At 40.4% G+C, this 72,089-nt stretch overlaps 1 protein-coding gene across 1 annotated transcript; it reads right to left on the bottom strand.

Annotated features, from left to right (window-relative positions):
- Positions 1-34,378: 34,378 nt before the first annotated feature.
- On the bottom strand, positions 34,379-40,973 carry cbln1 (cerebellin 1 precursor). Its single transcript, NM_001078840.1, has 3 exons — positions 40,398-40,973; positions 39,350-39,469; positions 34,379-36,100 (listed from the first exon to the last, which is right to left on the bottom strand). Exons 1-3 carry the CDS (start codon positions 40,653-40,655, stop codon positions 35,903-35,905), a joined length of 576 nt encoding a protein of 191 aa, NP_001072308.1. The 5' UTR covers positions 40,656-40,973; the 3' UTR covers positions 34,379-35,902.
- Between the last annotated feature and the right edge of the window lie 31,116 nt (positions 40,974-72,089).

Below are 72,089 nucleotides of genomic sequence, written 5' to 3'. Positions count from 1 at the left end.
ATTTTGCTGAAGGTATTATTATTTTAGGGGGAGACCTAAACTTAGCACTAAACCCTCTTTTAGATACCTCTAAAGGGGTCTCAGGCCATTCAACGAAAATACTTAAAGAAGTGCATAGAAACTTACAATCACTTAGACTAATAGACTCTTGGAGATTCCTAAACCCTAACACGAAACAATTCACCTTTTACTCCCACGCTCAAAATAGCTACTCCCGAATTGACCATATATTTATTTCCCAACACCATCTCCAATGGTTGAACCAAGCCACTATCGATAACATTACCTGGTCAGATCACACCGCGATATCAGCATCCCTTTCTATCCCCAATAGAACTAAAATGGTATGGAGTTGGAAGCTTAATGATAACCTTTTAAAGGACCCCGAATGTAAGAAAGAAATCCATGAAAGCATAGAGGAATATAGAAAGAATATTGCCAATGATCCCACCCCCCATCAATTTAAATGGCAAGCACTAAAATGTCAAATCAGGGGAATCCTAATTAAACATGGGGCCAGGCTCAAGAAACTTAAACAAGCTGCTATTGATAAACTTTATGCGGAAATAAAATACTTAGAAATGCAACACCAGGCAAAACTCGACAGGGATAGCTTGAAGGCCTTGACTAGTAAAAGACTGGAGCTGAAACAGTACCTTACCTCCCAGACCAAATTTGCCATGATTAAACTTAAACAAAAATATTATGAATACAGCAATAAATCCGGGAAATTACTAGCCAAGGCACTCAAAAATAGACAGGCGAGCCAGTATATCCATAAAATTAAAGATCCTAAAGGTGATGTAACATTACCTAAGCGGCGGGGACGCCCGCCTCTCTGTGCGCGTCCTCTGCTGCTCTGGCGCGCGAAGGTGCGCACGCATCCTTTTAAAGTCCGGCGCGCGCATGACGTCATCGCGCTGGCGCCAAATTCAAATATTTAAAGGTCCCTCTAGGTATTTTCAGTGCCCAACTTCGGTTTTGTCTCCTGATTCTTGTTTCACTGCTATTTGTCTCTGATTCGTGTTTTGACCCTTGCCTGATCCTGACTTTGCTGATTGCTGCCTGTATTGACCCTTTGCCTGTTTTTTGACTACGATTCCGGAATCTGACTTTGTAATTCGCTGCCCGCTCGGTTTGACCTCGGTCTGATCATCTCGTCTCTTAATCCCAAATTCTGCAATATGCTAGGTTCGCTTGCCTGCTCAGAACATTTGCCCTGGTCCTCTCGCAATAAGTCCTGGCGGAACCCGAGTAGCGGAGGGCTCCTCCCGAAGTGAAAGGTAGCTGTTATAGGCAGAAGAGTGAGCTCAGACCGGGACCTTGGCTTTTGTTCTGAGTTTGGGATACCGTGTGTGACAGGTGAGTTGCACATATATTTAAAAGCTTCTATGAAAACCTCTACAACATACTGCAAACATATAACCAGGAGACCATGTCTTTCAAGGTTAAAGACTATCTAACAAAATACCCCCTTCCGAAATTAGAAACCCCAGCCCTAACCAACCTTTGCGCACCTTTTCACTTACAAGAGGTAATAGAGGCTGTCAAACAAATATACCCACACAAAGCCCCAGGCCCCGATGGATTCTCGGGTCAATTTTATAAACAATATGTCTCCTCTCTTAGCCCATTGTTCCTAAATTTTATTAACGATATAGACCAATCCCGCCCGCTCAACAAGGAGTTCCTATCTGCTAATATCTCGGTGATTCACAAGCAAGGTAAAGACCCGACTAACTGTAGTAGTTATAGACCTATTTCCCTTCTGAACATAGACTTGAAAATCTACACCAAAATTATTGCTAGGAGGCTCAATCCCCTTCTACCCCAACTTATCCACAGGGATCAGGTCGGATTTGTAAAGGGCAGAGAAGGAAAGGAAAATACTATGAAAATCTTACACTTAATTGCGATCGCCCAAAAACAACATTTACCCTCACTGCTCCTCTCAACGGATGCAGAAAAAGCATTCGATAGGGTCAATTGGGAGTTCCTGAAACAAATGCTGGAAGGGCTAGGTATCACTAATGCTTTCAGGGACAAAATAATGGCACTCTATTCAACCCCCACAGCCCAAATAAAAATAAATGGTATCAGATCAGAAACCTTCTCTATACGCAATGGGACTAGACAGGGGTGCCCACTGTCACCCCTATTGTATGTCTTATGTATGGAACATCTTCTGATAGCAATTAGAGCTAATCAGGATATCAGTGGCCTAAGAATTGGGGAGAATGAATACGAGGCTGCGGCCTTCGCAGACGACCTATTATTGTTTATAACGAAACCACATATCTCTATGCCTAATATTGTGAAAGAGTTACATCTCTATGGTGAAATATCTAATTATAAGGTTAATATGTCTAAGTCAGAGGCATAACCTGTCTTCCTATCGAAACACCTTGAATCATTATTGAAAATGAACTTCCCATTTAAATGGCAAAGAGATAAGCTTTGCTACCTAGGGATACAGGTACCCCGAAATTTAAATGAAACCTTCCAGTTTAATTATAAACCCCTATTAAACACAATTGATAAATTACTCAGGGACTGGGACCTCAAGCATTTCACCTGGACTGGTAGAATTAGTATAATCAAAATGACGGTGCTTCCAAAAGTCTTATACCTCTTCCAAACCCTCCCGATTATTGTACCAGCAAGCTTCTTTAAATCTCTTGACTCAATCATTAGCAGATTTATCTGGTGCAAACAACGCCCTAGACTACGAAAAAGCATTCTATATCTTCCTAAAAACCATGGAGGTTTAAGTCTACCAGATTTCACTTCGTATTACCAAGCCAGTCTACTGGCTAAATTGACGGAACATGCCCAGCCTGCTTTTAGCAAACAATGGAAACAACTAGAGGACTTTTTGGTGAAACAACCACTACAAAATATTATTTGGAATAAGGACAACCTCAAAATACCCTACATAAGCAACAACCCCCAGATACATGCCATTTCGGCATTCTGGAAGCCGTTCAACTTGAAATTTCAAATAGCTCCATACCCATCTCCACTGTACCCGTTATGTTCCAATTCGGAATATCCTCCTGGAACAACCGATGATGGCCTATCCCATGCATTTGGACTACAAAATGTACAACTACGGCACGTACTGGACTCACCTAACCAACCCGCTTTGATAAATACAACCGTTCCTATTTGGTCTAGGAGAGATCACTGGAGACTCCTATATAAAAATCCGGACTTACAAAAAGCAAACTGACCCCTCACTGCCTTTGGAAAACTCTGCGATATACAAGCACCGATAAATCACTTGATCTCTATATTGTACAAACAAATATTATCCAAGAAATACCCAAACTTACCTTATTTTACGCGGGCCTGGAACGAGGAACTTCAACTGGATCTGCAAGAACAAGATTGGGGGAAAATGTTCAGACTTATAGCGAAATGCTCCATTAGCAATAGATACCAGGAAAATTCCTATAAAATTCTCTCAAAATGGTACAGAACCCCACTCCAACTCTGTCGCATGCACCTATTAGCGAATGATACTTGTTGGAGATGTAACTCTGCACAGGGGTCCCTCACTCACCTCTGGTTCACTTGCCCAAAATTATCACATTTTTGGAATAGTATACAATCGATTTGCCAAGAGATATTGGCCCGCCAAACAACACTAACTCCTCAATTCATTCTATTGCATCATACGGATGCACCTGAATATATCTTTAAACACAGTCTTTTATTGCAAATGCTCCTTGCAGCTAAGATTCTCATCCCCAGACACTGGAGAGATGAAAATCCCCCCACTGTAGAAGAATGGTTCCTAGTCATGAATGAGATATACACAATGGAAGAAATTACCTCTTCAATACATGAGAAACAACAGGAGTTTGTTTTGTGTTGGCAGCCCTGGCTCTCTTATCTAAACGCTCATAATAGTCTATGACCACTATAACACGTATTGCCATGCCATACCGAGTTAATGTAACTTAATGTAACTTTATTACACTGTACTTACCTTGAAAATGCTGTGTAGTTCCTCTTTGTTCTGCCTCTCTTCTTTTTCCCTTCTCTCTCCTTCCCTTGGGCCCTCTTGAACATCGCCTTCATTACGGTTGAGTGTCCCTCCTCTGTCCCCTCTTCTCCGGTTCCCCTTCTTCTTCTTCTTATATAGCTAACTATCAATATCTAAGGGTATCTGATTAGAAATGCATATTCTACTTTTATGAGATAACTATGCTGTAACTAAAATGTGAGTATTCAATAAAGATTTGTTGAAATACAAAAAAAAAAAAGGCAAGAGGTAATTTGCGCTATACATATTAAGGACATTAAGACATGTTAAGGGTTATGTAATAAAAGGCACTAAGTTTGCCCAGGAATAGAAATCCATAGAACCAATTAGCAGTTAGCATTTAGCAATTACTAGAATTTTCTGGTCACCTGTTTAAAAGCAAACATCTTATTGATTGCTATGGGTTACTGCTCCTAGGTAAACTTTTGCCTTCTGCCTTTTATTGCATATGGGGGTATGTGCATTAAACTACCAAATATGCCACCCCCCCTTTAAACAAAACAGGAATTTTTTGAGCATATATTGCAATTTATTCAAGCTGGCCAGTTCTATGCTGTAGTTCACACCATACCCAACTACAGTTAGGTGGTCCCAGTGGTGGGTAATAAAAAGGCCAACTATTTGGGAGTTCTGAACTGTGTTCAGGAGTGGCCCAGCTTGCTCTCCCTATATCTTAAGAACCTCATTTGGGAAAGCAGAGCAAGGGTAGCAGCGCAAGAGTGAATCCTTCCAAAGTGAATCCTTCACAAGTGAACTAAAAAGGGAGTTTAACAAGGAGTTAGGAATTGACACCTTCTCTCTTCTGCTTATTCTACAGGTAACTGCTGCACTATTCTATTTCCATCTCCACTGTGGCCCTGAATAATGCATTTTGCTAGTTTATTGGTAACTGCTGCACTATTCTATTTCCATATCCACTGTGGCCCTGAATACTTCATTTTGCTAGTTTATTGGTAACTGCTGCACTATTCTATTTCCATCTCCACCGTGGCCCTGAATAATGCATTTTGCTAGTTTATTGGTAACTGCTGCACTATTCTATTTCCATATCCACTGTGGCCCTGAATACTTCATTTTGCTAGTTTATTGGTAACTGCTGCACTATTCTATTTCCATCTCCACCGTGGCCCTGAATACTGTATTTTGCTAGTTTATTGGTAACTGCTGCACTATTCTATTTCCATCTCCCCTGTGGCCCTGAATACTGCATTTTGCTAGTTTATTGGTAACTGCTGCACTATTCTATTTCCATCTCCACTGTGGCACTGAATACTGCATTTTGCTAGTTTATTGTTAATTGCTGCACTATTTTCTATTTCCATTCTCAATTTCCAATATTGCATGCCCTATTCCTGTGCTCCACCAATTTGTTGATTTTATGACCCCCGTCGTAAACTCATCTAAATAAACTTTGTAGTTCAGTATATCTTTGGGGTGATCTTCACTCTTGCACTTCTCTCATCCTGGGACACAGCTGAGTGATATAATTTATTTAACTAGCTGCAATCAGCTCTGATTCTGATTCAGTTCTGTGTTCAGGAGTGGCCCAGCTTGCTCTCCCTATATCTTAAGAACCTCATTTGGGAAAGCAGCGCAAGAGTGAATCCTTCATAAGTGAACTAAAGTTCAACAAGAGGAGCAACTAGGGAGCAACAGAAGAAGTGAATGTGAATCAGGACCCAGTTTCCTGGATATCCCTGCATAATGTCATTCTCATGATAGTCTTATATGTCATGTTTGTGCTTCCAAAGGTAACATCTTCCTTTAGCCCTCCAGCTGACTGCCCCTTCTCCATAGTAATATCTTCCTCTTTGCTCCATTCAACACACTGCTGTTCTTATAATCTTTATACATTTTTAAAAAATCTAGCGCCTCCAACTAATACCCCGCATAAGCATAACAACTTCAAATCATTCTCCCACCTCCTCTCCCTCTCCTTACTGCTCCTACTTGCCGCAGGTGATATCTCTCCAAATCCTGGACCCTGCCATATACCTATCTGCTTTCGCCCATGCAAAGCTTCTCTTCTGGTAAAACCCTCACAAAGTCCTTTCACCTGTTTGCCATAACAAGAGACCTGGCACTTTCAGAATGATAATGCTATTGAGACAGCTCTCTCTTATGGCAGCCTTTCATTCTCTCATACTCCCCACATTACTGGCCGTGGAGGAGGGGTAGGGGTTCTGCTCTCCCCTCATTGCCGGTTTAAACTAATCCCTATACCTCCTTCTTTCAGGTTTCTTTCTTTTGAGGTGCATGTGGTTCAGCTGTTCCACCCTCTTTCTGTGCGGGTGGCAGTTGTTTACAGACCTCCTTCTTCAAAATCCTTGGCTACGTTTCTCTCTGACTTTGAATCCTGGCTCTCTTTTTTTCTATGCTCTGAAACCCCTGCAATTATTTTAGGCGATTTCAATTGCCATATAGATGACCCCTCTCAGCCCTGGCCCTCCCGATTTCTCCATCTAAGCTCCTTCTTTGATCTCTGGAAGTGGACTAATTCAGCTACCAATAAGGATGGTCATTTCCTAGATCTGGTCTTTTCCAAAAATCTAGATCTAGCTGAATTGAACAGTGAGCCTTTTCCTCTTTCAGATCATCATCTTATCTCTTTTTCTATCTCAGCGTCTTTTTCTCTTTCTACTAACGCTCACCCTAAAACCCTGATTCACAACACTCAAAGGGTTGATATTACTGCTCTTTCTAACTCTTTTAGCTCTAGCCTCTCCTCCTTCTGTGCTTTCTCTGATCCTGAGTTACTGGTAAATACCTACAACTCTATTTTATCATCCGCAATAGACACCCATGCCCCCCTGCAGCCGCAACTCAGTCGTGTCCGTAATCCCTGGCTTAACCCTCAGATGCGATTTCGGCGCTCCTGCACACGATCTGCTGAATGCATTTGGAGGAAATCTCGTGCAAAAGCAGATTTCCTCCACTATAAATTTTTTTTTGGTGTGTCTCAACACTGCCCTATCCCAGGCCAAGCATGTATACTATAACACACTTATAAAAAATAATAAATCAAACCCACGGCAATTATTTTCCATATTTAATTTGCTACTTCATCCTTCACCTAATGAATCAATCATATCTGAACATACACCCCAGGACTTTGCTGACTTCTTTAAAAGCAAAGTTGATTCCATCCGCAAACAATTTTCCCAACCTTCACATACCAGTAATCTCAGCCTTCCAGAATCTCCTCTTTCCGTATTCAGCTCCTTTGATCCCGTAACAGAGTCTGAAGTTTCTCGGCTTCTCCGTTCCTCTCCGCCTACTACCTGCTCACTGGATCCCATTTCCTCATCGCTACTAAAACAGTGTGCCCCTGCCCTTACTCCAGCTCTTACCCACATATTTAATTCCTCTCTGACTTCTGGTACTTTTCCCTCTCTATTCAAACAAGCATGTGTCAAACCCATTCTTAAAAGGCTACGCTGGACCCGTCCTGCCTATCTAACTACCGTCCCATCTCTCTCCTGCCCCTAGCCTCTAAACTCCTGGAACGTCTTGTCTTTTCTCGTGTCACTAACTTTCTCTGCACCCATAATCTGCTGGACCCTATGCAGTCTGGTTTTCGGCCTGCGCACTCCACTGAGACGGCCTATGTAGAGTCGCAAATGATCTCCAGACTGCCAAGGCCAAAGGACACTACTCAGTCCTCATTCTCCTTGACCTTTCCTCTGCTTTTGATACTGCCATTCTATCCTTATGCAAATTCTCTATTCTCTGGGTATCCAGGATCAGGCTGCATCCTGGTTCTCTTCCTACCTTTCTAACCGCTCCTTCTCTGTCACTCTTGCTAACAAATCCTCTACTAGAGATGTAGCGAACCTCACAAAAAAAGTTTGCGAAACCCGTTCGCGAACTTCCGCCAAAAAGTGCAAACTTTTGCGAACTTTGCGAACCCCATAGACTTCAATGAGAAGGCGAACTTTAAAACCTAGAAAAGCCATTTCTGGCCAGAAAACTGATTTTAAAGTTTTTTAAAGGGTGCCACGACCTGGACAGTGGCATGCAGGAGGGAGATCAAGGGCAAAAATTTCTCTGAAAAATACGTTGTTGACACAGCGTTGCGTTTTGTGCTGTAAAGGGCAGAAATCACACTACATTTCTAAACTTGTGTAATAAACTGCTTTAAAACGTCCGGCGTCTACATGCCAATCAAGTCGTGTAAAGGTTACAGCCGGTTCACACGCAAAGACAAAACGCCGCAGTAGTAGATACGGAATATATTATTGCTGGTGGAAAAACATCGCTCAGGTGATTTTATTGCAATGCAATGTCACTACTATGTGTAACGTGTTTGGTGCACTACTATGAATAACAGCAAACAGCACTGGACACATTAAAGAGATACTGACACCAGAAATGAAATTATTTTTACATCTGTCATAACATTGTCTTTGCATGCTATTTATAATTTTGCCATAAAAGTATTTGTCCAAGCTTTTACATTCCCTATCTGATCCCCCATTTTCCTCTATGAGGGGGCGGCCATATTTGTCCAGCAGGAGGCCGTTAGCGTTAGAAGCTAACTGACAGGCTGAGAAGGGACAGTCAGGCTGACAAAACAGTCAGGTTTTGGGATTTCAAGTAACAATTACTTACAAAAGCAGCCCTATCAGTAAAAAATGATCAACACGACCTATAGGCAACTTTTTATGTAGATTTATATTTTAAAAAGTTGTTTTCTCCTGTCAGTATCACTTTAAAGAACAGTAAGTTAAATAAAAAAAAAAATTAATAATAAAAAAAAGAGATCTCTGGTTGGTGCTGGGGGTGAACTACTAGGAGCAGCACACCAGTACCCCACAGCTAGACTAATAGCACTCAGATCTATAAATTACAGCAGCAAAGTAAAAAAACACAAATAAAAAAAAATGATGTGAATGTGTGGTTGGTGCTTAGTGCACTACTATGAGCAGCACACCTGTCTCCAACACACACAGACGGAGCTGCAGTACACAATGAAAAGAAGAGTAACAGTAATCAGAAAATAAAAGCAGTCCTTACAAGGACTATTGGGTTACAGCAGATGAGATCAGCAGGACAGCTGCCAACAGCAGCTACATACAGAGCAGTAGAAAGTAGATTACTAGTCAGCAAAGCTACATAAACTGTCCCTCAAATCCCTGCACAGCTCTCTCACTATGTGCTAATACAGAGCAGTAGAAAGTAGATTACTAGTCAGCAAAGCTACCTAAACTGTCCCTCATACCCCTGCACAGCTCTCTCCCTATGCTAACTCATCAAGCACACACAGACAGAATGTAACATGGCTGCTGGGCTTCGGTTTATATATGAAAGGGAGTGGTCCGGGGGTGGTCCAGGAGGGAGAACTGCCTGATTGGCTGCCATGTATCTGCTGGCTCTGGCGTGAGAGGTCAAAATTTGGCTCCAGCTAAGGCGAACCCAAAATTGCGAACATCGCTAAAAGTTCGCGAACTTGCGAACACCCGATTTTCATGCGAATTAGTTCTCCAGCGAACAGTTCGCTACATCTCTATCCTCCTACCCCGGTTCCGCTTAGTGTGGGAGTGCCTCAGGGCTCTTGTGCTTGGTCTTTTGCTGTTCTCCCTGTACACTCTCTCTTTAGGAGACCTTATTTCTTCTTTTGGTCTTAAATATCACTTATATGCAGATGACATCCAGATATATTTAGACACCCCTGCACTAACCACTGATGTTCAAACCCATATTGCTAACTGCCTCCTGGCTATCTCCTCCTGGATGAACCAATGCCACCTCAAACTTAACCTAGCTAAAACAGAGCTCCCTGCCCAAACCTAGCCCTTCTCCTCTTCCTCCTTTCATTATTACTATTGATGGCATGACCATCAACCCTGTTAATTCTGCACGCTGCCTTGGGGTTATCTTTGACCAGTCACTCTCCTTCTCTAACCATATTAATAACACTGCCAAAACCTGCTGCTTTTTCCTCCGCAATATTGCCAAGATACGCCCCTTTCTTTCACAAGTAACAGCTAAAACACTAATCCATGCCCTTATCCTTTCTCGTTTAGATTACTGCAATCGCCTGCTAACCGGCCTTCCAGACTCCCATCTCTCTCCCTTGCAATCAATCTTAAACTTGCTGCCAGGATCCTCCTGCTCTCTCCGAAGAGGGAACCTGTTCAGCCTCAATTAAGCTCTCTTGCATGGCTGCCTGTTAAGCAAAGGATAGCTACATATCTTCACTGGTCTCCCTGCATGTTCCTGGTCGTCTCCTCCGTTCCTCTTGGAGCCTCTGTCTTTTTACACCATCCACACCCACTGCGCACTCTCATCTTAAACCTTTCTATCTCGCTACTCCTTACCTCTAGAACTCTATCCCTGAATCCCTCCGTACGGAACACTCACTAACTCTCTTTAAGAAAAAGCTCAGCTGTTACCTTCTGGAGCACTAAAAAACTATTTTGCCTAGTCCTGCGCTTAAGGGCAAATGCCCATAACTGGCGCATTCTTACCTTCCAATTTGTGCCTGTATGTTACCCAACCACTTAGATTGTAAGCTCTATGGGGCAGGGACCTCTTTCCTACTGTGTCTGATACCACATGGCACTTACTCCCTATGTATTTATATATATATATATATATATATATATATATATATATATATATATATATATATATTGTATTTATTTATTATAACACTTGTCCTCCCTGTGTGTAATTTTGTATTTTTTAAGATTGTACAGCGATGCGTACCCTTGTGGCGCTTTATAAATAAAGTTATACATACATACATACAAAAGCACATCACAGGTTAAACTTTGTTTCTATATACAATGTATAATGAGGCAGTACAATTCCTAATGAATCCGGTTAAAGTCATTGTAGGATTGGCCATTCTAGGGATGATTTGATATAGTTGGCCAGCTTAATCATATTTTAATATATGGACAATAAACAACAGTGAGGAACATAAGTATTTGAACACCCTGCGATTTTGCAAGTCACCCCACTTAGAAATCATGGAGGGGTCTGAAATTCACATTGTAGGTGCATTCCCACTGTGAGAGACAGCATTTAAAAAAAAATTCAGGAAATCACATTGTATGGTTTTTAAAGAATTTATTTGTATTACACTGCTGCACATAAGTATTTGAACACCTGGAAATCAGCAAGAATTCTGGCTCTCAAAGACCTGTTAGGCTGATGCCACACCAGGCGTAGGGCTGATTTTTTCGGCAAGCGGAAAAACGCTTGCCGAAAATTCAGCCCTATGCCTGCTACTTGTGCCTGCACCGAATGAATGGGATACGCTCGGGTGCAGGCACATGTAGCCGATATACGCATGAAAACGCGAGACTTTGCATTCTCACGTGTTTTCATGCGTATATCGGCTACATGTGCCTGCACCCGAGCGTATCCCATTCATTCGGGTGCAGGCACAAGTAGCAGGCGTAGGGCTGAATTTTCGGCAATCGTTTTTCCGCTTGCCGAAAAAATCAGCCCTACGCCTGGTGTGGCATCAGCCTTACTCTGCCTTTAAAAAGTCCACCTCTACTACACTCATTAATCTAAATTAGTAGCACCTGTCTGAGCTCTTTAAAGACACCTGTCCCCCCCACAGTCAGTCAGACTCCAACTACTACCATGGGCAAGACCAAAGAGCTGTCAAAAGACACCAGAGCCAAAATTGTGGACCTCCAAAAGGCTGAAAAGGGCTACGGGGCAATTACCAAGCAGCTTGGTCAAAATAGATCAACTGTTGGAGCAATTGTTAGAAAATGGAAGAGGCTAAAGATGACTGTCAGTCTCCCTAGGACTGGGGCTCCATGCAAGATCTCACCTCGTGGGGTATCACTGATGATAAGAAAGGTGAGGAATCAGCCCAGAACTACAAGGGAGGAGCTGGTCAATGACATGAAGAGAGCTGGGACCACAGTTTCAAAGGTCACGGTTGGTAGAACACTACACTGTCATGGTTTTCAAATTCATGCCTGTATGATTATTTCCTACCCAGGTATTATCAGCGTTTTTTGGTGTGCAGCTTCCTAGCTCTCAGTATTCTATATATATATATATATATATTGTGAGAGGTGCAATGGAAAGGATCATTGTTTGGTGTGTTTTCCACCAGTATTGAAGGTAGGAAACAAGTAGCACCAGGTAAAATGCCTGGTTTTACAGCAGCACAGCTGTGTTTATGTTACTGGCTTAGGAAAAGCCAAAGGAAAAGGTCCCTGGAGTAAATGAAGGGAGAGCAGGAAAGACCCTCCATTCCATACTCCACTTAGTATTTTCAGTTGGCCAGCTGTAGGTAGTTGCCTGATACGGCTGCAGGTGAGCAGCACATAAAAGGGCTGTGTGATTACACAGGGGGTGGAGTTGAAGAAATCCAAAAAATAGGAAAAAAGCTTCAGCAGGTTTACTGCAAAACATTTATTGTGGGTAGTGGTAACACATGTTTTGCAGTAAACCTGCTGAAGCTTTTTTCCTATTTTTTGGATTTCTACAATTGAATTTGATTACAGCACAGAGCAACAACTAGGAGCTACAGCTTTTTTTCGCAAGTATTTTATACAAAGTTCACCAATAATTTTTTATTTTTGGGGTGGAGTTGAAGTTGGTTCTTGACTCAGTGAAGGTCACTCTCAGAGCGGGGCACAGAGCAGGAAGGCTGCCTGCCTGTGTTAGGAACTCCCAGAGGCACTGGGGGTGTCACCTGCCACTGCAAGGAGCAGAGGGAGCGATAACCAAGTGAGGAGTCACCCAGAGAAGTGCCAGGAGTCACTGAGTAAGGTCTCTCAGAGCAGGGCACAGGGCAGGAAGGTTGCCTGCCTGTGTCAGAAACTCCCAGAGGAGCTGGGGTGCCTCCTGCCACTGCGAGGAGCAGAGGGAGTCATGACCAGGCAGATGACTGCTGAGAGGAGTCAGCAAGGCTTAATGTGAAGTCTGAGTGTGAGTTACCCTGAAAGGTGAGAGCCCTGAAGAAGGGACAAATCATAACCCTGAACTGCTTATGAACTGTCTTATGTTGATATTGGGAAGAACTGGCCCTAAATAAACCTGTGTTTTGCCAGAAGAAGTTGTGTCCCTGTCTCTTATGCTCCAGATCCAGATCCAGATGCCTGCATACCATTGCTAATTCCCCCAAAATGATGTGTACAGGCAGTCAGCATGTCACTATAATATATATATATATATATATATATATATATATATAGCTGTAGAGAGAGTCCGCACTCACAGGTCTTAAGAAAATATAGAAGTTTTATTCAAATCAACATCTAACGTTTCGGCTGCATCCACAGCCTTTCTCAAAGACCTGTGGATGTAGCCGAAACGTTAGATGTTGATTTGAATAAAACTTCTATATTTTCTTAAGACCTGTGAGTGCGGACTCTCTCTACAGCTATTCCATCTATTATTTTGGGACTGCACCCAGGCTCCCTTGGACCTACTTATACGTGAGTGCCTGTCTTCTTGCAATATATATATATATATATATATATATATATATACAGTATATTTATATATATAAAGTTAATCTCAGTACTGATACTATTTAATCTTACACAAAGGTAAGCCATCAAAGCAGCCAGACTGGTGGGAGGTGACACAAAGGAGGGCCGCCAGTTGGACAGCACAAGCGGCGGATATCCTCTTCACTGAAACGGCTGAGGAAATCTCCCCCTGTGCCTCCCATACGGACCTCTACCATGAGTTGCTGAGATTAAAGGAACGTGAAATTGACTACAAACTCCACGGTATTTACCTTTCAGACTTTTATAAAAAACAGCACATTCCACGTGGATTTAGGATCCGTAATATTCCCACTATTGGGAGAAACAGAGTTGAATTCTGTAAAAGATGGTGTCAAATATTAAATAAATGCTCAATGGACCTGATGCTGCTGGTAATTGAGGAAGTCTCTAAATGCTTAACAAAGACCCGTACAGAGATAGCAGCATTTGAACTTGCTCACTTGCAACCACTGACAACCGATAAGGATACCAACTGGCTGGAAAAATTACAGACGCAACTGTCTCATTACACCACTGAATTGCATCGTTTTAAAAAACAAAAAGTCGTGACTGTGTCTTCGGACTACCAAAGCAGGCGTGTGTATCGGTGGTTAACAGGGGGTGAAGCAAACACCCGTACTCCTTTCTCCAGATCTACACGATCATTCCCCATTGACACACCCCTACTGGGTAGGAACAGAGGCAGAGGCCGATACAGACGGATGCCCCCGCATCACCCCGACCCTACAGGGGCTTACTCGCGGACATCCCCAGTGACACCCTCCCAGACCAGCGCATCTGAACCTTTTTTAGGGCGAACGTCCTCACAACGGCACCGGGTCGCCCACACAAAAGAAGGGGTGGGCTTAAACACTCGATCCGCAACAAGAAGAATATCCCAGAGGAAGTAGTGTTCAATCTCAGCTCCTTAACTCTCTCTGAAGCTGAGAGGAAATTATTGACAAAAGGACTGTCATTTGTTCCAGTACATAGCACAAAACCTTTAGATATCCTGGTTGATATACACAAATTTCAGCGCACACTGAAGCTTAAAGAACACTTTAGAGACCCTAACCCACAAGTTTCGGAGTTCAAAGCCCCCAGCTCCTTTGAGCCCACTAATACACCAAAATCCATTGAAGCATTTACCCGTTTGATGATTGACGAGACCAAGAAAATACCATTGAACACAACTGGTTTTTCCAATCTCTCCAGGACTGAAAAACAGGCTATCCATAACCTAGCAACGAACTCCAGCATTGTGATTAGACCCGCTGATAAAGGTGGTGCCATCGTGATACAAGATTATACTGACTACCGATCGGAAATCTTACGTCAACTGAGTGATCTGAACACCTATCTCCAATTACCTAAGGACCCTACTACTCAATTTAAACGACAAATTGATTCTCTCCTACAGGTTGGTCTTTCATCTGGCTGCATTACACAGAGCACGGCTAACTATTTAACACAAGACCACCCTATATGTCCAATTCTCTATACACTCCCGAAGATCCATAAGAACCTTACTGCTCCACCGGGCCGCCCGATTGTCAGCGCACGTGGATCGCTACTCCAACCTTTGGCCATTTTTGTGGATCATTTTCTACAACCTTTGGTCCAGGTAATGCCCACCTACATCAAAGACTCGGGGGATTTTCTTGACAAACTACTTTCTCTACAACCTCTACCTTCCACGGCAAGCTTTGCCACTATGGATGTTTCATCCCTGTATACTGTGATTCCCACCAATTTAGGCCTAGAGGTAGTAAGTGATATTCTATTGAGGAATCCATGCTCTAACAGACCCCCCTTGGAGTTCCTTATTCAACTGTTACGTTTCTGTCTGACTTTGAATTACTTTAAATTTGAAAGGTCCTTTTTTCTACAGGTCAGCGGCACCAGTATGGGCTCCAATGGGGCACCTTCTTTCGCTAACCTATATATGTCACACTATGAGCAGACACACATCCTACCTAAATATGGGATGTACATACATAAACTATACCGCTATATCGATGACCTCTTTCTGATATGGACAGGAACAGTGGATCAATTTGAAAACATGGTTAAAGAACTAAACTCCTTACCTACACCCATACGATTTACATCAACTATTGATCCCACACATATTTGCTTTTTAGATTTGGCAATCTCTATTACTCCTAAGGGGATACAAACTACTACCTACAGAAAGGAGACCGATCGCAACACTTTGTTGCACCGCAGATCTTGTCATCCCCCACACCTGCTTCGGAGTATTCCCTATTCCCAAATGATTCGCATGGTTAGGAATAATACACATGCATCACAACTTGGACTTCAACTGGATGACCTCATTGATCGGTTCATGGCAAGGGGATATGACCGATCCACACTCCTACAAAGCAGGGACCGAGCTCTCCTTTACAGCCAGGAGGACCTCTTACGGAATGACAACAGACGAGCTGAGTGTCGTACTGATGACAGACTTACGTTTTTAACGACGTTCTCGCCTGACAAAAAACTGTTCACTGATGCCATCTTTAATCACTGGTCAGTTCTGGCTAGGGATAAGACACTCCCTCCAGTATTCAGAACCCCACCACGTATTGCCTACAAAAAGGGCAGTAGTCTGAGGGACCTTCTTGTAAAGACTGACCCGGTACACTGTTACAATCAGGATAAACCCAGTTCCTGGCTCGGGAATGCCAAGCTTGGCTGCTATAAATGCCCCTCCTGCACCACGTGTGGCTACCTTATGACAGGTACAGCGTTTAACCATCCGCACACTGGCAAACCTATCACTATTAAGCATAGGGTTTCTTGTACTTCCAAATATGTAGTCTACTTCATTAAATGTCCTTGTGGGTTATACTACGTGGGAAAAACCATTACCACCTTTCGTGACAGAATGGCGAACCACCGATCGGCCATCCGTTCCGCGTTGGACACCGGAAAAGCCGATACCCCTCTTGCCTTACATTTTCTGAGACAGCAACACCCTTTGGCTACCATGCGGAGTATGATTATTGACCATGTTCCTATCCCTGTTCGCGGTGGTGACCGTGACAGGTTGTTACTACAAACTGAACTTCGGTGGATTCATAAACTGAATACTCTCAACCCGTCTGGTCTCAATGAACTAGTCTCGTACTCTTCCTTTTACCTACCTTGAGCATTTATTTACTTAGTTTTCAACATATAATTTTGTTCATTCAGTTGATTGCTGTTTCTCCTGCTGTGTGCTATAACCGTGTCTCCCCATTCCTTTTGCTTTAAGTGTGGGATATAACTACCAGATTGATTTGGGTATATACAGACTTATTTAATATTTTATAGCTGCTATAGGTATAATTCGTTTCGCTTATATGACCCAGTTACTTATCCGAGTGTGATTTATATGAGACTTAGGTCTCTTTGCATCTGTACCCGGAGATTAAGTCTGCACCACTGATTTGTTGCAGTTTTATGACCAATTGTTTGATACACTTTCCAATCTGCGACTCTGTAACATTTCCCGCAAGTTTCCTTTGCTACATCCGTGCACCTGTTACTTTGTTCAGTTCGTTACTATTTTCTGTCACCTTGGCTTGACTGATTTCCTCTCACCTTTTTCTATTCCTTTATACATCGGTCTCTACCAACCGGCTGTTTGCACTAAGGTGACTGTGGCTGAACATGCCCTCTCCAGAAGCCCAGCAGGTAATAAAGACTGTGGCCCCTGAAGTCTTACCCATTGACTCGTAATGACAGGCCCTCTTTACCCACAGGGACGATTTTAATTCTGAGGTTGAATTCCTCTGTGATGTATTATTATTTATAAGGGACACCTTGGGCACTATAATCGACCTTGGTTCTTGACTTTGAACCTGACCCTGGTGTGAAAACACCGAGCTGATACAGGGGACGCAATAGGAATGCCGTGTTGGTCTGTGTCCCACGGTGTATCATGGGTTCCTGTGCCACATGTGCTGACCAGTCCCCAGCTCGGCTCTTGAAACTACTGGACAGGGGTGATACTATGGGAAGGCTGTGTTGGTCCGTGTCCTGTGTTTATTTCGGGTTCCTGTGCCACACATGCCGACCAATCTCCCCCCTCAAGTCTGCACAGCGTGCTTATAAAATACTATTTTCTGGACCACTTCGGCCGACTCCTATATACCTGGGACACTCTAACTCCTTGGTGTCGTTTCTTGTTGTCCCGTTGTACTAGTGAGGTGCTTATTCCTCTTAGTAATACCCGCCCGTGCATAAGCTACAATTGACACCCGTCCCTCTATGTACAGTTGCAGTTCCACTAGATTTTGTGGGCTATTGGTCTGTCCTCACTTGGACATCTCCAATTTACTGACTGACCCGCGTCAGCACACGCTCTTGCCACAGCCCTTAGCAGCGGTCAAGTAACAGAGTGCAAACTCCGCCGCAAGTAACACTGGCAACGGACATCCTCCGGTGAGTATATATGATCTCCCAGCTATTACCCTGGATGCCACACCCGTGAACTATTGGAGGCACGGTGCACCCGGTTGTAGACACAACTGACTTACACCTCTGTTTCACTCTATTTTGATACTTACTTTTGATGCGTCCGTACTGCACTCTCCTTTTAGCGATGGTTTACTATATGTTTCTGACACTGACACTTACCTGTGCACACATCAATCTTGATGTTTTCCTTCTGCTCCTACACTTGTTTTCCGACGGCTTTCGTTTTTTTCATTTATGACTTGTTTTTAGTATGGTCTATTTCTTAGTCTTTCGTGATCATTGTTCCCCTGTTTATTATGTTGTTAATTTTTGTCTGTACATCGATATCTGTTCATTTACACACCTCCTACCCTTATGTCTATATATTCACAGATGTATTTTGTTTTCTATTACTGTATGCACTGTTCGTATTAGTTTGTTTTGTACGGGGGTGGGGTTACCAGTGTGTGTAATGTACACGTCATGCTAATTTGTTTCACGCCTTGGCTTGATTTTCCCGCCATACACGGTATATATGGCTGTTTTGTTTCTGTATGCTTCAACTTTGACAAAGGCTGGTGTAACAGCCGAAACGTTAGTTCACCCTTTTTGGCAATAAACAACTTTTTATTTTCATTTAAGACCTGTGAGTGCGACTGCTGAATTCTTTTTCTATATATATATAGCTGTAGAGAGAGTCCGCACTCACAGGTCTTAAGAAAATATAGAAGTTTTATTCAAATCAACATCTAACGTTTCGGCTGCATCCACAGCCTTTCTCAAAGACCTGTGGATGCAGCCGAAACGTTAGATGTTGATTTGAATAAAACTTCTATATTTTCTTAAGACCTGTGAGTGCGGACTCTCTCTACAGCTATTCCATCTATTATTTTGGGACTGCACCCAGGCTCCCTTGGACCTACTTATACGTGAGTGCCTGTCTTCTTGCAATATATATATATATATACAGTATATTTATATATATAAAGTTAATCTCAGTACTGATACTATTTAATCTTACACAAAGGTAAGCCATCAAAGCAGCCAGACTGGTGGGAGGTGACACAAAGGAGGGCCGCCAGTTGGACAGCACTGGTTTAGAGCACAAAATGTCTTCATGTCCTCAATATATTCATAATAGGTGAGTGCAGAGGTCCTTTTGTCTTTGTCTGTAAAAAACAGACTAGTAACATGAGTTTCTTGGTGGCCAAGTCATGCAGAAAAGGTTATGATTGTTTCGACAAAAGCAGCTTCCAGAGTGTACAAATCACAAAGCATTCCAGGTGGACCATACTAGGGACACTCTGGCCCTGAATAGTTATTGTGCCAACACAGCTAATAGGGTGCAATTTGGTAAGAAAAGTCTGCTCACAAGAGGAATTGGGGTTAAAGCTGGCCATACCTATGAAGATCTGCTTCTGGATCTTTTCCCAATATGACCACCTTTGTGCTGGGCCATATTGCTTATGGGCCAACAATGAGATCATAATGGGCACCAATGCAGGCTGTCAGGAGAGGACTACATCAATGTGTTAATGCGGTCAATGTGTTAAACATTCAAACTTCTTATAAATGGATTAAAAAATCTGAACTAATCATATATTGCCTGCCCTGCTTTTATTACTCAGGTGTAGAGGTGGTCCACAAAATGGCACCTGCCTCTTTCTTGTGACTGAAGGAAACAAAATTTTAATAATTTATACAGTGTAAGTAAAGTTTATTTTGCTTAAAAGACCCCCTCACTGGGGGAAGCCTAATGCTTTTGTAATCACTTACCTGATAACCGGTGTCCCTGCAAGCAGAAACCTGCACTGGCTCGGAATACCTGCAGTAAGTGATCCTCATCCTTCTTCTGTCTTTTTGCCATTCACACATGCGCGGGCCCTGGGATCATGAAGGAAGAAGACAGAAGAAAGAGGATAGCTCGCACACAGGTACCCCAAGCAGATGCAGGTTTCTGCTGACAGGGGCAACTGGGGTATCAGGTAAGTGATTAACATGGATAGAGAAGGATCTGAAATTATTTCTTAAGATGACAGGTCCCCTTTAATAAAAATATATAATTTTAGGGTTTTTATGATTTTTCAACTTGAAATGTAATTTGAATTCAGCTACCAATAAATCTTTATTTAAACAAAAATATAAATAATTGAAACTCAGTTACATGACTATCAAGATATATAAACTTTCTTGATATGCAGCAGAATATAACAAATTAAACTGACAATAAAACCCTGTGTTTGTATTAAGTGCAACCCTGGTATTGACAACGTATATCAATTTATATAATATGCTCTGTGCACAAAAAAAAAACAAACGTTAAATCATATGTCAGTAGAGATTAAATTATATTATACTGGAAAAGAACTCTTCAACAACACAAAAACAGCATTTTTCCACAGAGGTATCTGGCTTTAAGACAAGTAAAGAATTTTCTTTTATTAACCTCTTCATAAATTATTTCCCTGAACTATAGCCCCAAACAGATGTTGTGAATGTATCTGGATGTGGTTGATAATAAAAGACTTGGTAGCAGATCCTGTGTATCAGCAGATGAAAAGCATCAAGGTTTCTTTTTTCTTTTCTAAACAAGAGCACTTCATCAACTAAAGAACACATGGGGGACAATTTATATGAGAACACCCAAAGATCTGCAGTGAAAAGCATTCACTGAAAATTAATTGAAAATTATGAGGCTATTGCATTGCTGTATTTACTACGGCAAACCATTTTATGTGGCAGATTTAAGCAATTTTCAATTTTTTTGAATGCATATTTCTCTGAACTACAAAGTCATCCTGCTCCTACTAATATAATCATTATAATATTACAATAATAATGAATTAAAAAAGAATTCAGATGCAGAATAACCAATAACTATACCAGGGGTCGGGAACCTTTTTGGCTGAGAGAGCCATAAACACCACATATTTTAAAATGTAATTCTGTGAGAGCCATACAGTATGTTTGGCCACGGATGCTGCGGGGCAAGGGTGGGTCCCAAGGATGCCGGATGCGATGCATAGGAGGGCGTGGCCTACGCTCGTACACGTCTTTGAACACGTCTTCTATCCGCCGATCGCAGGCCACGCCCCCGTTTTTTTTTTTATTATTATTAAAGATTTGGCAGCGAGCCAGATGCAGCCATCAAAAGAGCCACATCTGGCTCCCGAGCCATAGGTTCCCTACCCCTGAACTATACCAATGTCTTTTCTGAACAATATAGAAATTCTACAGTCAGTTTAATGCTTGTGCCTATTGTTCATGCAAAGCATTACCTTTATTGCTTAGGGTTGTTGATGCAGGGAATATACCGAAAATGACAGAACAAGTATCAGGCCTGGAAGGCTGTATAGATTAGGAAACTAACACTGAGTAGTAAGCTGGTAGTGTAGATGACAGGGAAGTCTGGTGCAAATGAGGGAGGGGGGCAAATTGTAGATCAATGAAACAGAATGTTTTAGCAATAAATCTAAATTATATAAGGGATTTAATGACCTCAAAGGCAACTAGAAAGGGAAGTTTGAGAACACTTCCAACTTCATGTTGGGTTGAAAAACATGAAGCCCACTTTTTCTAACCTTTAACTACAGTTACCCAGTGACTAACTCTGCAAAGTTTAGGGGCCCTAGGATTAATAGTTAAAGAACGGCAGCAGTTTAAATTTAATCCAATAAAGGTCAATAGGTAAATTGTGATTGGTGGTTTAACAATCCTGGAATTAATACTTAAATAATTGTTGGAGGCTCCACCCACTTTTTCTAACTCTGAACCGTAGTTATCTAATTACTAGCTCTGCTAAGTTTGGAGACCTTAGTATTAATATTTAAAGAATGGCAGCAGTTTAAATTTAAACTTATGAAGTCTATAGGTTAAATCTGATTGGCTGTTGTTGGCCCCACCCACTTTTTCAAAACTAAAACTGCAGTCCCCTAGTGACCAACTGTGAAAAGTTTGGGGGCCCTGGTGTAAATACTGTGAGAATGGCAGCAGGTTGGATGTCCCCATTGAAAGTCAATAGGTAAAATCTGATTGGCTGTTTTCTAACCTTGAACCGCAGTTACATGGTGCCTAACCCTGCAAAGTTTGGGGACCCGGGTGTTATTTCATAGTTACATAGGGTTGAAAAAAGACCAGAGTCCATCAAGTTCAACCCTTCCAAGTAAACCCAGCACACACAACCTATACTTACCAATCTATACTATCACATACATAAACTATATATACAACCACTAATACTAACTGTAGATATTAGTATCACAATAGCCTTGGATATTATGCTTGTTCAAGAACTCATCCAGGCCTCTCTTAAAGGCATTAACCAAATCTGCCATTGCCACATCACTAGAAAGGGCATTCTACAACCTCACTGCCCTCACCGTGAAAAAACACCTACGCTGCTTCAAATGGAAGCTCCGTTCCTCTAACCTAAAGGGGTGACCTCTGGTGCGTTGATTGTTTTTATGGGAAAAAAGAACCCCCCCATCTGCCTATAATCACCTCTAATGTATTTGTACAGATTAATCATGTCCCCCTCTTTTCCAGAGAAAACATCCCCAACCTCAACAGTCTAACCTCATAGCTTAAAGCTTCCATCCCCTTTACCAATTTAGTTGCATGTCTCTGCACTCTCTCCAGCTCATTAGTATCCTTCTTAAGGACTGGAGTCCAAAACTGCACCGCATACTCAAGGTGAGGCCTTACCAGGGACCTATAAAGAGGCAAAATTATGTTTTCATCCCTTGAGTCAATGCCCTTTTTTTATACAAGACAGTACTTTATTTGCTTTAGTAGCCACAGAATGACACTGCCTGGAATTAGACAACTTGTTATCTACAAAAACCCCTAGATCCTTCTCCATTAAGGATACCCCCAACAAACTACCATTCAGTAGATAGTTTGCGTTTATATTATTTCTAACAAAGTGCATAACTTTGCACTTGTCCACATTGAACCTCATTTTTCAGCTTGCTGCCCAGTTTTCCAATTTTGTCAAATCGCTCTGAAAAGCAGCAGCATCCTGCATGGAACTTATAGTTTTGCACAATTTAGTGTCGTCAGCAAAAATAGAAACAGTACTCTCTATGCCCACCTCCAGATCATTAATAAACAAGTTAAAAAGCAAAGGACCAAGGACTGACCCCTGCGGTACTCCACTAACAACACTGGTCCAACTAGAAAATGTTCCATTTAGCACCATTTTTTGTAATTCAGCAAGTTCTCTCTCCAATTACAAATATTATGTTCTAGGCCAATATTCCTCAATTTGATCATTAACCTTCTGTGAGGTTTAGCAAAGTCCAAGTAGATGACATTAACTGCCATTCCAGCATTGAGGTTCCTGCTCACCTTCTCATAAAAGGCGACTAAATTAGTCTGGCATGATCTGTTACGCATAAAACCATGCTGGCACAAACATATAGTATTGTGATTTGCAAGGTATTCAAGTACCCTATCCCTTATTACCCCTTCCAAAAGCTTTCCTACCACTGATATAATCCTACTACTGAGAGAATGGCAGCATTCTGACTGTGAGAATGGCAGCAGGTTGAATTTCTGCCAAGTCAATAGGTAAAATCTGATTGGCTGTTCACAGCACCACCCACTTTTGGCCATTCAACAATTATCATATTTTTATTCAGACTGACCCCATGACTATGTGATTCAAGTTTGGGGAGTAGCGTTTAGAAAATGGGGGGCGCTAAGAAGAAGAAGAAAAAGCGGAAAAATAAGCTGAAGTTGAAGAACAGTATGTTTGGTTTTTCAACCCAACACGGCTGAAAAACCCAACATACTGTTCTTCGACTTCAGCTTATTCTTCTGCTTTTTCTTCTTCTTAGCACCCCCCATTTTCTAAACGCCTACTCCTCCTACAGTTTTTGGGGTACAACATGCAAACTCTCCACACTTCATTGCCCTATAGCAGGTTGCTTTTGTTTTTCTAAGCAATCACAACTTGAATAACATAATAATTGTGTCATCCCAAATGAAAGAGCCACATTTGTTGAATGACCCAAAGCGGGTGGGGCCAACAACAGCCAATCAAATTTCACCCATTGACTTTTATGGGGAAATTGAAACTGCTGCCAATCTTACAGCTTTGAGGCTACACTCCCCAAACTTGAATAACATACTCATGGGTTTAGCCAGAATGAAAATATGATGATTGTTGGATGCCCAGGGTGGAGCTGTGAACAGCCAATAAGATTTTTCCTATTGACTTAGGAAATTCATCCTGCTGCCATTCTCACAGTAATAACACCAGGGTCCCAACACTTTGCAGGATTAGGCACCAGGTAGCTGCGGTTCAAGGTTAGAAAAAGAGGGCGGAGCCACAAACAGCAAATCAGATTTTACCTATTGACTTTCAATGGGGAAATTCAACCTGCTGCCATTCTCACAGTATTAACACCAGGGTCCCCAAACAGTTGGTCACTACGGGACTGCAGTTTTAGTTTTGAAAAGTGGGCAGAGCTACCAACAGCCAAACATATTTCATCCAATTGAATTTTATTGGTTTGATGCCAGGGTTCCCAAACTTTGCACAGTCAGTCACTAGGTTATTATGTATTCAAGTTTTTTTTTCTAAAGTGGGCAGAGCCACCAACAGCCAATAAGATTTTACCTATTGACTTTCAATGGGGAAATCCAACCTGCTGCCATTCACACATTATTAACTCCAGGGTCCCCAAACTTTTCACAGTTGGTCATTAGGGGACTGCAGTTTTTGTTTTAAAAAAGTGGCCAGAGCCACCAACAGCCAATCAGATTTCACCTATTAAATTTTATTGGTTTGATGCCAGGGTTCTCAAACATTGCACACGCAGTCACTGGGTGACTACGTACTCAAGGTTAGAAAAAGCCAATCACATTTCTTTCATTGTTTTCAATGGGGAAATTTTAACTGCTGCCATTCTCACATTCTCAAACTTTGTATAGTTTGTCACTGGGTGACTATGTTCCAAGTTTAGAAAAGCGGTCAGGGCCAACAACAGCAAATCAGATTTCACCTACAGACTTCATACATTTAAATTTAAACTGCTGCCATTCTTTAAATATTAATACTAAGGTCCCCAAACTTTTTAGAGCTAGTAACCAGGTAACTGCAGTTCAGAGTTAGAAAAAGTGAGTGGAGCCACCAACAACCAATCAGATTTTAACTATTGATTTTCAATGGGGAAATTCAACCTGCTGTCATTCTCACAGTATTAACATCAGGGTCGCCAGGGAACTGCATTTTTAGGTTTTAAAAAGTGGGTGGAGCCACCAACAGCCAATTCACCTATTGATTTTTTTTTGTTTAAATTTATAATGCTGCCTTTCTCACACTATTTATGTCAGGGGTCCTAAACTTTGCACAGTCAGTCACTGGCTGACTACATATTCAGGGTTAGAAAAAGTGGCAGAGCCACCAACAGCCAATCCATTCCACCCATTAAATTTCATTGGTTTATTTTTAAACTGATGCCATTATTTAAATATTAATTCCAGGATTGTTAAACTTTCCACTTAGTCACCGGGTATTTGCCATTCAAAGTTAGAAAAAAAAAGTGGGCGAAGCCACCAACAGCTAATCACATTTCTCCCATTTTCTTACAATGGTGAAGTGTAAAATGCTGTCAGTCTCACAATTTTTATGCAACGTTTATTTTTGCAAAGTTGGTCACTGTGGGACTGCAGTTAGAAAATAGGAAACGTGGGTTGGGCCACTAACACCAAATCAAATTTCATCCTTTACATTTTATTGATTTAAATTTATAATGCTGTCATTCTCACACTATTTATGCCAGGGTGCCCACTGTTTGTCACTAGGTGACTTTGATTCAAGGTTAGAAAAATTGGGTACACCCACCAATCACCAATCACAATTTACCTATTAACTTTTATTGGTTTAAATTTAAACTGCTGCCGTTCTTTAACTATTAATCCTAGGGTCCCTAAACTTTGCAGAGTTAGTCACTGGGTAATGTATGTATATCTTTATTTATAAAGCGCTACTTATGTACGCAGCGCTGTACAGTAGAATATCTAGTATAAATAAATTTAAAGCAACTGGACTTGTTAAGTAATCATTGAAGACGTTTCACTACTCATCCGAGCAGCTTCTTCAGTTCAACTGGGATGGGAAGTCCCCAGCATATATACTCTTCCATTAATCCAATCACAATGGCACTTTGTAACTCTTCAGAAAGGTGACATCTGAAACTCACAGAGGTGTGAATGCTGTGGAGTTACTTTTAAAGGATTACAACTCTTCATGCAACTCTTCAAAGCAGGTGTTACTTGTTAGAGTTGCATGAATGGATGTGTGAAGAGTTCTGAAACTGCCGGGGTACAGATGTTAGAACAGCATTGTATGTAGCAGACAGATGGTGTCGAAGTCCCCTGCCTCTGTTTAGGGATGGTTTCTCCACTTTGACATGAATGGCCTCTTTTACACCTCTTTCAAACCAGCGGTCTTCTTTGTCCAAAATTTGGACGTTGCTATTTTTAAAGGAGTGTCCCTTGTCTTTTAGGTGTAGAAATACAGCAGAGTCCGGGCCTGTAGTGTTCGCCCTCCTATGCTGAGCCATTCGCTTGGAGAGCAGTTGCTTTGTCTCACCAATGTAAAGGTCTGTGCACTCCTCGCTACACTGGACTGCGTATACAACATTGCTTTGTTTTTCCTTTGGTGTTGGATCCTTTGGGTGTACAAGTTTTTGTCTCAGTGTGTTGCTAGGTTTGAAAAACACAGGGATGTGGTGTTTGTTGAAAATTCTCCTGAGTTTCTCCGACACTCCTGCATACATGGGATCCTACATATGGGATGACTATATTGCGCCTTCTCTCTGCCTCAGGACGGTTATTCCTTTTGGTACCCAGTCTGGGTAGCCACAAGCTTTCAGTGCTCCTCTTAGATGTTTACATACCTTGTCCTTGGACTCTGTATCAGTTGTCACACTTTCCGCCCTGTGGTGTAGAGTTCTAATGACACCCAGTTTGTGTTCCAGCGGATGGTGGGAATCGAACAACAGATATTGATCCGTGTGAGTGGGTTTCCTGTATACGTCTGTTTTCAAGATACCCCCCTCTTGAATGGATATCAAACAGTCCAAAAAAGCAAGTTTGTTCTCATGGACATCCTCCCTTGTGAACTTGATGTTGTTGTCCACTGAGTTAATGTGTTCTGAAAAAGCCGCCACTTCGTTGGATCTGATTTTAACCCACGTGTCATCTACATACCTGAACCAGTGACTTGGTGTAGTTCCATTGAATGCGAGTAGGGCCTTCCTTTCCACTTCCTCCATATACAAGTTTGCTACAATGGGAGAAACTGGTGAACCCATTGCACAGCCATGTTTTTGCCTGTAAAATTGGTCCTTGTATTTGAAGTATGTGGTGTTAAGGCACAAATCTAACAATAAACATACTTGGTTGGGACTGAGTTTCGTTCTGCTGCTGAGGGTGTTATCTTTCTGCAGTCGATTTCTTACAGTCTCAATAGCCTCTGTGGTAGGTATACATGTGAACAGTGAAGTGACATCATATGATACCATAGTTTCTTCTGCCTCTAGTTTAACTCCTTGAATCTTGGTGACAAACTCTTGGGCATTTTGGATATGATGCACTGTTTTACCTACCAATGGGGCTAAGATGTTAGCCAAGTATTTTGCAATGCTGTAAGTCACTGAATTGATGCTGCTGACAATAGGCCTGAGTGGTGCTCCATCTTTATGTATCTTGGGGAGTCCATATAAGCATGTTGTAGCTTCTTTGGGGTACAGGCGGTGGTATAAAGCGCGATCAATGGCTTCCTCCTTTTCAAGTTGTTGTAGGCAATCTATCACCTTTTTCTTGTAACTGCTGCTTGGGTCTCTCCTTAAAGGTTCATATGTATTGCTATCACTGAGTAGCGAGGTCATTTTGCAGTGATAGTCAGTTGTGTTTAGCACAACTGTGCATCGCCCTTTATCTGCTGGCAGGATGATGATGTTCGGGTCCTTAATAAGAGATGTGAGAGCTCTCCTCTCTTGTGTAGTAAGGTTAGAGGGGGGTGCTCTGGCACTTGACAACGCAGCTGACACTTTTAGTCTGAGTTGTTCTGCTTCCTCCACCTTGATATGGTTGTTATTGATGGCAGATTCTGTGGCTGCGATGAGCTCAACCACTGGGATGTGTTGTGGTGTCACTGCATAGTTTAGCCCCTTGGCTAGCACATCCTTTTCTGGCTGAGTAAGTACCCGGTCTGATAGGTTCTTAACCCATGTATCTTTGGTGTTCTTGGATGTCTCATCTTTCTGCCTCCAGGTTAGTTCTTCTGTCCTTTTCAAACCGCTGCTAGGTGACAGTAAGCTGGTGAACTTGCTTATTTGCCTCTCCTTACTCTTAATGTGTTGGGCCATCTGTGCATGTTCAATGAACTGAACCACCCTTTCCAGAGTTACATCAGGAAGCTGTTTATTCAGACTCTGTTTCAGTTGTTCAATTTTCTGTTTAAGGGCCTCAATGGTGAAGTTGTACAGTAGAATACATTTATACAAACAGGGGGTTATTAAGATAATAGATAAATACAAAGTACAACAATAAATACAAATAAATACAAGATACAGTTGCAATAAGAGTCAAAAACACAAGATGATGGAGGTCCCTGCCCCGTAGAGCTTGCAACCTATATGGGAACTGCAGTTCCGGGTTAGAAAAGGGGGCCAAGCCACCAACCACCAATCAGATGTCACTTGTTGACTTTCAGTGGGAAAATTTAAATTGCTGCCATTCAGACACTATTAAAACCAAGGTCCCCAAACTTTGCACAGTGATTTTTACTATATAACTGTGGTCCAATGTTAGATAAAGTGAGCAGAGCCAACAACAGATCATGTTGGGCTGAAAAACATGAAGTCACTGAATGAAATCTGAAGTTTGTTCTCAAACTTCCCTTTCTACTTTGGAATTGCTTCTGTTGTTTTTGTAAAGTTTGTTTAGTAAAGTAGTACATAATTTGTAAGTCATAGGGGCACATTTACTAATCCACGAATGTCCGAAAATTGTCCGAATGCGTTTTTTTCGTAATGATCGGTATTTTGCGATTTTTTCGTAAATTGTCACTACTTTTTCATAGCCGTTACGACTTTTTCGTAGCGTTACGACTTGCGCGAAGTGTCGTGACTTTTTCGTAGCCGTCGTGCCGAGTACGAAAGTTTCGGATTCATTCAAGCTTCAGTATCGTGACTTTCCTTGGGCCAGGTTGGAGCTGCAGAGTGCCATTGAGTCCTATGGGAGTCTTCCCAAATCCAAAAAGTCTGAAAGTTTTGCCCGCCGTTTACGAGCGCTCAATATGAAAAAGTCGCAACAATATACGAGTAAATCGTAACGGCTATGAAAAGGTCGCGACAATTCGCGCAAGTCGTAACGGCTACGAAAAAGTCGCGACATTTTACGAAAAAGTCGTAACGGTGAGGAAAAAATCGCAAAAAATATGAAAAAGTCGCAAAATGTTTCCAATCCGAATTTTTCCCATTCGGATTCGGATTCGTGGATTAGTAAATGTGCCCCATAGTGTACTGGTGTTTATATTAACTTTATTGCAATTATAAACTTAAAAGCAAGAAAACAAACTTATTTAGGGAGAAGGTTTCCAAAGATTACAATTTTTATGGAAATACAGACCTTCCACCAACAGAGTACTGGGGTGCCTCTCTACATTGTCTGTCTTCAAATTATTATGTGTGAGGAGGGATTTCTCTAAAGTGTCCTTAGAAGTAAGCCAAATAGGGGACATATGGGCAAGATTGGCATTGGCAGCAAAACAGGTAAGAGGAGAGGAGGCAATCTGGGATAATGTTCATTTACACAAAGGAAAGGTAATTTACCAGAAGCCAGCAGGACAGGTAGTTGAATAACACAGAGTCATTTGGTACTGAGCTCAGAGTGATTTTAAACGACAAGGAAAGGTTATTAAAAATGTAACCTTCGCTGAAAGGCATCCCTTTAGTGTTGCCATTAGTGCTATTCCCATTTATTTCCAGCTCTTTTTCAGTTCAAATGCAACATTATTATAATGAGCATCAGATAGAGTTAGCAGTAAGCGCACCAATCTCAACTGACTTAAAAGGTTGACACTGTTTGTCATCCACTCCACTATCTGAACTTTATCTCTGTGGTGAGTTGTTGGGCATATTTAATAATCCTGACTTAAAAGGTTAACTACTCATTCAACCAAGTTTCAGCAATGCCATTCAAATCATATTTCTGCTCCAACGCTAGTACCTCCAGCTCTCCCATTTTACCAGTCAGACTCCTTGCATTGGTAAACATACACTTAAAGGACAATGAAAGGTTAATATAAATTAAAAGTAAGTCTAAAGGCATTCTTTTTAAGTACTTACTGCATATCTAAATTCCCAGATCCCTTCTTGCTTCTCTGAGATATGGTGCTGGCAGCCTACAGCAGTGTGAAGACTACAGTGACATCACTGAAATCTCTCTTCCCTTCCTGTAGGCTGCCAGTGGCAGCCTTCCTATTCTCTGAGCATGTGTGTAACTTGATCCTGTCTCCTGTTCTGAGCTACACATGCCCACCAGCCAATCAGAAGCAGATCTGGCAGAGGGGAGGGGGGGAGGGAATTAAACACATGTGCAGTATGAAGCAAGGAGGGACATGAAGGGAGAATACATTTTTAGAGATGGCAGCCTGTTCTAGAAAATGTGAAGTAAGTGTGACTGAGTAAATATTTGATTACATGAGCCAAAAGTTTGGCGTTTTTACTCAACAATAGGAGGACTATTGCGCAGTATGCTTTTTAAATTTTGACTTGCATTCTCCTTTAATACTAGTACCAGCGTGAGAAGGTCGCGTAAACAACTTATGGTCCTCCCTGCCATTATCAGTATCCCAAAGCAAGTCTCCTCCCCCATTTTCCCTTACTATGCCCACTACCTCATCTATCCTGTTAATATTGGAGATTATACAGGGGCAATAGAAAAGGAGGAGGGGTGTGTCTGTTTGTTAAGCAGGAATTAAAAGCAAATATTAAGAAAGAAGTGATGGAGGTAACAGAGGGAGCTGAATCCCTATGGGTTGAGCTTCTCACAGATAGTAAAGAATCCACCAAATTAATGGTAGGGGTATGCTATAGACCCCCTAATGTAAGCAAAGAAGAGGAGGCTCAGCTCTTGTTGCAAATAGAAAAGGCTGCTAGTTTTGGGGCAAGTGATAATAATGGGGAATTTTAATTATACTAATATGGACTGGAGGACAGTAAATAGGAGCAAGTTTATAAACTTGTTGCATGGCAACGTTTTGTCACAGGTTGTTGAGGAGCCAACTAGGAACCATGCTATATTGGATCTAGTGACCTGAAATGACCCAGAACGTATAGCAAATGTGCAAGTGGTTGAACCCCTGGGTAACAGTGAACATAATGTTATTTCATTTGATGTTTGGTGCAGGAAACAAATTTACACTGGGGAAACAAAGACCCTGAATTTTAAAAACGCAAATTTTAGATCCTTAAGGGCAGTGCTTCAGGGCATAGATTGGTGCATTATGTTTTCTGATAAAACACAGAGCAGAAATGGTTGTCATTTAAAATGATATTAAATCATTACTGTTCTCAATGTATTCCATTAATAAGAAAAAGTAGAAGTGTTAAGAATCACCCTATGTGGCTTATCTCTGAGGTAAAGAAGTTAATAGGGAAAAAAAGGAAAGCTTTTAAGAAATATAAGTAAGAGGGGACAGTATGTATGTATGTATGTATGTATGTATAACTTTATTTATAAAGCGCCACAAGGGTACGCAGCGCTGTACAGTCTTACAGAATACAAAATTACACACAGGGAGGACGAGTGATATAATAAATAAATACAATAAATACATATATGTATATATATATATATAAGTGCCATGTGGTATGAGACACAGTAGGAAGGAGGTCCCTGCCCCGTAGAGCTTACAATCTGAGTAACTGCATTTAATGAATATAAACACTATATCAAGTGTTGTAAAACAGCAATCCGGAAGGCAAAGATAGAAAATGAGGAGCGCATTGCGGCAGAGGCCAAAACTAACCCCAAAAAGTTTCAGTATATTAATAGTAAAAAGATGCAGGTTTAGGGCATGGCCCCATTGAGTTATAGTAACAATATGGTTACAGTGGATACAGAAAAGGCAGATGTGCTAAACCAGTTCTTTTCTTCTGTCTATACAGTAGAGGAGCCAGAGTGCCAAGTTCCACCCAATAGCGCTACTGTTGCCTCAGCTCCAACTATGCAGTGGTTGACAGAGGATATGGTGCTTAAAGGGTTACACAAGATAAATGTGAACAAGGCACCTGGGCCAGATGAAATACACCCTCGGGTACTGAGAGAGCTAGGGTCAGAATTACAGTGGCCTCTGTTTCTGATATTCTCAGACTCGCTTTCATCAGGTATGGTACCTATGGATTGGAAGAAGGCTAATGTCATTCCTATAAGATCTCAGCCTGGCAATTATAGGTCAGTAAGTTTGACATCAGTGGTGGGCAAGTTATTTGAAGGCTTGTTAAGGGATCACATACAAAATTATGTACTGGAGAATGGCGTTATGAGCAATGATCAGTATGGCTTTATGAAGGACAGGTCATGTCAGACCAATGTAATTGCTTTCTATGATGAGGTTAGTGAGAAGCTGGACAGTGGGGATGCAGTAGATGTAAACTATTTGGATTTTGCCAAAGCATTTGATACCGTTCCCCACAAATGACTGCTTTCTAAACTAAGGTCTATTGGTCTTAGTGAAGTCGTTTGCACATGGATAGAAAACTGGCTACAGGATCGGGTACAGAAGGTGGTTGTTAACAGTAAAACAGTAAATATATGTATATATTTATACATAGTTATCATGTCACCTCTTAAGCGCCTCTTCTCCAAGGTAAATAGACCCAACTATTCTCTACTTGGAGTAAGGTTCTCAGTGGGGTCCCTTAGAGAGGGTCCAGAGAGGGGCAACTAGCTGCTAAAGGGTATGGAAAGTCTCAGTTATGAAGAAAGACTGGCCAAGCTGGGTCTATTTACCTTGGAGAAGAGGCGCTTAAAAGGTGACATGATAACTATGTATAAATATATAAGGGGGATCAAATAATAATCTCTCTAATGTTTTATTTACCAGTAGGTCCTTCCAACCGACACGAGGGCACCCAATCCGTTTAGAAGGAGGGAGGTTTTTTTTTTACTGTGAGATAGTGGAATTTCCTCCCCGAATCTGATGTACCTCTGCTACATTTTACAGCTTTAAGAAGGGGTTGGATGGCTTTTTAGCAAGTGAGGGAATACAGGGTTATGGGAGATAGCTCTTAGTACTAGTTGATCTAGGGACTGGTCCAATTGCCATCTTGGAGTCAGGAAGGAATTTTTTCCCCTCTGCTGCAAATTAGACAGGCTTCAGATGAGGTTTTTTGCCTTCCTCTGGATCAACTAGCAGTTAGGCAGGTTATATATAGGCATTATGGTTGAACATGATGGACGTACGTCCTTTTTCAACCTAACTTACTATGTTACTATGTTATTTTCAATGGTCCAGTTTTTTGTGTCAGCCTTTTTCACTATGAAGTGATTCAATTGACATTATTTCCCCTTAGTGTTATTAACCTTAACATTCAGACAGTGTATGCTGGTATATGCTGAAGGTTTGAGGCATGTGCACCTGGGTCCGCTACATTTATATCGTGAGTTTACCCTTGTTAAGAAATTTTTGCTGGATTATTTTCTAATTTAAGTAATGTATAATAACACTCAAAGCCAAATTACTACTGAACTGGGCAGTAAACAACTTGGAAGAAATAACATTTCAAATCCAACTTGTTATTAGGCTTAACCAGTACAAGAATTATATGGAGAAATTTGCAATACTTAGTAAACCTTTACATTGTGCTTGACGCTATATTATAGCCATAATATGAAACAATATTTTCAACAATTGTTCAACAGTTAAAGTAAAAATGGACAATGCAATTAAGTCAGAAATTTAACATAGACAGTTGTTTACATGTAAGTCAAATTGTGTGGCATTTATGTTCTTCTGTTGTAATAATTACCTGTCCAAGTAAAATCAAACTGACCTAGTTGAATATATATTGCCATGTCCCTACCAGTTTCATGAAATTTTTTTACAACAAACCTAGGAATAAATAAAGGGGCTTTGCTTATTATGCTGGTATTAATTTCCCCCTTAGGAGCTAATTAAATTCCGTCTTCAAGCAGGAGTCTTGAAATAAAACCATGGCATTTTAACTCTGCAGCTTCCTTTCATTATTACACACTATTTTATTTGGCAAAGTAGGCAATATTATGTCATTAGAGGATTTTGTTTTTATATTTAACATGCCAGTAAAAACCTGTTTCCAAAATCTGGCTCTTGTGAACATTTAGAATAAGTGGAAATTAGTCAGTTTTTGTACACTTTTATTTTACTGTTTAAATTACAAATGAAATATTTTGTATGATCACTTCATAAAAGTAGTAATCTTTAATTACTGCAAAATAATAACATAGATTCTTTAAAACTATAATAAGAAGCATACATTGTTGTGGGAATTTTATTGGTCCACATGGCCAGATAGTACAGGTGAAAAACTAATTAAACGTAACAACACTCTAAGGGGCATATTTATAAATGTGTGTAAAATATTATATGCTAACAATAAGTTAACATAAAAAGTGGTTAAAATGAATTCATTTATTCTCTGTTGTCATTAAGCATGAATTATTGCCAATGATTATTATGAGCAGAAAAACAATCTATTATAAATAATATATACACAATAATTGTGTACCAATGAATTACAGCAATATTTTACACCAACTAAGACCTGGCACAACCCATTGAAGTCAATGTGAAACTCTACAGTTGAATGTGATGCCAAAAGCTCTTTTAAAAAAAAAAAAGCAAAGCTCTTAATTAATTAATTAATTGCTGTTAATGTAGGTGTATTCACTTTATAAATATGCCCAAAGTTTTGAGAGTAAAAAAACACTTATGTATGCTTATGTAATTTTGTGTATGTACACACTTGTGTCTGTATACATATGCACTGTGAACAACATATATAGTTAGGCTGCAGTGCTGACAAACTATTGATAGCCTGATAAATATTTTTACCAGAAAATTAATTGGCTTGGATTACCAATTACAAAGAACATTTAGTCCACCAAAAAAGTGGAAGCTACATAAAGCATTAATCTGATCATTCTGAATATTCACAAAATCAGTAATTTCTCATGAAAGAGAAAAAGGGACAGCTTACAAATTCTCTTGTATCTATCTATTTATCTATCTATCTATCTATCTCTCTATTTATCATTATCTATCACAAAAAATAAGAGACCTGGGATTTAAGCAAAATTACATTTCTGCATTCACACCATTTATACGTAATACTGAAAGTTGAATATATTTTATCGCATTTAATTGGCCAACATTTTACAAGAGCAAAACAAGCATCACATATTGAGCAGCCTTAAATCGATAATTATCACTCTGTAGTACAAGAAGAGATTTAAATACATGATCCTGCCACTCTGCCTCTTATATCCATGGTGTGAAGCCTGAAGCTGAAGGAAAAAAAAAGTTCTATATATGCTATCTTAAGTAAGTTACTATTTTCCATGTTAGTCAAAAAAGTAATTTAATGTGTCTAAAACTGTGTCATAGCAACATCATGACGAACAGGGACACAAGACATTTGCTCCTAAACGCGCCACTTAATGAAATGATAGTTGATCTCACCAGTTTCTTGTCTTTTACTATAATATAAAGTTTCCAAAGCAGGAACACATACATTTAGATATGCAAGGTCTTTTACACTTCATGTACACAAGAGTTTTATTCATGTCTCTCAGAGCAGCTTTGTGGTTGAAACAGACATTTGTTTCTTTTCTATGTCTCTTGCTTATCTGAAATTATGTCAGTTTAAAGAGGGAACACAAGAAATCCAGAAAAAGTGGAAAACTTCCAACCACCCATTAAATTTCCTTTCTCAAGTTTTAGGTAAGCTCTGTCCCCTTTCTCCATTTGAATAAGAACTCCGTTGCTGGCTGCCTCTCTTGTCACATCCTGGTCACCAGCAAAAGCTGAAATCACAGGCCAACCATTTAACATTAAACTAACCTAGGAAGCAAAATAAAGAAATAATTATTCATTGAATACATTTATTATTTAAAACAAAATTTGCAAATAGCAGTAATAGCATAAAAATATTTAGGGAAATATTTATTTAAATGTCAAGCATATTTTGGTAGTGAGCATATATCATATAAGAAAGATTTTCATCCTACACAGTAGCGTATTTATTTAAACTATATTAGACTATCCTAATTAAACATTTTTTTTCTAGTGCAGGTTAATTGTACATTATACGTAGGGACTTCTAAGCAACTTTACTGTATACATTAATTAAACATTTGAAGTGGTTTTGGAATTACTGGTAAATATTATTGCTACTGAAAGTGGTATCTGTCTCTCCTTTTCTATTATCTAAACTGCTCATTATTACTCCTTTAACAATGTAGCAGAAACTAGCTTATTAAAAAACCTAGAGGGAACTGACCTGCTATATTGTTTTAAATTTAGAACAAAAAGTAAGAGAACAGAAAGAGATAAAAAAAAATACTTCTTTAATTTACAATCACAAAATATTTTTTAGAAATATATACTGCAAATTTTGGTCCTTATTTCTAGGACACAATTTAACGGTGCTATATAAATAAATGGTAATGATGACTATAATGTCTTTGTTATGACAAGCATGTAGTCACAAATTACAGCTACTAAATACATTTAGAATATATTGCTTACTTAGGATTTGTCTATAGTGAGGTTTAATCACAGCTTGGAAGAAAAGCAATTAGTGAATTCCTACTAGTAAGACCCCACAAATCTGAAATATCTATTTAGTTTTTTATTTACCTGATTTTAACTGGTGTCTCCAATGAATAAATGCCTATTACAGATTTCCTACCTATTACAGATTTCACATACTCTGAGAATTATGTTTATTTAAAATTAAATTATACTGAAATTTAGGAAGTGTTTTTACTGCAGAGAGACCTCAATAATGCCTCAATATGCAGTAAGCAGTGATAAGCCTCACTAAGCAGTGATGAAATTATAATTTCTGGGACCCCAAATATTTCTTTTTTGCTCAGCCCCCCCCCTAAACTGTAAAGAACCTCATATGTTTTCACATGTATATTAAAATTATTTATAACCCACAACCATAATTTGCTTAAAAAACATGTAAAAATCCCACAGTAAGTAACACTTCCAGTTAAAGAATATTTGCTTCAAATATTATATCCTGCAGGAGAAATATTTTTATAATAATTTCTTACAGCAGAAAAGCGCAATGTGATTATAGCATTGTAAAACACTTTTGTTATCTAGTGTATTTGTATTGTATACTCCACTGGGGTAGGGACTAAATTTTGTACAATCTCTGTAAAGCATTGTAAAATATGTAAGTGCTATATAAAGGATAACTGTTAGGTGTAGCAATACTGAGAAATAAAAAGGTTCAACAGTTTTCTTTCGCCACTTACTTAACCCCAAATTCTACACTGAACTACATAACAGCAATTAATATTTATTTAAATAAGTCAAAATTGCTAAAGGCATTCTTTAACACTTTACTGCATTATTCATCCTTTGAATTAAGAAAGGTAAGAAGAAATCAGAGATTTTTTTATACCCTTGTTCCAAAGAGCCTCAGCTGTCTAAATGTTCTCTGAAAATCTATCTTAGAACTAAAAAGCAAATGTAGTCATTTTAAAGCTTGCATCTGAAATTCTGTATGTGTGTGTACATATATATATATATATATGGATCTGTAATTAAAATGTCTGGGTGAAAATGCATTACTCATTGTCATTGTCAAAAACCCACAAGGCAACAAAAATGGTTACTGGGCACAATGTTCTTTTCTTAAAGCTCACGGGGCACATTTTTTTCCCATTTTTATTTATGTTAGTTTATGATGCCGTTTGTGCAACAAAAACAAAACAAAATCAGTAGAACCTGTGATCTAGTCATAATGTAGCTGTATATGCTGCATCATTCCTAACAATATTTAACACTTTATCTAGGTGTTATAAAATTAATCAGTGTGAAATAGCAGTGAAAGTAAAATAAGAAATAGAAGTCACTGCAGCTAAGATAAAATTTGCACCAGTGGGCTAACAAAGATCATATTATATGTAAAAGTGTATTTGCATTATTCTTTTAATAATGCTGTTTCTTAAACATTTTTAACTTTAATTACCCTTTACATTTCTGCAGAAGAACAAAATTCAAATATTTCTTAAGCAGAAAATTAAAATTTCAACAAATATTTTAACAATTCTAAGTCATCACTCTAAGTTATCATCATCAAACTGTCATTCAATTTAGAAGCCTAGATCTGCAAATAATATTTGTATCAACAATTTTTTCACACAAGCTAAAATGTTATTTTTTTATATGCTGTGGAACAGTGTGCAAGTTTTTAACATTGATATACCATCAGAATTATTTAATGAAGCTCAAGTAATTAAAAGGGTGTTTATCACCAAAACATCAAAAATGTGCTGAGCTAATTAGAAAAACTATAAAACATGCAAAAGCTATCCATTTGTTCATTTTATAGCGTGCAACTTTATCTTTATTAAAGGCCTTAATAGGCAAATTCAGCCCAAGACAGAATTTAAAGCGCTTCCAAGTTTGTCAAAGACCTCAATTTCTTTGTATGATACAATCATTTTTTTGTACTGTGATCTGCATTGTTTTAGATAATAGGCCCACTATATTGAAAGAAGATAACCATTACTGTCTTACTTATGTGAATAGGAGAAAATTTGGGTTACAGTGATAATTTTGTAAAATTAAAGGTTTTCAAGACTTATATAAAAGCAGGAAAATCTTATAGATTAAATAATAAAAAACAAAACAAAACAGTAAGGTTACTGATTAAAACCACATTAGTGGCTATTCATTTAGCTCTTGGCTAATTTCTGTGCTTATGAAAAATGCACACTACATGATAATGTTGAAAAACTCCAGTCCTGCAATGCACACTCTTTTAAAGGGCCTTTTATATGTACACTGTACTAATTACGTTATCTGTGTTTTACAATCATATATCCTTCATTGATACTCAGAAATAAGCAAACCAAAAAGTTGTCACCTATAAATTTCAACAGTTTTTACTTGGTTGTTTCCAAGAGAATAAATTCTGGATGGATTATAAACTGCATGATTTATAAAGGATGATAATAACATGTTCAGAGAATTCAAAAGCCATTGCAAAGAAAATGTGACAAAAACAATTTCTAGATTTAAGCTCCCTTGGTAGCACAGAGGTAAGGTTTTACATAATTTACTGACCTGTATGGTTTGCCGGTTATATACTTTCACCACGTGGAAATTAAAACTGTAAATCCCCTTTCTTGGTGATGTAAAAGTGCTTCGTTCTGAGTCAAAACTGCTTCCAATATTGACCAAAGTCTAGAGTAAAACATCAACAAATGACATTCCTTGTAATAACATTACTTATTACAAGGTTTAAATCATGTTTGAAGTCAGAGGCCTGAAACAAATAGATATGAGGTATCAAAGGGACTAATATTTATGTACAGCCAAACATTTTACTTGAACATTTTTTATTTATTTTTTTTACTAGAATCCTGATTGCTAAACTCCAGTACTACTTTAAGGACCTAAAAAAACATAAGTCCCATTCAAAGAATATGTGTCAACCCACACAAAATATAATTGGTCTTTAAAATGTAGGTAACTGTGTCACTCCAACCCCATATCAAATATAACATGAGGTAACACTTTTCCTTTAAAACCTTGCAAAGTATTGTTCACAAATATTTCATCTGACTCTACCTCACTTGCTTCCGCAATGGGACATATTTACTTCAAATAATTAAGTAAAAGAAAAGAGTACATTTCTGTTGCTGGAAACGTTTTATTTCATTATGTTTCTTTTGTAATCCATTCATGACTGAATTCCAAAGTCCTTTTAAGCTCTTTAAAGAGACCTGACTGTTTTCTTATTACATGTACAGATCTCCTTTTTCCAGAGAGAATCCAACTGTGCCTTTCTTTGTTACTAGTGATCAACGTTTAAAGTCTTACTTAGACTTAGGTAGTTAAATAAGTTTAAATCTCTCCAGGATTGGTGCGTCCAGAATGTTTCAGTATCATTTGCTCATAGTACTTATCTTGCATATTTTCGCCATAACTACAACATAAGAACATAACTCGACATTGCTACCAGGGTCTTAGACAGATCTTTACCAAACCGAGCCTTTTGCCCCGGTGTCAAGGACGCCAACACTCCATTCACACTGTTTTACCCCCAAGTACAGCATGACATTCGTTATAATACACAAAGCGCTCACGTTGTATTGTTGTAAAAGCCTACCTGATCGAAGTAGATGATCATTGTCCGGTTACTCATTTCCGATGGCTCGTGATGGGTGCTTCGAATAGCAGAGAATGCCACCTTGGCACTGCCCGAGCGCACCGAAATGCCCAGCGCTGTGCCAGTGGGGTCAGACATAGGGTTGGAGTCACAAACCACTAGACACTTGCCCTCCAGCAGGATAGGTTCCGTTTCGTTCTGGCCACAGGTGAGCCCGAGCAGGTACAGCGCCCCAAGCAGCAGCTCAAAACCCCACATCTCAGCAGGCTACTGCAAAGCGCCACACACTTCGCACCTATTTCAGACACAGACAAAAGCGCTAAATCTCCTAATTAGAATCCTTCTTTTTCTTAAATATACCATGGACGGCGTCCAGTGAGGTCCGCTAGTGATCTAAAAAAGCTCTACGATTACGATGAATATGGAACGTTTGCAGTTTTAGGCTGCTTTCCGTGGCAGACTCCGATATCGAGTACCTGTGCCTCAGCTTATCCCTGTCCAATGCCTTAGAACAGGCATAAGAGCTGCAGAAAAACATGAGCAGCAAGCATAACGTAGCTCCAGTCTACAACCAGTTCTAGCTCCAAAGCTCAAAGAAACGCAGGAGTGTGTAGACAAGCCAACAGTCTACGCCCACACCCCATCTTTGCCAATCTGCTTCCACAACCTCAGAAAGTCATCCAATCCGATGGAAGCCTGACCCACTTCACGTGATTGTGCTGGACTTGTTATAGGACTCAGAGGCAGGTGGCAAGGTGTTGCTAGTGGTGGCGGTAACGTTTATGGTCGGTTTAGCGCCTGACAGCTGAATCCAACTTGCAGGAAGGTGAGTCAGAAAAATGCAGAGGACAGATCCTATGTATCCTGTGTTTTGTTTTCTACAATTTGTACTAGATTTCATGCGCCTTTTCACTGCACAGTGTATCTTATTTTGTACTGTTTACATTGTTCACTACTTTGCAACCCTGTATCTATCCTGTGTAGGGATAGTTAGATTAACTTATTGCATACAGTCTTAAAAACATTTTAAAGTTTATATATTAATGTCTATGAAGATTTTCATTCATCCAGGTCATGGTATATCTAGTATAAATAAATTTAAAGCAACTGGACTTGTTTGTTATCATTGAAGACGTTTCACTACTCATCCAAGCAGCTTCTTCAGTTCAACTGCTGAGGACTTCTCATACCAGTCAGTTGAACTGAAGAAGCTGCTCGGATGAGTAGTGAAACGTCTTCAATGATTACCAAACAAGTCCAGTTGCTTTAAATTTATTTATACTAGATATTTATATATTAATGATATTTTGGACAAATTCCTAATATGAAATCTAGAATTGTACAGATGTGTTTCGACTTTGACTTCTAAGTATACAGTGGGATTTAGATTGTATTTTAGATGACATGATTCACTAGCTTTAATGCTTTATACTAGCAGTAACTCCTGGCTTTATGGAACAGATACATTGCATCCCAAGGAGATAAACAACTGACTAGGGGCTACATATTTTTTATAGTGGCATTTCTGTTTTTATCCCCTGCTAAAAGATTTTCAGTACCCACTCATTTTTTTCTAATAAGTGTAACATAACTTACAAGTGCTACAGGTTTTTGACTTTTTCCATGATGTCTGCCTCACAGAGATTGGACATGAAAATGAAATACAAGGCCTTGAAAGTACTTCTCCTAAATCATTACAGCTGCACAATATTATATGCTGATTTTTAAAATCTTACCAAGAGCTAAATGTACTTTAACTCAGTTCAGACAGCTAACACTAGTTGCATGAAGGTGATCATTGTCATTTTTAGTTAAGTACAATCAAACAATCACTTTCCCTCATTTTATGTTTTCCCTGATATTCATTTTTTTAACAGTCCCTTTATATTCTAATGCATTTGTATAAGAGCATTCCCTGAATCTTTTCTGCATTTTACATCATAACTAGAAAATTCTTACAATTTTACAGTGATCACACACTACTATCAATCAATATCAAATATCCCTTTACAGTAATGTACATTAATGTACATTAATGTCTGGCAAAAGTGCTATTCTCACATCTCAAAAAATAAACTTGTGTCTAGATGCACTAATTTAGTTTTTATCACTAAAAACACTTTTGGTAATGTGAAAAATTGTAGTTACATGTGTGATATTCAAACAAATATTTGAAGAAGCTCTATTTTAGTATAAGATAAAATATAAAATATGTTATCATAGTTATTTTCATTATTATTTATGGAAGTTTTTTAACAAAGAAATCAGGACAAAAGTGAAATTAGGTTTCCTTTGCATTTTGACAAATAGTGGCTCAAAAGGTGATTTATTTGTCCCAATATTTCAGACATATTTCTGAGTGTTTAACAGGCATTATACAGTATTCACATCAGTTCCTGTCCCAATGGTAGACGTGATTAGTATCTTAAAGCCCTGTACATAAGTAATTTATTGGGATATTTTGTATGAAAAAGGATAAATAAAATATAGCTTAAAAAGTAACAGTTTTTACAGAATGCTTTTAATGCATTGAATTCAAAAGAACAAATATGTATAACCTCTTGCAACAGTTTGATTGTTGCATTTAAACAAAAACCTCAGCTTCACTGTTGTATTGAAGTCGTGCAGTATTACTGTATTGTGAAAACATTTTGCTTTTGTAACTCATGCAAACAGATTCTATAAATAAGTTTACACACTACATAAATAACAGCTAATTGGTTTTAGGACAAGTTACACTGATTGACAAAAAGTAAAAAAGTTTGCTAAATGAAGTAGTACATTTCTTTAAGCTTGTGTGTATTTAGCCAGGATAATTAGATTTCATACATAAGAGGCGATTGCATAAAGCTAATAGAAGAAAATATTTGGACTTCCTCAGTGAGTTGAAAATTATGAGTGATTCAGTTATGGGATCCCTTATCTGGAAACCCATTATTCAGAAAGCTCCACATGAGATGAACATCACCTATTAATTCAATTATAATCAAATAATTCTGTTTTTTAAAACTGATTACCCTTTTCTCTGTAATAATAAACAGTACCTTTTACCTGATCCCATCTAACATATAATGAATCCATATTGGAGGCAAAACAATCCTATTGGGTTTATTTAATGTTTAAATCTTTGATTAGTATACTTTTTTTAGTATGGGTATCCAAGAAACTTGGGTATTGTCCTATCTTTTTAATCAAATATCTTTGGTCTCCTGTTCTGACTCACCTCCTCACATTGCCTCACATTGTCTCAGCTCAGGTACCTCAAGATATTAGACCTGTTATTAGACCTTTTTTCCTTTCTTCTTGATCTACACAACAGGTCAGCAAATCAACATATTTAATTTTTTTTATCGTTCATGTGCTGATAATACTCAAATCTATATCTCTTCTCCAGACCTACCCTCACTTCTAGCTCCCATCACAGACTGCATTTATGCCTTCTTGTTGAGAAATTAATATGGACAAAAATTAACCTGTTATCTTTCGACTTTCTGTTTCCCTACCTGACATTTTTGTTGAAAACAACCATATTACCTCAGTTCCTAAGTTCCCACTGCCCCATAAGAGTGAATAGGGAAGTTTTAGGGAGGCTGAGCCTTTATTGGTAGTTTACAAAACAAAATTCCCCTCTGCCCTCTCATTCATTTCAAAAATTCAAAGGCATACAAAATGATGTGGCCTTCGCCATAGGAAAGTTTCCCCTAATCAACCCCTCAACTCACACAAAAGATTGGCAAAACTCATCCCTGTCCTTGTCATATTGAGTATAGACCAAGTTCTCTCCCATCTCCTCACATTTTATTTCTTTACAGGTCCACATCCAAGACTTCTCACATGCTGCAGCCATCCTCTAGAACTCACTTCCCCTAGCATTAGACACTCCCAGAACCTCCAGGCCATGAAATTATTACTTAAAACCCTATATAAGCAAAAACCCACTCCACCCCATACTCAGAATCTATGCTTCTGACTATGAGTATTCTCTTTTGCCTCTCTATTGCTTCTTCTGTATGGAGTACTCAGGCACAAATGTAAATCTGGTTTTTATTCTTTTGGGTATTCCTGTAGTTCAGCTTTTGACTTCTAGGAGCAAGTTAAATGCCATTCACCAGATCAATAGAAAATTTACAGAGAAACTTGAAAAGTTCACATTTATTGATTTTAAAATTTCAGCTTTTACAATGTGTTACTCAACTTATTACTGTCCTAGAACCTGGGCCTTCTGAGGTCATCCCTAAAAAGTATTATTTTCAAAAACATTTTAATGTTTTAAGCCCTTGTTATTTAAACAGACATCATTTGCTTGTTATTTTCCTTAGTATGGTAAACTACTATAAATTAAAATCCACAGAATTCAGAAAAGAGCATTCACCCTTTAGAATTAATTGTACTTTTTCTACAACAGAGCAAAACCAAATCATGGGTTTAAGGAAGCTATATCAACTACTGTTCATAATAGAGGAGGGTTATGGTCCGATATATGTATGTATGTATGTTTGTATAACTTTATTTATAAAGTGCCATAAGGGTACGCATCGCTATACATAATACATTTGTAATAATATGGAAGAACCACAAGTGTGGTATATCTGTAAAACCCCCATTTCTTCCTATCTATACTGTTTCTGTACCCGACCAATGTGCAACTGCAGTTTTCCCACATGCTGCCTCTATTTAACTAAGAATCAAGATGTGCATGTGTAGACACCTGTAAGGTTAAATTCCTCTATGGCTTGAAAATTCATACGTAATTCGTAATATTGCCCCCAGGAATAGGGTGGGTTAGTATTCCCCTAGGGCAGTGATCCCCAACCAGTGGCTCACGAGCAACATGTTGCTTACCAAGCCCTTGGATGTTGCTCCCAGTGGCCTCAAAGCAGATGAATTCCTGGCTTGAAGGCAAATTTTGGTTGTATAAAAATCAGGTGTACCGCCAAACAACCTCCTGTAGGTTGCCAGTCCACATAGGGGCTACCAAATTGCCAATTGTAGGTCTTATTTGGCACACATAGGCAGCATAGGGCAGGCAGTGTACTGCCACTGTGTGCCATACTCTACCTGCCCTACCCTTCCTGTGTGTGCCATACTCTCCCTGCCCTACCCTGCCTATGTGTGCCATACTTTCCCTGCCCTACCCTGCCTATGTGTGCCATATTATGCCTGCCCTACCCTGCCTATGTGTGCCATACTATGCCTGCCCAATGCTGCCTGTGTGTGCCATGCTTTGTCTACCCTATGCTGCCTGTGTGCACCATACACACAGATAGCATAGAGCAGGCAAAGTACTGCCTGTGTGTGCCATACTCTCCCTGCCCTACCCTGCCTATGTGTGCCATACTATGCTTGCTCTACCCTGCCTATGTGTGCCATACTATGCCTGCCCTACCCTGCCTGCTTATGCCTTACAACAATGCTGGCACTGCTCCCACAATCTGAGGTGTGAACAGGTGAACAATGTGGGGGCCTGAGGTGTGGACAAACGCAGGGACTAAAAGGTGTGAACATTACAGGGGATTACATTATATGTTTAAACAGTACAGGGGTGTGAACTATGCAGGGGGCCAGTTAGTCTCAGTACTGATACAGTTTAAATCTTACACAAAGCTAAGCAGTGACAGCATCCGGACAGGTTGGGGGTGCACACAGAAGGGGGCAGCGGGCCGCCAGTTGAACAGCACATATCTACAAGGACTCCAAGGTCCTTCTCCATTATGGATTTGCCAAGTGCAGTCCCATATAGGGTATAAATAACTTACTATAATTAGCATGGTATATAGAGTTATAAGATGAAGGTATGTTACTTGCTTTACTTAAATCAAAAGATATATTTGCCCTATTGATATATAAAAAGGAGAGAAGGAGGAGAGGAAAAGAAAGGAAAGGAAAGGAAAGGGAAGCAAAGGGAAGGAAAGAAAAGAGGGACTGGAAAAAAAGGAAAAAGAATAGGAAGGGAAAAAAATAAAAAAGGCAAAAATATATATATTTTTTTGCTGTTTTTTTGCTGTTTTATTTAGATTGTGTATGTCTAAGTGAAATATTTCATGCCTCTAACAGTACTAAATGGACAAAAAAGGTGTTTATCCTTTTTTCTTCTCTTTAGAATTATTAAGGGTTAAAAATGTGGTAGCTTTTTAACATGTTAAGTATGATGTAATTTCCTGTGAATGTCTTTTAACCCTTTAAGTGCCAGCCGAATTCGTCATTTCGGTTCCCCCCAGTGCCAGACGTTTTTTAAGCATTTTGTACTCATTCACTTTAACAATGTTTTTTGGTAGGAAAACCTCCACGAAACTAGGGAAATTATATATCGTTTTTTTCGTCACTAATTGGGCTTCGACATACATACCAAATTTTATAACTTTTCTGGAGATATGATGTGTATTTTGGGTGAAATATGTAAAAAAAAAATAAAATTATGAAAAATTTCTGTATATTTTGAGGTTTTTTTCCATAGAAAAGTTAATTTTACTCACTTTTTTTTATTGTTTGTAAAAGCCCTGATACTCCCAATTCCAACGATACCAAATATGTGGTGGTACCCCACAGTTCCTGTCCAGAAGTAACCCCCAAACTAAAGCAATACTTAGTACAATATCACACCAGAACAAAGCAGAAAAGCGCTTGTAACAGTTAATGCAGCATAACTTATATGTAAATCTAAAATATCCCCTCATGTTTGGTATCTTTAGAAACTACAGACCTTCAGGTTTCTAGGTGCAATGTAGTTTTCACTCAAAAGCCAAATACCTTTTGTCAGTGCATTGTGAAATTTGGAACTTTTTATGACATTTTTTTTTTTTTCTAAAACGTAAACTTGGACGCATGATCAAATGTGGATTTGACAAAAAAAAATCTCATAAAAATTTTCTAACAAAGGCATATTTGAAAGACAAACTTCTCCTGAATAAAATGATGCCCCATATGTATGGGTGCACATAAAGACATGGGCACCAAACACTCCAAAGCAGGGGCAATGCACAAGGGCAATTACAGCTAAAAATGTGGGGGCTGCGCTCTATGTGCACTTCCTGCAGTTTTTCAGTGTTAACCCCCCCTACCTGTGAAATAACCCCCACAAACTATATATTTCTGAAAAGTGCACACCTTCAGCTATTCAGAGACACCACTCTTCTCTTTCTACATGGAAAATTGTGGCCGCAGTCCCTTGCAGAAGTAAGCGCTTTGGTCAGAAATCAAGGAAAAACCAGATAAAAAACCTAGATTTCTCCCCAAAATCTCCATGGCAACTACCAAAAACTTACTAAACATCGATCTGCAAGTTCCCCTGAATAAAACGATACCCCATATGTATGGGTGCACATAAAGACGTGGCCACCAAATGCCCCAAAACAGGGGCAATGCATAAGGGCAATTTCTGTTGAAATTTTGGGGGCTGCGCTCTATGTGCACTACCTGCAGTTTTTCAGTGTTAACCCCCCCTACCTGTGAGATAACCCCCACAATCTATATATTTCCGAAAAGTGCACACCTTCAGCTATTCAGAGACACCACTCTTCTCTTTCTACATGGAAAATTGTGGCCGCAGTCCCTTGCAGAAGTTAGCGCTTTGGTCAGAAATCAAGGAAAAACTAGATACAAACCTAGATTTCTCCCCAAAATCTCCATGGCAACTACCAAAAACTTACTAACCATCAATCTGCAAGTTCCCCTGAATAAAACGATACCCCATATGTATGGGTGCACATAAAGACGTGGCCACCAAATGCCCCAAAACAGGGGCAATGCATAAGGGCAATTTCAGTTGAAATTTTGGAGGCTGCGCTCTATGTGCACTACCTGCAGTTTTTCAGTGATAACCCCCCCTACCTGTGAGATAACCCCCACAATCTATATATTTACGAAAAGTGCACACCTTCAGCTATTCAGAGACACCATTCTTCTCTTTCTACATGGAAAATTGTGGCCGCAGTCCCTTGCAGAAGTCAGCGCTTTGGTCAGAAATCAAGGAAAAACCAGATACAACCCTAGATTTTGGTCAGAAATCAAGGAAAAACCAGATAAAAACCTAGGATTTCTCCCCAAAATCTCCATGGCAACTACCAAAAACTTACTAAACCTCAATCTGCAAGTTCCCCTGAATAAAATGATACCCCATATGTATGGGTGCACATAAAGACGTGGCCACCAAATGCCCCAAAACAGGGGCAATGCATAAGGGCAATTTCAGTTGAAATTTTGGGGGCTGCGCTCTATGTGCACTACCTGCAGTTTTTCAGTGTTAACCCCCCCTACCTGTGAGATAACCCCCACAATCTATATATTTCCGAAAAGTGCACACCTTCAGCTATTCAGAGACACCACTCTTCTCTTTCTACATGGACAATTGTGGCCGCAGTCCCTTGCAGAAGTTAGCGCTTTGGTCAGAAATCAAGGAAAAACCAGATAAAAACCTAGATTTCTCCCCAAAATCTCCATGGCAACTACCAAAAACTTACTAAACATCAATCTGCAAGTTCCCCTGAATAAAACGATACCCCATATGTATGGGTGCACATAAAGACGTGGCCACCAAATGCCCCAAAACAGGGGCAATGCATAAGGGCAATTTCAGTTGAAATTTTGGGGGCTGCGCTCTATGTGCACTACCTGCAGTTTTTCAGTGTTAACCCCCCCTACCTGTGAGATAACCCCCACAATCTATATATTTACGAAAAGTGCACACCTTCAGCTATTCAGAGACACCACTCTTCTCTTTCTACATGGAAAATTGTGGCCGCAGTCCCTTGCAGAAGTTAGCGCTTTGGTCAGAAATCAAGGAAAAACTAGATACAAACCTAGATTTCTCCCCAAAATCTCCATGGCAACTACCAAAAACTTACTAACCATCAATCTGCAAGTTCCCCTGAATAAAACGATACCCCATATGTATGGGTGCACATAAAGACGTGGCCACCAAATGCCCCAAAACAGGGGCAATGCATAAGGGCAATTTCAGTTGAAATTTTGGAGGCTGCGCTCTATGTGCACTACCTGCAGTTTTTCAGTGATAACCCCCCCTACCTGTGAGATAACCCCCACAATCTATATATTTACGAAAAGTGCACACCTTCAGCTATTCAGAGACACCATTCTTCTCTTTCTACATGGAAAATTGTGGCCGCAGTCCCTTGCAGAAGTCAGCGCTTTGGTCAGAAATCAAGGAAAAACCAGATACAACCCTAGATTTTGGTCAGAAATCAAGGAAAAACCAGATAAAAATCTAGATTTCTCCCCAAAATCTCCATGGCAACTACCAAAAACTTACTAAACCTCAATCTGTAAGTTCCCCTGAATAAAACGATACCCCATATGTATGGGTGCACATAAAGACGTGGCCACCAAATGCCCCAAAACAGGGGCAATGCATAAGGGCAATTTCAGTTGAAATTTTGGGGGCTGCGCTCTATGTGCACTACCTGCAGTTTTTCATTGATAACCCCCCCTACCTGTGAGATAACCCCCACAATCTATATATTTCCGAAAAGTGCACACCTTCAGCTATTCAGAGACACCACTCTTCTCTTTCTACATGGACAATTGTGGCCGCAGTCCCTTGCAGAAGTCAGCGCTTTGGTCAGAAATCAAGGAAAAACCAGATAAAAACCTAGATTTCTCCCCAAAATCTCCATGGCAACTACCAAAAACTTACTAAACCTCAATCTGCAAGTTCCCCTGAATAAAACGATACCCCATATGTATGGGTACACATAAAGACGTGGCCACCAAATGCCCCCAAACAGGGGCAATGCATAAGGGGGGGCTGTGCTCTACCTGCAGTTATTTAGTCTAAACACCCCCATACCTGTGAAATAACCCCCACAAACTATATATTTCTGAAAAGTGCACACCTTCAGCTATTCAGAGACGCCACTCTCCTCTTTCTACATGGAAAATTGTGGCCGCAGTGCCTTGCAGAAGGCAGCGCTTTGGTCAGAAATCAAGGAAAAACCAGATACAACCCTAGATTTTGGTCAGAAATCAAGGAAAAACCAGATAAAAACCTAGATTTCTCCCCAAAATCTCCATGGCAACTACCAAAAACTTACTAAACCTCAATCTGCAAGTTCCCCTGAATAAAACGATACCCCATATGTATGGGTACACATAAAGACGTGGCCACCAAATGCCCCCAAACAGGGGCAATGCATAAGGGGGGGCTGTGCTCTATGTGCTCTACCTGCAGTTATTTAGTCTAAACACCCCCATACCTGTGAAATAACCCCCGCAAACTATATATTTCTGAAAAGTGCACACCTTCAGCTATTCAGAGACGCCACTCTCCTCTTTCTACATGGAAAATTGTGGCCGCAGTGCCTTGCAGAAGTCAGCGCTTTAGTCAGAAATCAAGGAAAAACCAGATACAAACCTAGATTTCTCCCCAAAATCTCCATGGCAACTACCAAAAACTTACTAAACCTCAATCTGCAAGTTCCCCTGAATAAAACGATACCCCATATGCATGGGTACACATAAAGACGTGGCCACCAAATGCCCCCAAACCGGGGCAATGCATAAGGGGGGGCTGTGCTCTGTGTGCTCTACCTGCAGTTATTTAGTCTAAACACCCCCATACCTGTGAAATAACCCCCGCAAACTATATATTTCTGAAAAGTGCACACCTTCAGCTATTCAGAGACGCCACTCTCCTCTTTCTACATGAAAAATTGTGGCCGCAGTCCCTTGCAGAAGTCAGCGCTTTGGTCAGAAATCAAGGAAAAACCAGATAAAAAAACCTAGATTTCTCCCCAAAATCTCCATGGCAACTACCAAAAACTTACTAAACCTCAATTTGCAAGTTCCCCTGAATAAAACGATACCCCATATGTATGGGTGCACGTAAAGACGTGGCCACCAAATGCCCCAAAACAGGGGCAATGCATAAGGGCAATTTCAGTTGAAATTTTGGGGGCTGCGCTCTATGTGCACTACCTGCAGTTTTTCAGTGTTAACCACCCCTACCTGTGAGATAACCCCCACAATCTATATATTTACGAAAAGTGCACACCTTCAGCTATTCAGAGACACCACTCTTCTCTTTCTACATGGAAAATTGTGGCCGCAGTCCCTTGCAGAAGTCAGCGCTTTGGTCAGAAATCAAGGAAAAACCAGATACAACCCTAGATTTTGGTCAGAAATCAAGGAAAAACCAGATAAAAACCTAGATTTCTCCCCAAAATCTCCATGGCAACTACCAAAAACTTACTAAACCTCAATCTGCAAGTTCCCCTGAATAAAACGATACCCCATATGTATGGGTACACATAAAGACGTGGCCACCAAATGCCCCCAAACAGGGGCAATGCATAAGGGGGGGCTGTGCTCTATGTGCTCTACCTGCAGTTATTTAGTCTAAACACCCCCATACCTGTGAAATAACCCCCGCAAACTATATATTTCTGAAAAGTGCACACCTTCAGCTATTCAGAGACGCCACTCTCCTCTTTCTACATGGAAAATTGTGGCCGCAGTCCCTTGCAGAAGTCAGCGCTTTGGTCAGAAATCAAGGAAAAACCAGATACAACCCTAGATTTTGGTCAGAAATCAAGGAAAAACCAGATACAAACCTAGATTTCTCCCCAAAATCTCCATGGCAACTACCAAAAACTTACTAAACCTCAATCTGCAAGTTCCCCTGAATAAAACGATACCCCATATGTATGGGTACACACAAAGACGTGGCCACCAAATGCCCCCAAACCGGGGCAATGCATAAGGGGGGGCTGTGCTCTATCTGCAGTTATTTAGTCTAAACACCCCCATACCTGTGAAATAACCCCCGCAAACTATATATTTCTGAAAAGTGCACACCTTCAGCTATTCAGAGACGCCACTCTCCTCTTTCTACATGAAAAATTGTGGCCGCAGTCCCTTGCAGAAGTCAGCGCTTTGGTCAGAAATCAAGGAAAAACCAGATAAAAAACCTAGATTTCTCCCCAAAATCTCCATGGCAACTACCAAAAACTTACTAAACCTCAATTTGCAAGTTCCCCTGAATAAAACGATACCCCATATGTATGGGTGCACATAAAGACGTGGCCACCAAATGCCCCAAAACAGGGGCAATGCATAAGGGCAATTTCAGTTGAAATTTTGGGGGCTGCGCTCTATGTGCACTACCTGCAGTTTTTCAGTGTTAACCCCCCCTACCTGTGAGATAACCCCCACAATCTATATATTTACGAAAAGTGCACACCTTCAGCTATTCAGAGACACCATTCTTCTCTTTCTACATGGAAAATTGTGGCCGCAGTCCCTTGCAGAAGTCAGCGCTTTGGTCAGAAATCAAGGAAAAACCAGATAAAAAACCTAGATTTCTCCCCAAAATCTCCATGGCAACTACCAAAAACTTACTAACCATCAATCTGCAAGTTCCCCTGAATAAAACGATACCTATGTCTGGTTGCGCATAAGTACATGGCCACCAAACCTGAAAATGCATAATATTGGGGCTGCACTCTATGCACCCCTTTTTTTTTGCCTGCACCCGAATGAATGGAATACGCTCGGGTGCAGGCACATGTAGCCGATATACGCATGAAAACGCGTGAGAATGCAAAGTCTCGCGTTTTCATGCGTATATCGGCTACATGTGCCTGCACCCGAGCGTATCCCATTCATTCGGGTGCAGGCACAAGTAGCAAGCGTAGGGCTGAATTTTCGGCAATCGTTTTTCCACTTGCTGAAAAAATCAGCCCTACGCCATGTGTGGCATCAGCCTAACCCTTGGCAATAGAAACTACCAGAACAATCTTAGCACCTCTGGACCTTTCTAGAACAACTGAAATCAAATGAAGTTAAAATGGAATAAAACCACTAAAAGCAATCAAAGAACAATAGTTGCAATGAAATCGGTGGTCAGAGCCCTGGATCCACCAATGTCACTGCAAAAGCAACCTTTTAGGGGCACTAAACACACAAAGAACAATGCAAAGATAAAACACCATAAAATCAGTAAAATCCAATAAAACCACCTAAACCAACAGAAGAACAATAATTGCAATGAAATCGGTGGTCAGAGCCCTGGATCCACCAACGTCACTGCAAATTCAGCACCCAATAGCAATAAAAAAGTTACAGTGCAATAGAATAATTCAAAAACAGAAATCAATTATGAAAATGCCAAAAAAACACTAAAATGCAACCAAATAAATCAGATAATTATAGAGCAAGATCAGAAATAAAGTTTTAGTAAAAAAAAAGACTGCCAAAGAAAGCAAAGAAAGAAAGAAAAGAAAAGAAAGAAAGAAAAAAAAAAAAAAAAAAAAAAAAAAGTGTAAGTGTAAGTGTGTGTGTAAGTGTCTGTGTGTGCTTGGGAAAGTTGTAAATAAGTGTGTATGTGTACAAAAGTGTAATAATGACAAAGATAGAAGAAAAAATTGAAAAAAAAAAAATAAAAATTTTTAGACAGTTGAGATAGAAATAAGCAAAATAAACAGTGGTAGAGAGTTGTAGTTCAGCTTACCCAAGGCAGGCAGGCGATCAGAGGCGATCAGGGTCGATAAATCCAGCAGGCAGGCAGCAGGGGAGCTCCATCCGGTCCAACGTGCGCAGCAGGAGTGAGGGAGCCGACAGTAGGCGGCGCTATTTAAAGGGACAGCAGTGGACACGTCATCAATGCGTGTCCACTGCTGTCATTGGCTGGAGCGACGATCGGTGCGGCTGGGCGACCGGATCGGTGAGTATGTCCTTATTCGCTCGTTGCCTAGGGGGTTGTGAAGGCTTTACAAGCGCTGCGCTGCTTTAAAAGCGAGCGCAGCGCTTGTAAACCCGACAGTGCCATTGGACGTAGATTCTACGTCCCATGGCACTTTGGTCCCTTGGTACCTGGGACGTAGAATCTACGTCCCTTGGCACTTAAAGGGTTAAAAGGGGGAATAGCCTCTGATTACGTCCAGTGTGGCCAAAATGCGTCAGCTGGTTTTATTGTTTTGATGGCGAATAAAGGACTTTGAACAATAATAATCCAGTGTGTGAGCCTTCTACAAGAAAAAAGGAAGGTATGTTAATCTCCAAATATTTAATAGAATCAGTCTTCCACTGATAATGGGAATTTAGCCATAGTAATTTTATCTGATGTGAAGGCAAGTTAAAGGAAAACTATACTCCCAAACAATGTAGGTCTCTATAAAAATATATATCATAAACATGCTCATATGTAAAACCCTGCTTCATCTAAATAAACCACTTTAATATAAATATACTTTTTTAGTAGTACAGGTATTGGACCCCTTATCTGGAAACCCATTATCCAAAAAGTTTCTGAATTACGGAAAAGGCATCTCCCATAGACTTTTTAAAAATGGTTTCCTTTTTCTTTGTAATAATAAAACAGTTATACAAAGAAAAAGTAGCACCATTAAGCACCATTATCCTCACTTGATCGGATACACTCAAAGGAGTTAATTTTATATGGAATAGTAGTGGAAGGTGCTACCATCTCCTCTTCGTAAATGCTTTGTGACTAATTTACCAAGATTTTCTTGGAAAATTTTTCTTTTGGTAAGCACACACATTTTAACTCATACAAATGAGGTCAATTGGGTCAATGTTCAATCAAGATTTGAGAAACGGAACACTCAAGTTCTAGATGTCTTTTCAGCTGGCACTTTGTCTGAAATTACCTCTAACCAGGGCTGGAGGCTTTTGCTCCAGGACTATGAAAATAAACAACTGAAACTGACTGAAGTCATGGTGGACTTCATGTTCATATCAAAAGTACATTGATAATAACATTATTCCCAGGGGATTAAGAGTTCAGGTCTTTCCAACTTTTGATATGGTTGACCCAGTTTTTAAGTCCAAATGGGAACATATATTACATCAATGCTCATTTTAACTTATCCAATTATTATCCGATCATGAAAAAGACGTGGGGCCTGATTCACTAAAGGGCGATAAAACGTGCGCTATTCTTATTGTGCGCTAAAATTTTTACCGCCGCTTAATTTTGGCGATTTTTCGCACGATTCACTATAAGCATACTCGCGCTTTTTTACGCGCGATATTGCAAGCGTTATTTAACTCGTGAAAGACTATTTCAATGCGGTATTTGCCTGTACATGCGCTAAATTACGCGAATAATCGCCGAATATGAATGGTAGCATAGAAATAGTGTATAAAAATTGTCGAAGCATATAAATGGTGTATATAAATATTAGCCACATATAAATAGTAGATGCTTATAAATAGTAGCCACTAGTGATGAGCAAATGTGTTCTGGTTTCTTTAGTGAAAAATTAGCAAATCTTTCGAAAGATCCCCGAAACGGCAAAAATGTTGTGCGGGCAAAAAAATAGTTGCCCGTGACTATTATTTTTTGACACTTGTATCAATTTTTGGATGTGCGGTGAATTTTTGCGTGGCGAATTTTTTCATGCGTTTTGCCATTGGCGGATTGTTTTGCGAAACGCATGAAAAAATACACCGCGAAAAAATTCAACGCACGTCCAAAAATTCGCTGCGAATCCATGCCTGGCGAAACATTTCATCACTTGTAGCCAAATAGAAATAGTTGCGCAAATGAACGCACGCCATGTTAGCCATACACGCCAATACTTGCGGAAAATTACTGTATTAAAAATGAACATTTCGCTGCAAACTGGCGGCTGCGTCACTCTAGGGGAAACACAGACTTGAATAAATAACACTGTAAGTCCATATTTTATTGCAAAAAATCATTTACTGTACTTTTGTATAATTTTTCGCCTGCCTGTAGTAGGTGTTAATTTTCGTATAGCCGAATGCGATATTTAGCTCGCAAAAGTTATAGTGAATCATATTCTTTTCAGCGCGGAAATTAACGCAAAACGGTAAAACTAGTGCGAGAAATACCCCATGCGAAAATGGCGATTTTTCGCACGCGATAATACTATGGTGAATCGCGCGCAAGTTATTTTGCGTTTTTTAACGCAAAAAAGCGTGCAATAATTTTTATCGCCCTTTAGTGAATCAGGCCCGTGGTCTCAGAACTAACAGTTCAGAAAGAAATTGAGGATAAACTACAGGCTATCAAAGACCAGGAGATGGTAATCAAACAATTAACTTGTATCAATGCGGAGATTGATCGCCTAGAACATGAGGTGATAGACAGAAAAAAAACAGAAGTATTTGAGGGATGTACATGATTATGATGTGGGAATGGTGTATAAATGGTCTAAACCCAGTCACAGACATATCAGGGACAACTCATCTAGAATTACGACCTCAGATTCAGAGGTATCAGACACTGATTACCCGTTACTCCACATCTATCCTCTTCTTTTTTAGAAAGAAGAGAATACGGAGGGGGGGGGGGACAGAAGGTTAAGAGACAGCGAAAGATGGGCATATCCCCGTCAGAATCAGTGGGAGCCACAGAGGGGGAGAATGAGACACAGGACACATTGCTACTGACTGTAATAAATCTTAACGAACGTGTGTTGACTGGCGATTAGTGATGGGCGAAATGTTTCGGCAGGCATGGATTCGCGGTGAATTTGCGTGTTTTGCCACTGGCGGATTGTTTCGTGAAACGGATGAAAAAATTAGCTGCCGAAAAATTCGCAGCACGTCCAAAAATTGTCGCCGGCGTCAAAAAAGAATAGCCACACAACAAAATAATAGCTGCGGGCGACAAAAGAATAGCTGTGCGACAAAATAATAGCCGCGTGCGACAAAATAATAGCCGCAGGCAACAAAATAATAGCCGTGCGACAAAATAATAGCCACGGGCGACAAAAGAATAGTCGTGGGAGACAATTTTTTTTTGCCGCACATTGTCAACGTTTCGCAAATTTTTCGCCCTTCATGGATCTTTTAAAAGATTCACTAATTTTTCGCCGTTTTGCGGATCTTTTAAAAGATTCGCGAATTTTTCGGCCAAGTGAAACGGAACAGATTCGCTCATCACTACTGGCGATCAGTTAAATGTCCTGTCCAAACGTTTATCATTCTCCACCAGCAGCAATGTATTCAAATTTCAACTTTTTAAAGATCTTCTCTTTTTTTGCCGTAAATTACTGCTCAAAAAACACTTTGACAGAGATTTGTATTTACCATTGAGTGATATGAGTAATCCCCTATCAGTAACTCCAGAGCGGTAAAATCCTTTTGACTTAACTCAACCTGATTTGGATATCACTTTCCAACAAGCTTTAACAGATCTTAATGAGTTACTGCTTGAAAACCAGGACAAGATTTTTTGTGGTTAAACCTAAAAGCACATCTATGCCCCCGAGAAATTTAAGCTCGGCAATTACAACTTTCGGTGGACTAGTTATGTGAGGTTTTCTACAATTACCTGATAGGGGACCTTCAAACTTAAGTCCCGATGAGAGATTGGCCATTAAACAAATCTAAAATTGGGAGGATATAGTAATACAACGGAGGCAATGTTCTCATATGGCCTAAGATTCGATATATTACCGAGGCACTTAACTCACAGACACTAGATGTTACAGCAAGCTTCATCGCGATCTGAGTGATAGTTTTCGAGGGTCATATAATACTATTATTGAGGATGGTTATCAAACTGGTCTATTATCAAATCAGAACGTAGGGCTCTAGCAAATGAGCACTCGAGAACTCCAACATCTTATATGCTCCCTAAAATTCATAAAAGTATTACCAAACCTCCAGGAAGACCAATCATGTCTGGTAATGGAAATATATGTGAACAAGCCAGCATTTATATCGATGAGAAATTACATCCTTTTGTTTGTAGATTACCATCATATACAGTATATGAGATACGAGTGATCTCTTATCTAAGTTTCAGGTTATGAAGCTGCAGCCGGGAACAATTTTAGTGTGCTGTGATGTTGAATCGTTATACACTTGCATTCAATACATATATGGTTTATTGGCTATTAAATTCTTTCTGGAAACAGAAAGTGACTGGGACCCTCAGTACATCGATTTCATTATTTTACTAACTCAGTTCACAATTTTTTTGTATTTAATGACAAATTTTATCTTCAACAAAGAGGTGTGGCAACGGGAGCTGCTTTTGCTCCCACATATGCTAATTTGTTCTTGGGATGGTGGGAGGCAAATTGGGTTATAAAACGAAGATATGGCTGAATATACCAAATATGTGACAGACTGGTTCAGATATATCGATGATTTGCTTTTTTTTTTGGACTGGCTCAGTGGAGATGTTAGAAGAATTTTTGAATAAATTAAATGAGAATTATCTCAATATAAAACTGACTCATTGTTTGAGCACAGATAAAATCAATTTTCTTGACATCTCACTTCATATCACAGCTGATGGCCAGCACACAACTGATTTGATGAACTTTATAGGAAACCCACGGCCACAAACTCCATCTTACAGTATACCAGCCACCATCCGAATTCAACCAAAATGGCAATTGGCCCTTTGGTGAATTCATACCCTGTTTCCCCGAAAATAGGACATCCTCCGAAAGTAAGGCACCCCCCCGATTTTTCACCCCCCTCGGAAAATAAGGCACCCCCCGAAAATAAGACACCCACCTAGGGCTGGGCGATAAATCTCGCCCAAACGATGGAATAAATGTGTACTGTATTCTTCTTCATGGAAAAATAAGACATCCCCTGAAAATAAGACCTAGTGCAAATTTTGGAGCTTAAAAAAATATAAGACAGTGTCTTATTTTCGGGGAAACACGGTACGACTCAATCGTAACTGTTCTGAATATGAAACCTTTGTATAATGGGCTAAAGAACTGAGGGCGAGACTCATTGATAGGGGATATAGTAAAAGGGTTGTTAAATTAGCTTAGCATCGAGCCTGTGGATTACCACAGGAACATTTCTTAACAACAGGGTGGAATAAAACACATCACACAGATGACTGTATACACTTTGTCAGTACTTATAACAACCAATGGCCCTCTATTGTCTCTATTTTAAAAAAGCATTGGCACATTTTGGGGACTGATGCATCCCTAAAGAAATATGTAGGACATCACCCAAGTATCTGCTGTAGGAAATCCCCCAACCTACGGGACAAATTGATCTCTAGCCACTTCCAGTCATCTGCCCGGACAAACAGGACTAAACTTAATGGATCATATGCATGTGGGGGATGCAAGGCTTGTAAATTCATTCATAATTTGAAATCTTTAATGGACAGATTTAATCAAAGACACGTGATCAAGGACTAATTTAACTGTCAAACTGAAGGCATTATATACCTGATTACTTGCCCTTGTGACAAATGATATGTGGGCAAAACGGTACGCATGCTAAAGAGCAGGCTTTTAGAACATTTCAGAAATATTGAACAATCTAAGATAGATGCTCTTGCGAACAACAAAATGACCCCCATTGCAAGACACTTTTTAGAATCCCATGATGGTAAAAGAGGAGGACTAAGGATGTCTGGACTTTTTAAAGTGAATCCGGGATTACGTTGGGGTAATTTAGATAAAGTTTGCATACAAAAAGAAAGTGAATGTATTTTTCTTCTGAATTATTTGTCCCCAAGAGGCTTAAACATGAGTTTGACCTTAAATACTTTTTTGGACTAAATTCATATTTGTCCCTCTCACACAATCTGATTTTTTTAATCAGTCTGTTTTGTTTGGCTTTATTTAACTCGGTGTATTTCTAGGCATAATCATTTCTCCGCACAAACACACACTAGGGCCATTCTCCCCTTAATTAATAAATAATACTGTAATAAAATGGCTGGGTTAGTTGTAGATGGACGATATGTTTCTCCCAGGGTTTTGCATAGTGGGTACCCTGGAACATGGAATAATTAATCACAAACCCAGCCCTTTACTACAGACCTTAGCAGCAAGGTAATTTCTGCAGCTGACAGCCTTTTAAAAGGCTCCAGTGTGGGGAGGGGGAGCTCTCTTCCCCACTACACAGGTAGCAGGAGCTGCGCTGCATGGGAAAGGTATTGATGACCTGTGATTGTCTGATGATTTGTGATTTTACTTTCTTTTGTTAAGTTGGAGTTGGGAAAGCCACCCAACTGTAGTTAGGCTGCCAACTGTGTTTAGCCAGCGCTCTGGTGCAAGGGTTTATTTTCTTGTTTCTTATTTTGTGTTTGTTACTGAAGTTTTGTAACAAAATAACTGTTTACCCTAAAAGACTGTGGGAAGTGGCCCTAAGACATAGAACCAGATCCCCCTGTAGGCTCAAGTGTCACAATACATATTGGTATTCTATATAACAGCACCCCTGCTGTCACAATGTGGAGATTCTCACCACACTCTGCTTAATGCCGGGAAAGAGCAGTCTGGGTCCTGACATGATGTTATAGGGGCGTGTCTGGACTGACTCAGCGATGCACCAATGACAAGCGGGTGAGAGATTCAAAAGGAGCTAACCGGGGGGCGCCGTCAGCTCTTGACATTACTCCGTGTGTGGGAGCGAAACGCGCATTGGGCATTCTGTTCGGCTGGGGGAGGAAGGGTGTTGATGTGGGTTTTTTAACTGCGAGGGTGATTTTAGGGTGGGAGCTCTGGTCAGGTGATTGTCGTTCTATACTTTTGTGTAGATTTACTGTCTGCCTCATACAAGTGTTTGTTTAGGTTGAGGGTGATTTAGGACCTAGTCAGAGACGTTAGAATACGGGAGGGTGAAATGATTGATGTGGTGCAGCTGTTCCGGCAACTCTGAAAAGTAAATTAGGATGTAATTACCTTCCACTGTCTCTAAATCTCTGTAATAGGAACAGTTATTCCTCCAGTCCTCATGTTGCTGAAATTGTGACCCAATTGTTACCAATTGGGGCTAAGACAAGTGTTACAACAACTAGTTACTAGTGTTGCAGATTGGAGATGTACTGAACTGCTTTAAGGAATGAAATGTAATACTTCACACAGTGCTTGTCTAGTGGAAATTGATTAAATCTTTGAACTGACTTTCACATCAAGCCTACCTCTAAATGTGTGAGAAAACACAACTCACCCTACATGTTCTTAATAATTCACAGAACCAATTTGTTTGATGAAAAAATATTTTTATTTTTTGTAAATAAACGTTAAGTTTTACGTTTCTTTCCCTGGCCTATATACTTACCTGATTGTTGATTGGTGGGAATGGTGCAGTATATGGGAGTCGGACTAAAGGATCACCTTAATGGTGCTCTTTTTTCTTTGTATATATATTTATCTGATACTCATGCACATTTACCCCTATTCTCCCTTGATCGGATACACTCAAAGGAGTTAATTTTATATTGTGGAAGGTGCTACCATCTCCTCTTTGTAAATGCTTTGTAATAATAAAACAGTACCTTGTACTTGATCCCATCTAATATGTAATTAATCCTTATTGGAGCCAAAACAATCCTTTTGGGTTTAATTACTGTTTAAATATTTTTTTTTAGCAGACTTAAGGTAGGAGATCCGAATTACGGAAAGACCTCTTATCTGGAATACCCCAGGTCCCGAGCTTTCTGGATAACAGGTCACATACCTCTATGTACTATTTGGTAATCTTAAATAGAAAATTGCCATTTTAAGAATTAACAAGCCAAGGTACACATATATGCTAGGCCACATCAGTCAATTAATGGACAATTAATGGAGTTCTGTTTTTTGCTTCCACACTTCTTCCTGTTACAGTTAAAGTTGCGTTATTTCTGGTCATGTGATCTCTGAGGAACACACAGCCCATCACAAAATGGTGGATCAAGGGAAATGATGTAAAAAGGCAATATTTATTATTATTATTATTTTTATTATTATTATTATTATTTATATTTACAGAATAGAGGGGTACAAAAGACAGAACAGTTAACATGTACATATAAACAATTCACAAAAATGGTTTACAGTTACATTTGATGAGGATCGAAGACACTAGGGGGAGGGCCCTGCTTGCAAGAGCTTACATTCTAAAAAGGGAGGGCTGAGACATAAGGTCAGTGTAACTAGCATGGCGTTGGAGTTCATGTACTGTAGGTGTGTAAAGCAGGGCCGGACCCAGGTATTTTGGCACCCTAGGCAAAGGCTTCAATCAGCGCCCCCCCCCCCGCGCGTCCTGCATTACCATTTCCCACCTCACTATTTTACAGTTTAATTAATTTTTTTTTTGCATTTTAAATAAAAGCACACATGAAACAACAGCCCCCAGTCATAGCAGTCACATATCGCAACCCGGAGGCCCAGCCGCAGCCCAGATAGTCAGAAAAGTCAGAAAAAACTAATAAATGTGCCATCTGCCATCATCCAACCCTTCCCCCTTCTGACTGTCCATGTAGCCATGCCAGCAGCCTTCATATTGTCCCCATGTGCCTGGGCCATCACCCATCATATTGCCCCAATCTGTACCTGTGCCAGGAGCAGCCATAATATTGCCCCCAATCTGTACTTGTGCCAGCAGCAGCCATAATATTGCCCCCAATCTGTACCTGTGCCAGCAGAAGCCATCATATTGCCCCCAAATAATCAAATACTTGTACCAGCAGCAGCCATAATATTGCCCCCAAGCCCCCATACTTGTGCCAGCAGCAGCCAAAATATTGCCCCAAGCTGTACCTGTGCTAGCAGCAGTCATAATATTGCCCCCAATCTGTACCTGTGCCAGCAGCAGCCATCATATTGCCCCCAAATAATCTGTACCTGTGCCAGCAGCAGTCATAATATTGCCCCCAAGCTCCCAATCTGTACCTGTGCCAGCAGCAGCCATAATATTGCCCCCCAGCTGTACCTGTGCCAGCAGAAGCCATCATATTACCCCCAAATAATCTGTACCTGTGCCAGCAGCAGCCATAATATTGCCCCCAAGCCCCCAATCTGTACCTGTGCCAGCAGCAGCCATAATATTGCCCCCAAATAATCTGTACCTGTGCCAACAGCGGCCAAGATATTGCCCCCAAATATGTTCCTGTGCCAGCACCCAGCATCAGAAAATAAGCCCGGGTTTTCTCCTGCTCTGTATTCCGTGCGATCCACACCAAAGCGCCAGTTTTCTCAGCCGCCCAGGCCATTTCTGTGACATCAATGTATGCACACCGCTATATGCGTCACAGCACCGTGTTACAGGAGCGCGATGCGTTGAACAGTTTAATAATGGTACGCGCCAGCAAAGATACGGGTGGGGAGCGATCCCAGGTCCTGGCTGACACAGTACATAACACACACAAAGGGGGGTTGGGGCAGGGGTTAATAACGTTTGAAACTATTAAAGGCCAAGCCATGCAAACCAGTTTTAAAAATAGAAAAAAAAAAATTCTCTAACCTTTAAAGTGCGCCCCCAAGTGATTGCGCCCTGGGCAGGCGCCTACTCTGCCTACCCCTAGTTCCGGCCCTGGTGTAAAGTGACAGTAAGTGTGGAGTGAGGTGAAAACCAGTGGTTAGTGAATGTTTTGGGGGTTTAGGTTATAGGCTTGAGTGAAAAGGTGAGTTTTAAGAGACCGTTTAAAGGCTTGGAGAGTCTGGCAGTGCCTAATGAAACGGGGAAAAGCGTTCCAGAGGATAGGTGCAGCGCGTGACAAGTCTTGGATGCAAGAGTGAGAGGAGGTGATAAGTGAGGAGGAATATATATATATATATATATATATATATATATATATAATATGCAGCAGAAGCCGGCACTCACGTGTAAAGTTGATAAGTGTGCCTGGGTGCAGTCCCAACAAAATGTTTGCAGATGCTTGGAGAAAGGTACCGCTCACACAGGTCTTAGGATCAATTTTGAAATTTTATTGTAGAGGCAATATATATTCTAGTTTGGCGAGATTCTTTAATAGGTCACCTTACATATATAAATAATAAATATAAACTGTCTGTATTCATTCTGGGGGTATAGTTCTTAAATAAGAAGCACTTCTGACTTTAAGTTGTTAATTTTGTATCCAGAAACATTGCCATAGTTCTGTAAAGATCTATGAAGATTCGGGAGTTATTGAGAAAGGACGTTGTCTGCTTTACGCATCAAAAGGATGATGAGGCAGTAAGCTGGATGACATTTAAAAAATCTAGTGTGGAAAAAAGGAAGAGGGAGGCTACGCCACGGTTTGTGCATCCCAACAGATTTGCCAGATTGTGTGAAGAAGATGGGAGCGTGAATTCTGGACTGGCAGTTCTAGATAGGGCTGATCTCTCTACCAGCCGGTAGACCAGTTCTCTAGTAGATTGTGGTTATAGGGGATTCAATCATTAGGAAAGTTTACAAGGTAATCTGTTGATTGGATCGCTACAACCGAACAGTTAGTCTGTTTCTGAACAACTGTTCAGTTGTAGCAATCCGATCGACAGATTACTTTGTAAACTTTCCTAATGATTGAATCCCCTATAACCACAAACCTTAGCTCTAACTCTCCGTTAACTAATGTAAATAGCAGAGGGAGAAGTAGTAATCTCTGCTGCATGCTGGCTAATGCACAGAGTTTGTCAGGTAAATTAGGGGAGCTAGAGGCTATTGCACGTATTTAAAATTAGAATTTAGTTGGTATCACTGAGACCCGGTGGGATGAAAAATGCGACTAGGCAGTAAATTTAAATGGTTACACACTTTTTAGAAGGGACAGAGGGATAAAAAGGGTGGAGGGGTTTGCCTTTTTGTAAAGTCAGATTTAAAGTCATGTGCTAAAGGCATTACCAAGGAAAATGTGGAATCCCTTTGTTTAGAAATTTTAGCAGGGCTAAAGGTTACAAAGAAAATGATCATTGGTGTATGCTATAAACGACCCCCTATAAGCGAGGAGGATGAGGCCCAGCTACTATTGCAAATGGGGGAAGCTTCACAACTTGGTCAAGTTGTTATTATGGGGGACTTTAATTATCCGGATATGACTGGAGTAATGGGGTGGCTAAGTCAGAAAAAGCTAGTAGGTTTGTAAATATGCTAAATGACAACTTTTTATTTCAGGCAGTTCAAGAACCTACTAGAAATGACTCTATTTGGACCTGGTGATATCTAATAATATTGAACTTATCTCTAACATTTGTGTGGGTGATCATTTGGGGAACAGTAATCATAACATTGTCTCTTTTGAGATAATGCCGCAGAGACAGCTTTATAAGGAATTAACTAAAACACTCAATTTTAGACGTGCAGACTTTGCCAGTATAAGGGCATCTCTGCAATATGTCAACTGGGAAAAGCTTTTCACAGGGTTAGACACAGAAGGAAAATGGAATATCTTTAAAACATTGCTTAGCAAGTATACAGGTCAGTATATTCCTCTTGTAAGCAAGGAAAGGCATCGAAAAGCAAAAACCTTTATGGCTGAATAAAAGTGTTAGTGAAAAAATGTGCTTTTAAAGCATTCATGTTAGCTGGTACAGCAAAAACTTTTATCAGGTACTAGGAAGCAAATAAAGCATGCAAAAAAGCTATCAGGCAGGCTAAAATAGAAATGGAAAGGGGTATTGCAGCTAGGAGTAAAAATAATCCAAACCTATTTTTTAATTATTATATAATATATATATAATTATGTGAATAGTAAAAAAATGAATAGCAATAAGGAACCTTATTATCATGTTGGGGGGGGGGTAGGTTGGTTGATGAGAACAGAGAAACTGCAGAAATTTTGAACTCTTATTTTTCATCTGTCTATACATCTGAGAAACCAGCTAGTGAAGGCTTCCCTTTTAATATACCCAGTTCTAGTAATATAACTGTTGATGCATGGGTCACTTGGGAGGAAATTCAAAAGAGACTTGAACGTGTAAAGGTAAACAAAGGTCCGGGACCAGATGGTATTCATCCCAGGGTATTAAACGAGCTGAGCGCTGTGATTGCCTCATCACTTAATTTTTCAGGATTCATTGAGGTCTGGCATGCTGCCGAGAGACTGGCGAATTGCTAATGTGGTGCCATTATTTAAAAAGGGATCCCGTTCTCAGCCTGAAAACTATAGGTCTGTTAGTCTGACATCAGTAGTAGAAAAGCTTTTGGAAGGGGTAATAATGGATAGGGTACTTGAATTCTGGCTTGCCCCAACTGCACATGCTCAAGCAGGGTCCATATCGGAGGTGTGATAAAACGACTTTTTTGTACTCTGAGGAAAAATGTTATCTCTTCTGCTATAATGTAACTGTGGGGCATATGGTACAGCCTGTGTTTATGTCTGTTTAATGTTATGTGTAGCCAGCCTGAATTCCTGTTCTCCCAAGGTAACTGACCCCTGCTGTGAGGGCAAATAAAGCCTGGACCCTCTGTATTACAATACACATAGTTGGCCCCAAGACCCCCTGTAAGGGCTGGGCCCTGTCTGGACCTTTCATACAGACTAAACTGGGCATACTCACTAAATGGCATCTCATTGGCGCAGTGGTATTAGCTGTGATTGAAGCTCTGGAAGCTGCCTTTTATGACAGGGGCTGCTCCCTTTCTGGCTTACAAAGGTGGCTGCTAACAATTCCAATTTGTTAGTCTTTGTACAGAAGATCAGAGGGTACAGTCAAGGCTGTGTCCTGCCATGAGGAAGAGACTGCCCAGCTGCCCAAGCCAATGCCGCTGAATATAATCACCCAGTGCCCAACAGTTCCATTCCTGGCACATCCTAGGAACAAGAGTGCAGGCTGGCTACCATTTACTTGCTAATGGAAACATGTGGATGTCTACTTGCCATTCTCCAATAAATGCCTCATCCTGTTTTACCAACCGTTTGTATTGGGTCCTGCCCTATGTCTGTGAACTCGCAGCTCGGTGCCATCACAGGAGGTGAGACCTAAAGCATATCCAAATGAATGGAAGATGGCACCCAGGTGCGATGCTGTGCTTTTTCAGGTTGGGTTTTTCGATAGGGCCAGTTTTTAAAGTTATACACAATGTGAGGAGGGAGAGGTGAGGGGGGTCTATGCAGGCCAGTTAAGGGGGCTTTTTGACCTGAGGGGGGTGTAGTTCTCCTTTAAGGTTATGACCCTAATAAGTGCTTTATGGGCCTCCCACAGTATGCCTTGGGAAAGTACTTAAAATGCATTGTGAGAAAAGTGTTCCCATAATTGACACCTCTGAGATCAGGGTGTTTTAAAAGGATTCAATTGTCTGTTTTGGGTCAAGTCATTGGGTGTTTTGTAGTACAAAGCCGTGAGCATAAAAATAAATAAGGGCTGATTCACAAGTGCATTAAAGCGAGCGCTATTTATAGCATGCGTTAAAAATGTTATCGTGTCTAATTTTTTGCGTCTTAACGCACGATTCACTAAAAGGATATTTGCGTTAAATTAGACGCGATGCTGTTTGCGTTATTTAAGTCACAAAGACTATTTTTATGCGGTATTTGATGCATAATTAACGCACGCTAATTAACGCACGTGTGCTACTTTTCGCGGGCACGTCATATTAGCCATACACAGCATTACGTTCGTAAAACTACTTTTTTTGAAAATGACCATTTCCCTGCAAACTGGAGGCTACATTACTCTAGGGCCAACACATACTTGAATAAATCACACTGCAAAGTCCATATTATGTTGCCAAAAGCTAATGAACTGTACTTTTCTATAATTACCACCTGCTCCAAGTAGGTGTTAATTTCTGCATAGAGTAATGCAATATTTAGCACGTCTAAGGGGCCCATTTACTTACTCACGAACGGGGCGAATGCGTCCGATTGCGTTTTTTTCGTAATGATCGGTATTTTGCGATTTTTTCGGAAAATTATCGCAACTTTTTCGTTACCAATACGATTTTTGCGGAAAAACGCGAGTTTTTCGTAGCCATTCCGAAAGTTGCGATTTTTTCGTAGCGTTAAAACTTGCGCAAAAAGTTGCGATTTTTTTCGTAGTGTTAAAACTTGCGCAAAACGTCGCGCCTTTTGAGTTTTAACGCTACGAAAAAAGCGCAACTTTTCGCGCAAGTTTTAACGCTACGAAAAAAATCGCAACTTTTGGAATGGCTACGAAAAACTCGTGTTTTTTTGCGCAAATCGTATTGGTAACGAAAAAGTCACGATAATTTCCGAAAAGTCGTAAAGGCGCCGAAAAAATCGCAAAAAATACGAAAAAGTCACAAAATGTTCGTTTTCCAATCGGAATTTTTCCAATTCGGATTCGAATTCGTGGGTTAGTAAATCAGCCCCTAAGTGTTTGTGAATCATGCATTAGTATTATTTTTGCGTGCTGATTAACGCAATGCAGTAAAATTAACGCATTTGGTTGCACGCTAATTAACGCACGCGATATGCGACTAATGCATGCGATAATACTTATCGAATCGCGCATTTTTTGTGTGTCAATTTTAATGCAAAAAAGCATGTGATAACGCTTATCGCACTTTAGTGAATCAATCCTATAGTCTGTCCTTGAATATGACTGGTTGAGGTTAATAATATGTAAATTGTCTTGCATTAGGGTGTTCAACTCTCCAGACATCAGTTGTTCAATACCTTACTTAAGATGGTGATGGGATGCTCACTGGGAACATGGGCCTGAAGCAGGAAGTATTCAGCAGAAGCAGGTATGGCAGAATAAGGTTTCCTTTGCTTACCCACTGTGCACCTGTCCAACACACAATAATCCAGTACCAATAAAAAGAAGGTAAGATGGAGGAAGCAGAAAGGCTGCTATGCTGCAAGATTCATTCCATTGCAGCCACTACATATTTTGGACAGACATGCACTTTATCATGTGTACACCATGTTTACCATACACACCTTTTAATTCAGTCCAGTTAACAAAACTACACCCTTTAAAGGAGAAGGAAAGGCTAGTAAAGAGTTAATCTCAAGCTGCAGGCATACCTTCAGTTGTCTCAATAGTGCCCTTAAGTCTCCCCATATTTCTCCCGTTCAGATGATCAGAAGCCAAACAGGAAGAAAAAACGCTGAGCTGGGTAAAGAAAGTTCCCATAATGCCTTGCTCCTGCACATAATCGTTCGGTATGAAAATTTCGGATCGCCAATACGATATTATCATGACTAATACGATTTTTTCGTAAGCATTTTTGTGATATTTGCGATCATTAGAAATTATTGTATCCAATCCCAATTTTTCCCATTCTTCCCATTCGGGATTCAAACTCGTGATTTCGTTAATGAAGCCCTAAGTAAGCTTTATCAGAAAGGTCTATGTAAATACAGCCATAAGCACTCACAGAAACACTGCACTGACTTCTCTGTCAAAATATTTCTTGTGTCTGTAATTCCTGTGCCAGAGACACGCAGCTCTCTGCTCTATGCTCTCTCCTGCTCCCCCCTCCCTCAATAATGCTAAGAACTCACTCCCCCCCTTAGGAATGTGGATATGAGCCAATCAGCAGGAAGCTGACTCATAGTCGTACTGTTACGGACTGTAGGGTAGAGGAGCCCGTAAACTGCCAGGAATACCTTTTTAAGTGTAGCAGGAGAGCCCTACCAACTCCGGTGTTCACAGACGCCCTTTTGGGGCCCCGGGCTTTCTGCGGCGGAGCGGACGGGGATCCAACACACGGCCAAAGTATTCCAGTGAACGCAGTACAAAAAGGGGTCAGGCAGAGACGTAGTCAAGTCAGGCAAAAGTCGGTGGCAGGCAGCATAGATTCAAGGGTCAAAACACAGGCAGAAGTCAAAACCAGCAAGGCAAACAATAAAAGACTTAAGCTAGGATCAGGAAACACAGAACCAGCTTGGGCAATCCAAAACAAAACGTGATGTCAGCGAGATCGCTGATGCAGGGGCACGCTGAAGAAGGACGCGCTGTGGAGCGTGCCTACGTGGAGGAGCCCGGGGACCGGAGCGCATAGAGGTAGGGACGCGTGCCAGGCACCCGGGCCTCCTTACAGTACTCCCCCCCTCTCAGGAGCACCCACTGGGTGCTCCCAAGGTTTCTCTGGAAACTTTTTGTGGAAGAGCCTTACCAAGCCCGGAGCATGGGTATTTTTAGCTGCCACCCAACATCTCTCCTCAGGACCAAACCCTTTCCAATGAATAAGGTATTGAACTTTACCTCTAACCTTACGGGAATCTACAATCTCCTGGACCTCAAATTCTTGATGCCCATCAACAAAACTGGAGATGGAGGTGGAGAGGCAGAAGAAAAGGCATTACTAACCACTGGTTTCAGGAGGGAGACATGGAAGGAGTTCGAAATATTCATATTGGGAGGGAGCTTGAGCTTAACACAAACAGGACTGATGACCTCCTTAACTTGGAAAGGACCAATATAACGAGGACCCAACTTGGCGCAAGGGACACAAAGCTTAATATTCTTAGAAGATAACCATACGGAATCTCCGACTGCAAAACAAGGAGCGGGTCTACGGTGCTTATCTGCTGCCTTCTTTTGACGAAGAGACGCCTTCACCAAAGCCTGATGAGCAAAGGGCCAGATAGACTTGAAATCATGCACCGCAGCTTCAACGGCAGGAACATCCACTTTGAGCTCAGTAGGAGGAAGAGAAAGAGGATTCTGTCCATACACACAAACAAATGGAGAAGAACCTAAATCTTAGTGTTGGAGATTATTATGAGCGAACCCAGCCCAGGGGAGAAGTTCAGTCCAGTTATCATGATTTTGAGAGATAAAACAGCAAAGAAACTGCTCTAGGACTTGATTGGTTCTTTCAGTTTTACCAAGGATGATAAACTGAAGAATAATTTAGGCCAATTCCCAATAATCTGCAAAAAGCACGCCAAAAAAGGGAGACAAACTGGACCCCTCGGTCAGATACAATGGAAGACGAGTAACCATGGAGATGGAAAATTTCTTTAATGAAGATATTTGCCAGGAGAGCTGCAGATGGAAGCTTCTTAAGAGAAACAAAGTGGGCCATCTTATTAAAACGATCAACGACCACCAGGATAGTGGTAAATTCTGCTGACTTTGGCAAATTGACAATAAAGTCCATAGATATAGAAGCCCAGAGTCGGTTTGGAACAGGCAGCGGATGGAGGAGACCACAGGGGAGACACTGAGGAATCTTCTACTGTGCACAAACAGAACATGCAGCAACATAATGGGAAACATCTTGGACAAGAGAAGGCCACCAGAAGTATCTGGAAATTAGATCAAGTGTCTTCTTAACCCCCAGATGGCCTGCAATCTTAGAGGAATGTCCCCACCCGAGGATCTGAGAGACCTTAGCCTGAGGGACGAAAGTCTTACCAGACGGGCATTTTCAGACAAGGGACACAAGAGCCACCACACGTTCAGGAGGAATAATAGGACAAGAAGGAACTTCTTCTGAAGACAGGGATCTGGACAGTGCATCGGCCTTGATGTTCTTGGACCCAGGTCTGTACAAAATAATGAAGTTGAACCTTGAAAAGAATAATGCCCATCTAGCTTGTCGTGGGTTCAGTCTTTTAGCAGAAGAAATATATTCTAGGTTCTTATGGTCAGTAAGAATTGTAACAGGCTGAGATGCACCTTCTAGGAGATAACACCATTCCTCCAAGGCCAACTTAATGGCCAATAGCTCTCGATTGCCAATATCATAGTTTCTCTCGGCAGACGATAATTTTCGTGAAAAAAAAGCACAGGGGTGAAGAGGACCTTGGAAATCTATTCGCTGGGATAAAATAGCTCCTACCCCAGTATCAGAGGCATCAACCTCCAAGGTAAATGGACGAGAAGTGTCAGGATGGATCAGGACCGGAGCAGAGGCAAAGGCTGATTTCAGAGATTCGAAGGCCATTTGGGCCACAGGAGACCAGAGTGACTTAGAGTCCTTATGAGTGAGAGCTGTGATGGGAGCTACAATCTGAGAAAAACCTTTAATAAATCTTCCGTAGAAGTTGGCAAAGCCAAGAAAACGTTGTATGGCCATAAGGCCTACTGGAGTAGGCCATTCTGACACTGCTGAGACTTTAACAGGATCCATCTCAAAGCTATA

The sequence above is a fragment of the Xenopus tropicalis genome, chromosome 4 (genome assembly GCF_000004195.4).
Source record: "Xenopus tropicalis strain Nigerian chromosome 4, UCB_Xtro_10.0, whole genome shotgun sequence".
NCBI lineage: Eukaryota > Metazoa > Chordata > Amphibia > Anura > Pipidae > Xenopus > Xenopus tropicalis.
This window is presented reverse-complemented; position numbering and strand designations above follow the sequence as displayed.

Bases quoted from the DNA above. Each gene is read 5' to 3' on its own strand.
- cbln1 (NM_001078840.1), bottom strand. From the start codon at position 40,655: ATGTGGGGTTTTGAGCTGCTGCTTGGGGCGCTGTACCTGCTCGGGCTC. The intron at 39,470-40,397 runs GTAGGCTTTTAC...GTTTTACTCTAG, and splicing joins TGATCATCTACTTCGATCAG to ACTTTGGTCAATATTGGAAG. The intron at 36,101-39,349 runs GTCAGTAAATTA...TTTGCTTCCTAG, and splicing joins ATAACCGGCAAACCATACAG to GTTAGTTTAATGTTAAATGG.